Raw genomic sequence first — 72,089 nt, forward strand, 5'->3', positions numbered from 1 at the left:
GCCTTAAGGTCTATTATAGAGCAGCCCAGATACGGTCAGGATCCTTTATTGTTGGTGCAAATCTGACTACCAAGCTAGATGGAAATAAATTGAAGAGAACATGTCCAGGGACGTTCCAATTCAGGGGAGGTTGGGAGATAAAAGATTAATTAAAAATTTAGTGGAAATAGGTAATATTTGGATCAATTTATCTCTGAAGATATGGTTAAATGTGGTCAATAAAAATAGTCTGAGGAAGGAGATCAAGATGCTCGGCTGGTGCTCTCATGATATTGATTTTACTCCAAACAAGTTGGATATATGTTTTAAGGGATGGGCCCATCAGGGCCTCTCGTCATATTGTACTTTTTTTGAATCAGGGTACACTGAATGACTTTCAAACACTTAAGAGACTACATGGGTTAGAAAATAGCAATTTTTATAAATGTTGTGTGTTGGGGGGTTTGGCTGGATGTTTTTGTGTTGTTTTCTTTTCTTTGCTCTCCAGGTGGTATGCAAACTGGTTTTTGTCTGTGGAGAAGGTGCTGGCAGAAGAGCCCTTCACCCTCATCAGCATTATTAGCTGCACCTGTGGAAGATGTTCACGTGCAGGCCTACTGACTCGCGGCACCTGTGGATGATGCTCACGTGTAAACTTAACTTGGCCCATACTCTGAATTCTTAGATGAATTTGGTACGTTCATCTCTAACTTGTCGACTAGTGCAGATAACATTCTGATTATTGGTGACTTTAACATTCATATAAATAAGCCTTCTGATCACCTCTACAAATAATTTATGGAAATTGTGGATGTATGAGGATTTCAGTAATGCATTCAGGACTCGACACACATTAGTGGAAATACCCTGGATTTGGTTCTCGCACGTGGTTTTGCTATCACGAATATTGACATCATGCCTCTTGCATTGGTGGTCTCTGATCACTCACTTATTAGGTTTACAGTTTTGCTGTCATGTTTAGTGGAACAATAACCTTATTTATCACTGTGGCGATGCATCAACTGCTCAACTACGACTAAATTCAAAGGTAGACTGCCTGATATCTTAGCGTCACGTTTGGAAAATTTCCAATCAGTAGACAGTCTTGTGGATAGTTTAACCTCAGCGCTCAAAACTACACTCGACATGATTGTGCCACCTTTACCAACCTCCCCGCCCAAACACAGTCACCTTGGTTCAATGATTACTTGCGTGACCTCAAGCATAAGGCTAGAGGTCTAGAATGGAAATGCCATAGTTCAAAATTAGAAATATTCCACCTTGCGTGGCGTGATGCTATCTTAGACTAGAAGCATGCACTACTGGCTACAAGGCGGACCTATTACTCTGATTTGATCAACAAAAACAAGCATAACTCAAAGTTCTTGTTTAACACAGTTGCAACACTTATTCATGGACAGCCACCAATAAGTCACTCTCCTTTTACAGCACAAGATTTATTGGATTACTTTGAGAAGAAAATAGAAGACATTAGGTAAAACATATGCCAGCATGCCTTAACCCAGCCACTACACCCTGCTTTTGAGGTGGGTGTCATTACTGACCTAGATTTACAGAATTTGAGAGTATCTCTCTAGGTATGTAGTGTTTTGGGATTACCTTTCACTGCTATGCTGGTGATACTCAATTATACAAGCCAATAACTGCTGGTAATCTCATCCACATACAATCCTGAGAAGATTGCCTTGCATCAGTGAGAAGCTGGATGTCCAGCAACTTCTTATTTTTAAACTCTGATAAGACTGAAATGACGGTTCTTGGTCCAGTGAGACATCGGCATCAATTTGACCAGTTAACGCTCAGCCTAGGCTTGTGTGTCATACATCACACTGACAAAGTGAGGAACCTTGGCATAATTTTTGATCCTGTGTTGTCCTTTGACCTCCACATTAGAAATTTTATGAGTGCTTTCTTCCACCTGTGAAATATAGCAAATATTCATCCCATCCTGCCTATGGCTGATGCCCTGATTCATGCATTTGTTTCTTTTAGATTGGACTACTGCAATGTTCTATTTTCTGTTTTACCACAGTCCAGAATTAGGGCTCTCCAACTGGTTTGAAATGCTGCTGCCAAACTTTTAACACGAAGTAGAAAGTGTGACCACATTACACCCATGGCATCTCTTCACTGGCTTCCTGTCCCTGTGAGATCAGATTTTAAGGTTCTGCTACTAGCCTATAAAATTGTTCATGGACTGGCACCTCTCTACTGAGCTGACATAAGTAAACCCTATGAACCAGCCCGGGCTTTGAGTTCTCAGGGTGCAGGACTACTTTGTGTCCCTAGGGTGAATAAAAGGTCTGCGGGTCCCATCATTACATCGTTGTGAAGCCTTGAACTCTTCTTCACTTCAGAGGATATTTTCTTTAAAACATCCTTTGTCATGCTGCGAGTTATGTTGCCAGCTGTTATTTCGTCAACGGGTGTATTTATCAGCATGGTGTAATGGAAATTGCTGACACCTTTGGTTATAGCTTTTGCTATTTTTCCTCTTCACAGGTACTTTGCTGGTTGAAATCTCCTCAGATTTTTTTTCTGTGTGTAACCGCACCAACATGAATCACATGAAAACTTATTTTTGTATCTGTTGATTTTGGCTTGTTTCTCTTCGAGAAAAAGAAGGCAGCTCCCATTCTTGCTTCATGTACGACTTCAGTTGTTCAACAGTCCGGGGTCTCTGTTGTCGTATTTTGTGCTTCATAATGCGCCACACATTTTCAATGGGTGACAGGTCTGGACTGCAGGCAGGCCAGTCTAGTACCCGCACTCTTTTACTACGAAGCCATGCTGTTGTAGCACGTGCAGAATGTGGCTTGGCATTGTCTTGCTGAAATAAGTAGGGACGTCCCTGAAAAAGACGTTGCTTGGATGGCAGCATGTGTTGCTCCAAAACCTGGATATACCTTTCAGCATTGATGTTGCCATCACAGATGTGTACAACCCCTGGCACAAATTATGGAATCACCGGCCTCGGAGGATGTTCATTCAGTTGTTTAATTTTGTAGAAAAAAAGCAGATCACAGATATGACACAAAACTAAAGTCATTTCAAATGGCAACTGTCTGGCTTTAAGAAACACTATAAGAAATCAGGAAAAAAAAAATTGTGGTAATCAGTAACGGTTACTTTTTTAGACCAAGCAGAGGGAAAAAAAATATGGAATCACTCAACTCTGAGGAAAAAATTATGGAATCATGAAAAACAAAAGAACGCTCCAACACATCACTAGTATTTTGTTGCACCACCTCTGGCTTTTATAACAGCTTGCAGTCTCTGAGGCATGGACTTAATGAGTGACAAACAGTACTCTTCATCAATCTGGCTCCAACTTTCTCTGATTGATGTTGCCAGATCAGCTTTGCAGGTTGGAGCCTTGTCATGGACCATTTTCTTCAACTTCCACCAAAGATTTTCAATTGGATTAAGATCCGGACTATTTTCAGGCCATGACATTGACCCTATGTGTCTTTTTGCAAGGAATGTTTTCACAGATTTCGCTCTATGGCAAGATGCATTATCATCTTGAAAAATGATTTCATCATCCCCAAACATCCTTTCAATTGATGGGATAAGAAAAGTGTCCAAAATATCAACGTAAACATGTGCATTTATTGATGATGTAATGACAGCCATCTCCCCAGTGCCTTTACCTGACATGCAGCCCCATATCATCAATGACTGTGGAAATGTACATGTTCTCTTCAGGCAGTCATCTTTATAAATCTCATTGGAACGGCACCAAACAAACGTTCCAGCATCATCACCTTGCCCAATGCAGATTCGAGATTCATCACTGAATATGACTTTCATCCAGTCATCCACAGTCCACGATTGCTTTTCCTTAGCCCATTGTAACCTTGTTTTTTTCTGTTTAGGTGTTAATGATGGCTTTCGTTTAGCTTTTCTATATGTAAATCCCATTTCCTTTAGGCGGTTTCTTACAGTTCGGTCACAGACGTTGACTCCAGTTTCCTCCCCCATTCGTTCCTCATTTGTTTTGTTGTGCATTTTCGATTTTTGAGACATACTGCTTTAAGTTTTCTGTCTTGAGGCTTTGATGTCTTCCTTGGTCTACCAGTATGTTTGCCTTTAACAACCTTCCCATGTTGTTTGTATTTGGTCCAGAGTTTAGACACAGCTGACTGTGAACAACCAACATCTTTTGCAACATTGCGTGATGATTTACCCTCTTTTAAGAGTTTGATAATCCTCTCCTTTGTTTCAATTGACATATCTCGTGTTGGAGCCATGATTCATGTCAGTCCACTTGGTGCAACAGCTCTCCAAGGTGTGATCACTCCTTTTTAGATGCAGACTAACGAGCAGATCTGATTTGATGCAGGTGTTAGTTTTAGGGATGAAAATTTACAGGGTGATTCCATAATCTTTTCCTCAGAGTTGAGTGAGTCCATATTTTTTTTCCCTCTGCTTGGTCTAAAAAAGTAATCGTTACTGACTGCCACAATTTTTTTTCCTGATTTCTTATAGTGTTTCTTAAAGCCAGAAAGTTGCCATTTGAAATGACTTTAGTTTTGTGTCATGTCTGTGATCTGCTTTTTTTCTACAAAATTAAACAACTGAATGAACATTCTCTGAGGACGGTGATTCCATAATTATTGCCAGGGGTTGTAAGTTGCCCATGCCATGGGCACTAACACACCCCATACCATCAGAGATGCTGGCTTTTGAACTTTGCGCTGGTAACAATCTGGATGGTCTTTTTCCTCTTTTGTCCAGAGGACACGGCGTCCATGATTTCCAAAAACAATTTGAAATGTGGACTCATCAGACCACAGCACACCTTTCCACCTTGCGTCATTTCAAATGAGCTTGGGTCGAGGGAAGGCGGCGGCGTTTCTGGATGTTGTTGATGTTTGGCTTTCACTTTGCATGGTAGAATTTTAACTTGCACTTGTAGATGTAGCAACGAACTGTGTTAACTGACAATGATTTTCTGAAGTGTTCCTGAGCCCACGCGGTAAGATCCTTTACACAATGATGTCGGTTCCTAATGCAGTGACGCCTGAGGGATCGAACGTCATGGTTCAGTGCTGGTTTTGGGCCTTGTTGCTTACGTGTCAAACGTTCTCCAGATTCTCTGAATCTTCTGATTATATTATGGACTGTTGATGAATATTTTTAATTAATTTTTAATGTAAATATTAGCCGTTTAACTCAATAGCTTACAGGTCATGTGACCAATTGACTCAAAATCAGTGTGGGACAATAGTGCTCCACTGGCTGCATGAGATATGCCTCATTTTTGCATTTCAGATCTGTTCATATTTTTAATTAATTTTAAATGTAAATATTAGCATTTTAGCTCAATAGCTTCCATGTCATGTGATCAACTGACTAAAAATCAGTGTGGAATCATAGTACTCCACTGGCTGCATGAGCTACATCTCTTGTTTTGTTTTGAAAGCTATTCATATTTTTTATAAGTAAATATTATAGCATTTTAGCTCAACAGCTTCTCAGTAGCTTTAAACACAGTATCTCAGATCTGGCTGTATCCGCTGTGGCGATCCCGAACAAAACGGGAGCAGCTGAAAGGACATCTATGGTTTGAATGCCCCACCTTTTTATTTTGAAATCAGTTGGTAGTCGCCGTTGCCCTGTTTTATCTGTGTGTTTACTGTAAAGTCTGCAATATGGATGCACTTGAAATGTTGGTGTCGATTGCTCAGAGTTGCACTGTAGCCGGAGCGAAGAACCGGAGTGAATGTCTATTGAATATCTGTCGAATATCCAACGTAAAACTAATTTCACTGCGGCCCCCCAATACATGAACCGGTTTAAAGACAGAGCGCATCTCCGCACTTTCAAAATTCCACAAAAACCACCAAAAAATAAATAAAAGTACTTAATTTAGTCATATTTGGAGTCAGTTTGGTTTCAGGGGTCTGCAACGTTTGCTGTCAAAAGCGTCATTTTTGTCCCGTCTTACACAAATAACATTTTTCTAAAGCCTCAAAACACACACACATATATATACACATTTTACATACATAGTTTTCTGCAAACTGCGTGTGTATGTATATGTATGCTTTTTTTTGTTTTGTTTTTTAAAACCCCAAATCAGAAAAGTTTGGATAATACATATGGAAAATATGGTGGTGGGAGATCTACAATGATCTTGACATTTTCTGACTTCTATTTCTGTAACTGTAGACTGTATGAAATCAACATATTTCATGTTTTGTGAGGTCAGCATTATTTTGTTAATATATATATCCATTCCTGGAAAGTTAAAAAAAGAAAGAAAAAAGGTTTGGGCAGGGCAGTTTATTCTAAATTCTTTTTGAGCACTTCTGATCTTGTTCTTGGTTTTGCTGCCAACTGTCTCACAAAATCAACAACTTGACCTCATGATGACTCAGTTGTCGCTCAATTTTTCAGACCTTGTTTCCTTCAATTCAGTATCTGTGCAGGAAAATCCCCAAAATCTTTTGAAAAATTATTTTGTACACCACCATCAGTCCCTCACCTGCTTACTTCTCTCAGCTGTAATGTCTTCTCACTGCACTTTATCCTGGTTGACATCCAGCCTTGATAAGCTCCGCCCTCCTACGTCCAACATCCAGCTGACTGAAGCTGCCAGAAACCTGGATCAGAGCAGCTGAACGGCAGCGTTGTAAATCTGGACACCGTTGTCCTCAGTTCATGTCCATCTCTTCTGTCATGGTGATCTTCCAGCATTTCTGCTGCCAAATTGTCTTCATGACAGAATCAGAAACACAGCTGATTCAGGAAAAATGTTGTTCACCTTTAAGACACTCCTCATTCCACCTCCATCGACTTCTGTCACCTGATGGTTTGACCTCTGACCTTACAGGTATAGCAGCAGACATCTTGAACCGATTCTAGTTAATAACCAGAGCTCACCCGGGTTTATTCTCCCAACTATTTCCCTGCACTATGCAGGGGTGGAAAATGATGACATACCCCAAATAAAATTCTTTACACCATTGTGTAAATAGACTTTTGAATGAAACCTTAAGTACCAGCTGAAATGTTGACAGCAGTGTGTCAACTTTATCAGGGGACAGAAATTTACTGGAAATAATTTTTTCTGGAAATTGAGGTTCTCCTTCAAAAATTTAATGATTTATTTTATTTTATTGTATTTTAATTCATTTTGCCCAAATTCAAATTTCAAAATTCTGCAATGAACAGAGCTTTGATGAATCAAACAAACCATCACAATTAAAATTGATCAGAAACAGGAGGAAAAGCATTTTGGGTGAATTTTATTGTTTTACAAACAAACAGTACTTGCTTACAACAAAATTAAATATTTTGTGATGAAGAATTGTGAACAGTGTTTAAAAGAACCAAACCTGAATCAATAGCCACCAAAAATGAAAGAAGCAAACATTTTGGGTGAATTTCACCCCATAGAAGTTTTTCCTAAAATTTCAAATTTCCACAAGGACAAATTGTGAACAGTGTTAAGATGTGGGGTGCAACATATGTTTAAATTTCAGTTTTTATACCCCCCCCCCACACACACACACAACACACACATAATAGCTTCATATTTTCCCCAAAATTTAAAATTTCAATAAACAGAGAATCATAAAGGTATCCCCGCATGCAGCAGGGTTCCTGACAGATGCCATCTCACACCTCAACTACTGCAACATTTGCTGACAGGTTAAACACATCATACCTTCACACCACCTTTTAGTCCAAATGTTTTTCCACACTGACAGCTGCCTTGTAGTTTTTGGGGACTGTTCCTTCAACTTTTTGCTGTTTTTTTTGTTGCTTATTCCAAATAATGTCAGTTTTATTGCACCTCCTGCACTTCTATTGTGTCCTTTGCCATGTTCCTGTAGACTAGCCTTGGGTTTTCTGCAAACTGTTTATCTGTTTTGCATGTATGTTCTGTCTTTGTTCCTAATTTGTGCAGTCAAGACTTTCACTAAGACTTGATGTTCAGCCAGGCTCCCATCCAGTTCTTTATCTCCAACACTAATTTCTTTTAATGCAACCAACATTTTTAAGGAAGTTCTTTTTATGGTTTAGACCTCCCATAAATGTTGTCATTTGGGAGATCTCTGCTCTTATACGGCTGATTTTTTTTGCTGTAATGTCTTTTTCCATCGTGGCATTTCCTCTAAGTCTTGTTACTCTTTTCTCCAAATATTCTGGGGCTAATTTACTACATAATTCACACAGTTAAACTCAGTCAGTGTGGTTCCTTCTGGGACCAGTCTAACCAATCCCAGGTTAACTTTCTATAGAATACTTTTGAACAATTTCCAATTTCAATTTGATCAGTTTGGGCACTCCTGCATGTCCATTCTTCTTGTTTCTTCAATGTTGCTGGCTAATTTTTCTTCTGGTTCCCATTACTCTGAGTACATCTGTATTGCTTTGTGGTTGGATTGGTGAATGACTCCTGATTTGTTGGGGTGGTGAATAACTCCTACTTCTTCTTTTGTGTGAGAGGCTGACTGCTTCTGGAGTTCTTTGCCAAATGTGTTTGCTGAGGAGGATTCATTTTGGTGATGCAATGGTCTGTGTGAAAGGATCATATGTTGTCCTTGACCATCTCTCTTCCACTGACTCCTTTTGTATTCAGCCTAATGCCCTTCCTCTAGCAACTGGTGATCATTCATTGGTTTTTTCTTGGGGGTTTTCCTTTATACTTTCTATGTGTTGTGCTATTAAATATTTTAGGATTTGAGAAGCAGTTGGTTGTACTTTTGCAGTTGTGTCTTCAGTCTTCTCTGCTGGTAGATCCACTTCTTTTATCCTTTCCTAAAATACTGCTTTCCCTGCCCCCCCACCTCACTTCTCATGTCATGAGTAAGCAAAGCAGTGTAAGATCTTTTTCTTCTCCTCAATGGACCAATTTACAATGATGTAGTCTAACTACTTTTGCTTGGACCTTTCAGCCTGCTGTTGCTGGGGCCCAAGATCAGTATTTTTGTGAGCTGGTGGGTTATCCAGCTGAGTGCTGGCACAGGAGAGATCTCCCACTGCAGTACTGGTAGAAGTTGTATGAATTCTCACGTGTCTGTTCAAGTCGCTCTTTCGTCCAAATCTCTGACCACATTCAGAACAGCCAAACTGTTTTTGTCCTGTATGAGTTATCATGTGTCCATTCAGGTGGCTCTTTTGTCGAAATCTTTGTCCACATTCAGAACAGCCAAATTGTTTTTGTCCTATATGAATTATCATGTGTGTGTTCAGGTTGCTCTTTAGACCAAATCTTCGACCACATTCAGAACAGCCAAATTGTTTTTGTCCTGTATGACTTATCATGTGTCTATTCAGAATGCTCTTTTGACCAAATCTTTGTCCACATTCAGAACAGCCAAATTGTTTTTGTCCTGTATGAATTGTCATGTGTGTGTTCAGAATGCTCTTTTGACCAAATCTTCGGCCACACTCAGAACAACCAAATTGTTTTTGTCCTGTATGAATTATTATGTGTCTGTCAAGACTGCTCTTTTGAACAAATCTTCGACCACACTCAGAACAGCCAAACTGTTTTTGTCCTGTATGAATTCTCATATGTGTGTTGAGGTTGCACTTTAGTCCAAATCTTCGACCACATTCAGAACAGCCAAACTGTTTTTGTCCTGTATGAATTATCATATGTTTGTTCAGGTTGCTCTTTAGTCCAAATCGTCGACCACATTCAGGACAGCCAAATTGCTTTTGTCCTGTATGACTTACCATATGTTTGTTCAGGTGGCTCTTATAATCAAATCTTCGACCACATTCAAAACAGGCAAACGGTTTTTGTCCTGTATGAATTCTCATGTGTTTGTTCAGGGTGTCCTGTTTCTGTCTTTTACTCTGATCAGAACAGCTAAATGGTTTTACACTTACTTGCCTCTCCTTCTGTTGCTCTGAGGTGTTCATATGACCAGATGCATTTATATATTTAGAGTAATTAAACTGATTCTCAGTAATGTTGCAAATGCTTGAACTAACCATATTGAAATTTTTCTGAAAGTTAAAATGTGACCAAAGTTCTCTGCTCTGTTTCCAGTCACAATCATCATCAGTCTCAGTTCCAGAACTGTCTGAACTCCTGCCACTGGTATCTGGTTGTAAATGACTGTTTGGACCTGAGTTGCTGGCTGGTTGTGGTCCTCCATCGTCCTCTCCATCAGTTTCTGCTGTCAGTGTTCTGTGCACAGATGAGCTGCTGGCTACAGGCTTAGCCTCTGTGCTCTCATCACTTCGGCTTTGATGAAGCTGTGATGACTCTGGTTTTTCATCATTTTCACTCTTCACAGGGACAGCAGTGAAACCAATCTTGGTGAGATCTGCCTCCTCCAGCTGCTGAAGCTGCTCTCCTTTCTGACTTATCTGCAGCTTCTCTTCTTTAATGTCTTCCTGGTCAACACTCAGATTCCATTCCTGGTGGTCAAGAAGGGTTTCTTCTTTAATCACCAGCAACGGCTGCATATCTGTAAAGAAATAAATTAAATGCTTGAACAACACTCATTAAAATAAAGTATCAGAGTGGTGAGTTTGACCTGATGACAGTAAGTTATTGGATGGAACTGATAAAGTGGAAATGTACATTATTCACACATATTTTAACTGGACTCCAACATAATGTAAAACTCATCTACAGTGACATTACAACTCATTAAAAATATATAAACCAACTATTTTTAATTAATATTTTGTAATGTCGCTGATTTAGCACTTTGAAATTTCTTTGAAATGTAAGGTGCAATACAAATAAAATGTATTATTATTATCATCTCAAACACAATGCTAATAGACTTCATTTCAACAGCACTTTTCACCATCTCATAAACATGCTTAAAGAGCTTATAGTGATGCCTCACATGCACCTCTTCACACTCAAAGCGTGAGCAATTTGATGTTTAACGACATTTGTGATTTTCAAATGTGACGGGGAAACAGGGATCCTCTCCTGTCAAGTCTGTGGCTTTAAACTCATGACCCTGGTTTCCAAAATTATGGAGACTGTTTAAGGGTGTTTTCACACATGGAAGTCAGGAACAAAGTTTATACAGGAACAAGAAATATTAAGCTCCACAAAGATTAAGGATTTATCAAAGCTTTTTTTCCAAAGAGTAAGATTCTGCTTTGGATGACTTCTTTATGAGTTGAGTGACACATGAAATCAACACAAAAATATATTTTACAGTGATAAAGGAAAAATGTGTAATTTTTTTGTGTGTTTGCTGTCGCAGACGACAGAAGAAAAGTCTGTTCGCAAAATGCGCGCGTGCGCACACACACACACACACACACACGGGGTCTATGGGTTCTCATCAAACCCACGTGGAGTTGGTGATTTTGATTGGTTAGCTCCTGAGTTTTCCACCAATGGTAACACCCCTTTCTCCTGCTGAAGATGAGGGAGTCGCATTTCTTTTAAGGGGAACAGAGTCATTTTTGCTGCTGGTGTCTGCTAAATGCATAGCAAATATGAGAATATTGTCCCCCCCCCCCAAAAAAAACTTGCGTAAATTATTAATCATAATTCATGTTATACTTGACCCATTAACAAAATTTTAAAAAAGTGTGCAGGATGCATTCCACACGTTCGACACGCATTCATACAGACACACACGGATTGTGTGCTACCTCTGCTTAATTAGGTCATGTGACTGATGCAGAGGTGCGTCAGCGATGCCATGGTGAGCAGCTATATGCACACATCAAGTGTTTGGAAAGAAGCTGCATCTTTTCCAAAAACACTTGTCACAGATGGAGTCCAGCACCGCATGTTTTCTATCTTTGCATGAGGTCATCAAGTCAAGTTTTCCACAGGACAGTATCAGTGCACAAACCAAGAGGTTTGCACCAGCCGCTGTATCTCTTACATCCAAGTTTATCCAATACTTTCAGAATTTTGCAGCTGCAGAAAAGAACATGTTGCTCTTCTCTTCTTTCGACTCTGATGTTGCTCCACTTCAGCTGCAGCTCATTGAGCTGCTGCGTGACAGTGCAACAGCCAACACCAGCGAGTTTCTCTGTTCAACTTTTACTGGCAGCTTGATAAAAGCCAATTCCCAGAAATGAGAAAAGTTGCAAAGAAAATGCTAGATATTCCACACATGATGAGTGACTGAAAAGTTTTGATCCTGACATAGAAAAAGTAGGGTGTGGTTCTCCATCTTTTGCATTTGGAGAAACCAACATTTCTCTTGAGAATGTGTGAAATTTTGACTGACTGGGTGCACTGCAGACAATATTTCAGTGAAGTGAGTAGGGGTGTGTCAGAAAATGGACAAAGCTGGTGGATGTGCTGTGATTCATGTCTCAGAAGAAGATCCGCGAGGACGTCATCATGACATTAGTGGAGGATGTTCTGTCTTATGCTACAGTTAAACACTGGTCAGCTGAATTCAAGAGAAGAAGAACAAGTGTCGAAGATAGAGCACAATCAGGAAAATACATAACTGTCACCTCGACCAATATGATCCAGAAGATCTATTATATGGTCCTCACTGACAGAAGAGTAAGAGAGTGTCACACAGTCAGTTGTTCTTGCTGTTGCCTCCTGGTTGCAGCGACACAGTCAGTACTGCAGACATTCCCCCTGAAGAAAAAAAAAAAAAAAATTCTGTGCCGCAAAGCGGTTTCCTTTTTTCTGTAACATTACTGTTTGGGGAATTGGTGACCCCTGCAGCTGTAGGCGCCCCCGTTTGCTGAGAAGGTGCACAGAAGCAGTGAGAAGGGGGAAATAGGAGGGGTGCGAGAGGGACAGTTCCCCTCTGAGTTTGAATGGACCGGGGGGGGGGGGGGGGGGGGGGGGGGACTCGTGAGAAAAAGTTAGTTACATAATTCATAAATTGTGTGAAATATAAACAACTTTCTTCCAAATAATTCACATCTTATTCGTAATATTATAAATACAGGCCGATAATTCCTGCACGTTTTTCTGAATTGTGTGAAATGGCTAATGAAAATGTCAGGATTTGGACTTCTTGGGGTATGTGTTCCAGGCCTGGGCGATATATCGATTTTATTGATTAATTTGAGTTTTTTGTTGCAGACAGTTATTGAGTTTTTTTTTCTCCTCTTGCAACAGTGCACCTTTTTGCCCCAGGACCTTCCGCAGCTCCCCCCTCCCCATCCTGTTTCCTTGAGCAAGTTTTTGCTGCGACAGATGGAGAACAAGTGACTGCACACTGCAAAGTTTGTCTAAAGACCAGTGCAACAAAACGCAGTCACACAACAAACTTATTCCAGCATCGAATGGCCCAGTCACACGGCACTTAACGAAGGGCAACAAAGCCCAAACGAAACAAGAAATCTGGACTTTCTTTGACTTTCACTGGCATTGTTTAACCTTTGCTCAGCTTCATTCCTGCAGCGGTCGTTTTGTCAGGATATTTAAACTGTCAAACAATTTGAACGAAGGGCATCGAAAACCTCAATTCATCCGTATTTTGTTTTGCTGTTGTTCTTGATGGTTTTTTTTTTTTATCATTTGCTTAGTTTTTGTAATGTTAGCATTTTGTCTGACTTCGTTCGACGAGCTGAATGTTTTCACACAGTACAAAAGCCATTTCTGAATGCTGCTGCTGCGTTCATGTACCGTCAGAAATTACAGGGCAAACTCAGTCTGTTTGCTTGGATTTTTTTTATCTGGGTCGGGGGGTCAGCTTCACTGGGCTCAGGCACCTTATATAGGTCACAATCAATGTTTTGTGTGGATACAATTAATTATTTTGCCACAAGCAACTGCTGAATTTGAAACAACAAAAAACTGTGTAATTTCCAACAGTACTTGAATGCAGCGGCAGCTCCTGCGTGCCCTTATTTTTTATTAAATATAACAATATGAGTGTAGGAATGACAATCCAGCCCTTCTGTACATGTTGCAACTGGTAGATGATTCAAATGATAAGAGCTGTTCTGGAAGACAGAATTGACGTTGTGGATCAGCTGCAGCTGGTGGAAATAACCACACGTGAGTCAATGCGCGGCGTTCACACAGACTGATCAATTTACTGCTCTGATATATTCAATTATCTTTACACTTAATTTATTCCCCCTTTTGACAGTTTTCTGTTATAAATCAATATACAACCCCTGGCAAAAATTATGGAATCACCGGCCTCGGAGGATGTTCACTCAGTTGTTTAATTTTGTAGAAAAAAAAGCAGATCACAGACATGACACAAAACTAAAGTCATTTCAAATGGCAACTTTCTGGCTTTAAGAAACACTATAAGAAATCAGGAAAAAAAATTGTGGCAGTCAGTAAGGGTTACTTTTTTAGACCAAGCAGAGGGAAAAAATTTGGAATCACTCAATTCTGAGGAAAAAATTATGGAATCATGAAAAAAAAAAAAAAAAAAAAACGCTCCAACACATCACTAGTATTTTGTTGCACCACCTCTGGCTTTTATAACAGCTTGCAGTCTCTGAGGCATGGACGTAATGAGTGACAAACAGTACTCTTCATCAATCTGGCTCCAACTTTCTCTGACTGCTGTTGCCAGATCAGCTTTGCAGGTTGGAGCCTTGTCATGGACCATTTTCTTCAACTTCCACCAAAGATTTTCAATTGGATTAAGATCCGGACTATTTGCAGGACATGACATTGACCCTATGTGTCTATTTGCAAGGAATGTTTTCACAGTTTTTGCTCTATGGCAAGATGCATTATCATCTTCATCATCATCATCATCATCTATTTTATTTGAGCAGAGGATAAGAAATGCAGAAAACAGAAAACATAAAAAACAGAAAAACAATTTAACAATAAATTAAATTTACTATTAACTCATTATATCCGCTCAAAAAGGAGTGGGAGAAGAAAACGTATTTAATCTCATCCCTTTATTCAAATTTAACAAAAGTACATAGCTGCTTCTCGTCAATTAGATAGAAAATTAAGAAAATAATACGTTTAAATACTTGTAATTTCCCACAATAGATACCAACAGCGGCAAGAAAACAATACCAATATGATAAACAAGCAACAAAGCACATACCAACAATGGTAAGAGATCAATGATACCAGTTACGCCAAAGAAAACAAACATATGATGCACATACCAACAATGGTAAGAAAACAACAATACCAGTTACGGTAAGGAAACAAACATATAAAAGACATACCAACAATGATAAGAGAGCAACAATACCAATTATGATAAAGAACCAAACATATGAAGGAAAGAAACATATAATGCACAAACCAACAATTGTGATACAGAGCCATGAGCCATGAATGTAAAATGGCTTTTATTGTTGAGTCTCAATCATTCTATACCGATCCCAGACGCTCTGTTTATAATGTGACTTGAATTCATGAATATTTTGGCATTGCTTGAGTTTGACGTCCAAACCATTCCATAACTTTGCTCCACATACAGACACACAAAAATTTTTTGGGGTGGTCCTAACTTTTAATAATGTGAATTTAGCAAAACCTCTAAGATTATGAGCACACTCTTTGACTGAGAAGAACTTTTGAATGTTACTTGGCAGTGACTTATTAAATACCTTGAATAGAATCTGTAATGTAGAATATTTTACAAGATTATGAAATTTAAGTAATTTTGATTGCATAAAAAGATTATTGCTATGTTCTAAAAATCCAGCTTTATGTATGATCCTTATTGCTCGTTTTTTTAATATAGTGGTTATATAAAGGTAAAATAGTGGCTGTATTGAACATTGATAATTGTTACCCCACACTTCAACACAATATGTTAAGTATGGGAGAACTAAGGAGCAATATAATGTACGGAGTGCATTATGATCAAGAAATTGCTTTACCTTATTCATAATCAAATCAATTTTATTTATATAGCGCCAAATCACAACAAACAGTTGCCCCAAGGAGCTTTACATTGTAAGGCAAAGCCATACAATAATTACAGAAAAACCCCAACAGTCAAACGACCCCCTATGAGCAAGCACTTGGCGACAGTGGGAAGGAAAAACTCCCTTTTAACAGGAAGAAACCTCCAGCAGAACCAGGCTCAGGGAGGGGCAGTCTTCTGCTGGGACTGGTTGGGGCTGAGGGAGAGAACCAGGAAAAAGACATGCTGTGGAGGGGAGCAGAGATCAATCACTAATGATTAAATGCAGAGTGGTGCATACAGAGCAAAAAGAGAAAGAAACACTCAGTGAATCATGGGAACCCCCCAGCAGTCTAAGTCTATAGCAGCATAACTAAGGGATGGTTCAAGGTCACCTGTTTGTTGTGATTTGGCGCTATATAAAAAAATTGATTGATTGATTGATCCAGCCCTAACTATAAGCTTTAGCAAAAAGGAAAGTTTTAAGCCTAATCTTAAAAGTAGAGAGGGTGTCTGTCTCCCTGATCCGAATTGGGAGCTGGTTCCAGAGGAGAGGAGCCTGAAAGCTGAAGCTGCCCCTCCCTGAGCCTGGTTCTGCTGGAGGTTTATTCCTGTTAAAAGGGAGTTTTTCCTTCCCACTGTCGCCAAGTGCTTGCTCACAGGGGGTCGTTTTGTATTGGCCTTGCCTTACAATATAAAGTGCCTTGGAGCAACTGTTTGTTGTGATTTGGCGCTATATAAATAAAATTGATTGATTGATGGTTATGAGTTATTTTTTCTCTAATAGTTAAAATTTTATTAGCAAAGAAAGTCATGAAGTCATTACTAGTAAAAGTTAAAGGAATACTCGGCTCAATAGAGCCCTGACTCTTTGTCAGCCTGGCTACAGTGCTGAAAAGAAACCTGGAGTTGTTCTTATTTTCTTCAATTAGTGATGAGTAGTAAGATGTCCTAGCTTTACGGAGGGCTTTTTTATAGAGCAACAGACTCTTTTTCCAGGCTAAGTGAAGAGCTTCTAAATTAGTGAGACGCCATTTCCTCTCCAACTTACGGGTTATCTGTTTTAAGCTGTGAGTTTGTGAGTTATACCACAGAGTCAGGCACTTCTGATTTAAGGCTCTCTTTTTCAGAGGAGCTACAGCATCCAAAGTTGTCCTCAATGAGGATATAAAACTATTGACGACATAATCTATCTCACTCAGAGTTTAGGTAGCTACTCTGCCCTGTGTTGGTATATGGCATTGGAGAACATAAAGAAGGAATCATATCCTTAAACCTAGTTACAGCGCTTTCTGAAAGACTTCTACTGTAATGAAACTTATTCCCCACTGCTGGGTAGTCCATCAGAGTAAATGTAAATGTTATTAAGAAATGATCAGACAGAAGGGGGTTTTCAGGGAATACTGTTAAGTCTTCAATTTCCATACCATAAGTCAGAACAAGATCTAAGGTATGATTAAAGTGGTGGGTGGACTCATTTACATTTTGAGCAAAGCCAATCGAGTCTAACAATAGATTAAATGCAGTGTTGAGGCTGTCATTCTCAGCATCTGTGTGGATGTTAAAATCGCCCACTATAATTATCTTATCTGAGCTAAGCACTAAGTCAGACAAAAGGTCCGAAAATTCACAGAGAAACTCACAGTAACGACCAGGTGGACGATAGATAACAACAAATAAAACTGGTTTTTGGGACTTCCAATTTGGATGGACAAGACTAAGAGACAAGCTTTCAAATGAATTAAAGCTCTGTCTGGGTTTTTGATTAATTAATAAGTTGGAGTGGAAGATTGCTGCTAATCCTCCGCCTCGGCCCGTGCTACGAGCGTTCTGGCAGTTAGTGTGACTCGGGGGTGTTGACTCATTTAAACTAACATATTCATCCTGCTGTAACCAGGTTTCTGTAAGGCAGAATAAATCAATATGTTGATCAATTATTATATCATTTACTAACAGGGACTTACAAGAGCGAGATCTAATGTTTAATAGACCACATTTAACTGTTTTAGTCTGTGGTGCAGTTGAAGGTGCTATATTATTTTTTCTTTTTGAATTTTTATGCTTAAATAGATTTTTGCTGGTTATTGGTGGTCTGGGAGCAGGCACCGTCTCTACAGGGATGGGGTAATGAGGGGATGGCAGGGGGAGAGAAGCTGCAGAGAGGTGTGTAAGACTACAACTCTGCTTCCTGGTCCCAACCCTGGATAGTCATGGTTTGGAGGATTTAAGAAAATTGGCCAGATTTCTAGAAATGAGAGCTGCTCCATCCAAAGTGGGATGGATGCCATCTCTCCTAACAAGACCAGGTTTTCCCCAGAAGCTTTGCCAATTATCTATGAAGCCCACCTCATTTTTTGGACACCACTCAGACAGCCAGCAATTCAGGGAGAACATGCGGCTAAACATGTCACTCCCGGTCTGATTGGGGAGGGGCCCAGAGAAAACTACAGAGTCTGACATTGTTTTTGCAAAGTTACACACCGATTCAATGTTAATTTTAGTGACCACCGATTGATTTACATACAATACATTAATACATTTTTTTTTATAAAGGCTGTTTTTCTTTTCTTGAAAAATGATTTCATCATCCCCAAACATCCTTTCAATTGATTGGATAAGAAAAGTGTCCAAAATATCAACATAAACTTGTGCATTTATTGATGATAGTAGAGAAGCTTGAATCTTCGACTGGACTGGGTTGCTTGACGTGAGGACGTTTCGCTTCAAATCACAGAAGCTTCCTCAGCTAAAATTCTTGCTCTGGTAGTCTGACTTCTGTCTTGACTCTTGTAGAGAAAAATAAACCAGAAGCCAACAAAAGATGGAGTTTTTAACCTAACCAGACCCCTCCTACCGAGAGGCCGACTGCTATAGGCTAGTGACTAAACAATAGATCTAATTAGCACCTATTGTGCACTCTCCTAATGATGGGATGGAAGCCTCCCCTGATGGCTCCCTTGACGACTCTCCTGATGACGTGAATGACTCATTACCATGAACAAAAGACTGAAACTGCTTAGACCTGAGTACCCCATTGTAAACAGGGGACAAAGCGTGTATGAGACCCGCCCCCCGGTTAAGGCTGGGTTTCAACTGTTTTCAACTGAATGCTTCCTTGACACCTCGCTCAAACCATTTCTTCTCTCTGGCTAAGATTTTAACTTCCTTGTCCTCAAACGTGTGGTTAGTGTCTTTCAGGTGGAGATGAACTGCAGACTGAGGTCCACTGGCGCCCTCTCTGCGGTGCTGGTATAGCCTCTTGTTTAAAGGTTGCTTAGTCTCACCTATGTAGTGTTCATTACAGTTTTCCTGACATCTGATATAATACACTACATTGCTCTGTTTGTAACTAGGGATCCTGTCCTTAGGGTGAACTAATTTCTGTCTCAAGGTGTTAACCGGTTTAAAGTAAACTGGGATTTTGTGCTGTCTGAAGATCCTCTGTAGTTTTTCCCCCTACTCCTGCTAAATAAGGGAGAGACACTCTTCTTCTTCTCTCCGTCTCCTGTCTATCTGGTCTCTTTGTTTTCTGGGACTTCTGCACTTTGTCCAGGGACCGTCGTGGGTACCGACATACTGTGAGGGCTTTCCGTAAAAGTTGTTGTTCTTTAGCCCTTCCCTCTGCAGTTGTGGGCACCTGTAGGGCTCTGTGTTGAAGAGTCCTGATCACTCCGAGCTTGTGTTCAAGGGGGTGGTTTGAGCCAAAGAGCACATACTGGTCAGTGTGAGAGGCTTTTCTGTAAACCTCTGTCTGGAGCTGCCTGTTCTCTCCAATCGTAACATCACAGTCCAAGAAGGCTAAATGGTTGTTTCTGGCATCCTCACGTGTGAACTTGATATTGGAATCCATCGAATTGATGTGTTCTGTCAAGTCCTCGACCTCCTGTTGCTTGATTTTAACCCATGTGTCATCGACATATCTGAACCAGTGACTGGGAGAGATGCCCATGAACGATGTCAAGGCTGTCTTCTCCACTCGCTCCATGTACAGATTGGCCACAATGGGGGATACCGGGGATGCCATCGCACAACCATGGATCTGCCTGTAGTAATTTCCCCTAAACAGGAAATACGTGGTGCTAAGACAGATCTCCAAGAGTTGTCAGATGTGGTCTGGTGTGAGTTTGGTCCTTTCAGGTAGAGACATATCCTCCAGCAGTCTCTGCCTCACAGCTGAGATGGCCTCAGCGGTGGGGATGCAGGTGAACAACGAAGTCACATCAAATGACACCATAGTTTCATCTGCCTCCAGCTGCAGGTCCTTGATCTTGTTCACAAAATCTTGTGTGTTCTCCACATGGTGGTCTGAGTTACCCACTAGAGGAGCCAAAATCCACTTGAGGTGCTTGGCCAAATTGTATGTGATGGAATCTGTGCTACATACAATAGACCTGAGTGGCACGTCCTGTTTGTGGATTTTGGGCAGTCCATAGATGCATGGAGTGGTGTCCCCCGGGTACAGTCTGTAGCATGTCTGCCTGTCGATGAGTCCCGCCTTCTCCAGGTTTTGGAGGTAGCTAATGATTTTCTTCTTATAGCCACTCGTGGGGTCTTTCTTCAGACATTCGTATGTACTGGAGTCACTGAGCAAGTTGATCTTGGCCTCATAGTCTGATGTGTTCAGGACCACTGTGCATCTGCCTTTATCCGCTGGCAGGATAAGGATGCTTTGGTCCTTCTGCAGTGCTGCCAAAGCTTTCTGTTCTTCTCCTGTGATGTTGGACGGAGGAGGCTTAGCACTGTTAAGCACTGCTGTGACTCTTAGAAGGAGGTCCCCAGCTTCTGACTCTGACAAACTGTTATGTTTAATGGCTGACTCTACTGCAGTGATGTAATCTACTGTTGGTATATGTTTAGGGTTCACTGAGAAATTTAGTCCTTTAGTGAGCACATCCTTTTCTGTCTGTGTAAAAACCCTGTCGGACAGATTCTTTACCCAATTTTCCCTGTTGTCACTAATTTGTCTGGGTGTATCTTTAAAACTACTCCCCCTGAAAGTACGCCTTTTCTGCACGAAAAGGTTGTGAAACGTCCTGATTTGCCGCTCCTTACTTTTTAAATGCTCAGCCATTTGAATTTTAACTATGAACTTTGTGATCTTATTATGGGCCTCTTCCCCCACCTTTTGTAAAGACTATCAAGATTATTTTGGAGGTCTAATATTTTAAAATGAAGCCTTCTAATTCTAAGACCCAAAATCCTCCTAAGGTAACTGCGCTGGATCTTTTCTGCTGTGTGACCTGCTTCTAGTGCCTTTTGCTTCATGCATTTGGGAATAACATTGTTTTGTTTGCATCTTAGGTTAAATCTTAAGTTGTAGTCTTACACACCTCTCTGCAGATTCTCTCCCCCTGCCATCCCCTCATTACCCCATCCCCGTAGAGACGGTGCCTGCTCCCAGACCACCAATAACCAGCAAAAATCTATTTAAGCATAAAAATTCAAAAAGAAAAAATAATATAGCACCTTCAACTGCACCACAGACTAAAACAGTTAAATGTGGTCTATTAAACATTAGGTCTCTCTGTTGGTAAATGATATAATAATTGATCAACATATTGATTTATTCTGCCTTACAGAAACCTGGTTACAGCAGGATGAATATGTTAGTTTAAATGAGTCAACACCCCCGAGTCACACTAACTGTCAGAACGCTCGTAGCACGGGCCGAGGCGGAGGATTAGCAGCAATCTTCCATTCCATCTTATTAATTAATCCAAAACCCAGACAGAGCTTTAATTCATTTGAAAGCTTGACTCTTAGTCTTGTCCATCCAAATTGGAAGTCCCAAAAACCAGTTTTATTTGTTATTATCTATCGTCCACCTGGTCGTTACTGTGAGTTTCTCTGTGAATTTTCAGACGTTTTGTCGGACTTAGTGCTTAGCTCAGATAAGATAATTATAGTGGGCGATTTTAACATCCACACAGATGCTGAGAATGACAGCCTCAACACTGCATTTAATCTATTATTAGACTCAATTGGCTTCGCTCAAAATGTAAATGAGTCCACCCACCACTTTAATCATATCTTAGATCTTGTTCTGACTTATGGTATGGAAATTGAAGACTTAACAGTATTCCCTGAAAACTCCCTTCTGTCTGATCATTTCTTAATAACATTTACATTTACTCTGATGGACTACCCAGCAGTGGGGAATAAGTTTCATTACACTAGAAGTCTTTCAGAAAGCGCTGTAACTAGGTTTAAGGATATGATTCCTTCTTTATGTTCTCCAATGCCATATACCAACACAGTGCAGAGTAGCTACCTAAACTCTGTGAGTGAGATAGAGTATCTCGTCAATAGTTTTACATCCTCATTGAAGACAACTTTGGATGCTGTAGCTCCTCTGAAAAAGAGAGCCTTAAATCAGAAGTGCCTGACTCCGTGGTATAACTCACAAACTCGCAGCTTAAAGCAGATAACCCGTAAGCTGGAGAGGAAATGGCGTCTCACTAATTTAGAAGATCTTCACTTAGCCTGGAAAAAGAGTCTGTTGCTCTATAAAAAAGCCCTCCGTAAAGCTAGGACATCTTACTACTCATCACTAATTGAAGAAAATAAGAACAACCCCAGGTTTCTTTTCAGCACTGTAGCCAGGCTGACAAAGAGTCAGAGATCTATTGAGCCGAGTATTCCTTTAACTAGTAATGACTTCATGACTTCCTTTGCAAATAAAATTTTAACTATTAGAGAAAAAATTACTCATAACCATCCCAAAGACATATCGTTATCTTTGGCTGCTTTCAGTGATGCTGGTATTTGGTTAGACTCTTTCTCTCTGAGTGTTCTGAGTTATTTTCATTAGTTACTTCCTCCAAACCATCAACATGTCTATTAGACCCCATTCCTACCAGGCTGCTCAAGGAAGCCCTACCATTAATTAATGCTTCGATCTTAAATATGATCAATCTATCTTTATTAGTTGGCTATGTACCACAGGCTTTTAAGGTGGCAGTAATTAAACCATTACTTAAAGCCATCACTTGACCCAGCTATCTTAGCTAATTATAGGCCAATCTCCAACCTTCCTTTTCTCTCAAAAATTCTTGGAAGGGTAGTTGTAAAACAGCTAACTGATTATCTGCAGAGGAATGGTCTATTTGAAGAGTTTCAGTCAGGTTTTAGAATTCATCATAGTACAGAAACAGCATTAGTGAAGGTTACAAATGATCTTATGGCCTCAGACAGTGGACTCATCTCTGTGCTTGTTCTGTTAGACCTCAGTGCTGTTTTTGATACTGTTGACCATAAAATTTTATTACAGAGATTAGAGCATGCCATAGGTATTAAAGGCACTGCGCTGCGGTGGTTTGAATCATATTTGTTTAATAGATTACAATTTGTTCATGTAAATGGGGAATCTTCTTCACAAACTAAGGTTAATTATGGAGTTCCACAAGGTTCTGTGCTAGGACCAATTTTATTCACTTTATACATGTTTCCCTTAGGCAGTATTATTAGACAGCATTGCTTAAATTTTCATTGTTACGCAGATGATACCCAGCCTTATCTATCCATGAAGCCAGAGGACACACACCAATTAGCTAAACTGCAGGATTGTCTTACAGACATAAAGACATGGATGACCTCTAATTTCCTGCTTTTAAACTCAGATAAAACTGAAGTTATTGTACTTGGCCCCACAAATCTTAGAAACATGGTGTCTAACCAGATCCTTACTCTGGATGGCATTACCCTGACCTCTAGTAATACTGTGAGCATATCTCACCCATATTGGCCTCTCTTCATTGGCTTCCTGTTAATTCTAGAATAGAATTTAAAATTCTTCTTCTTACTTATAAGGTTTTGAATAATCAGGTCCCATCTTATCTTATGGACCTCATAGTACCATATCAACCCAATACAGCACTTCGCTCTCAGACTGCAGGCTTACTTGTAGTTCCTAGGGTTTGTAAGAGTAGAATGGGAGGCAGAGCCTTCAGCTTTCAGGATCCTCTCCTCTGGAACCAGCTCCCAATTCGGATTAGGGAGACAGACACCCTCTCTACTTTTAAGATTAGGCTTAAAACTTTCCTTTTTGCTAAAGCTTATAGTTAGGGCTGGATCAGGTGACCCTGAACCATCCCTTAGTTATGCTGCTATAGACTTAGACTGCTGGGGGGTTCCCATGATTCACTGAATGTTTCTTTCTCTTTTTGCTCTGTAGTGATTAATCTCTGCTCCCCTCCACAGCATGTCTTTTTCCTGGTTCTCTCCCTCAGCCCCAACCAGTCCCAGCAGAGGACTGCCCCTCCCTGAGCCTGGTTCTGCTGGAGGTTACTTCCTGTTAAAAGGGAGTTTTTCCTTCCCACTGTCGCCAAGTGCTTGCTCACAGGGGGTCGTTTTGTCCGTAATTATTGTATGGCCTTGCCTTACAATATAAAGCGCCTTGGGGCAACTGTTTGTTGTGATTTGGCGCTATATAAATAAAATTGATTTGATTTAAGTGGTTTCTAAAGTTAGCTATCCTAGCAGTCCTTTCCAGCTTACGTACCAGTGCCAGGGCATCATGCCCACAGTTGGTCGCAATGTTTCTGTGTAGGCTCTCAGTTGTCCAGGTGGTTTCCATAGTAGAGAAGCTTGAACATTTATTGATGATGTAATGACAGCCATCTCCCCAGTGCCTTTACCTGACATGCAGCCCCATATCATCAATCACTGTGGAAATTTACATGTTCTCTTCAGGCAGTCATCTTTATAAATCTCATTGGAACGGCATCAAACAAAAGTTCCAGCATCATCACCTTGCCCAATGCAGAGTCGAGATTCATCACTGAATATGACTTTCATCCAGTCATCCACAGTCCACGATTGCTTTTCCTTAGCCCATTGTAACCTTGTTTTTTTCTGTTTAGGTGTTAATGATGGCTTTCGTTTAGCTTTTCTGTATGTAAATCCCATTTCCTTTAGGCGGTTTCTTACAGTTCGGTCACAGACGTCGACTCCAGTTTCCTCCCATTCGTTCCTCATTTGTTTTGTTGTGCATTTTCGATTTTTGAGACATATTGCTTTAAGTTTTCTGTCTTGACGCTTTGATGTCTTCCTTGGTCTACCAATATGTTTGCCTTTAACAACCTTCCCATGTTGTTTATATTTGGTCCAGAGTTTAGACACAGCTGACTGTGAACAACCAACATCTTTTGCAACACTGCGTGATGATTTACCCTCTTTTAAGAGTTTGATAATCCTCTCCTTTGTTTCAGTTGACATCTCTCATGTTGGAGCCATGATTCATGTCAGTCCACTTGGTGCAACAGCTCTCCAAGGTGTGATCACTCCTTTTTAGATGCAGACTAACGAGCAGATCTGATTTGATGCAGGTGTTAGTTTTGGGGATGAAAATTTACAGGGTGATTCCATAATTTATTCCTCAGAATTGAGTGATTCCATATTTTTTTCCCTCTGCTTGGTCTAAAAAAGTAACCGTTACTGACTGCCACAATTTTTTTTCTTGATTTCTTATAGTGTTTCTTAAAGCCAGAAAGTTGCCATTTGAAATGACTTTAGTTTTGTGTCATGTCTGTGATCTGCTTTTTTTCTACAAAATTAAACAACTGAATGAACATCCTCCGAGGCCGGTGATTCCATAATTATTGCCAGGAGTTGTAGATCTGGTAAAGATAGATGTACATACAGTACAGTACATTGAACAGTAACATTCACAAGTAGAAAAACAGCTGAAGAACACAGAAAAATCCTACAGCAATAAAATGCAGCAGCCAATCACATCAACTGCTCACACCGAGCAACAACAAAGACACCTGAAGTCATGTAGCCTAGTGGTGGGTGAAGTAACCTCAAAATTAGCCATTAGACTCTATAACTTCTCCCTCTGACACTCATTAACATAACAGCTGTCCCCTCCCTGTCTCACCCACAGAGTCCCATATAAGTAATAGAGTCCGCAGTTGCACTGAGACGTGTGCCGGCAAGGAGTGGTTGCCATTTTGGATGCTCAATGAGTGTCATCAAGAAACAGGTGCAAAATGCTGGAAAGCTGTGCATGTTGACTTTTCCTTACGTAATTAACCAGTTTTGGTTATTCTTGTTACTTTTTCCATGACTTTTGGGTGACAAACTGGTGTAAGGTGTCATGTCTGTGTACGAAGTCTGAGGATTTGAAACCACCTTGAATGGAATTTTATTCAGTACTATACAAATATGGATTTAATTAATGCGGACCATGTGGAATTAATGCAGTCTGTGTGCCAGTCTCTGGATTGTGTGATATTGTTCCTTCATGTCTGCAGAATCTGGAAGCTGAAACATTTTGAATCTGTTTAAATTTTCAATACTAAAATAAAATTAATTTTGAAGCTGATGACGCATTTGCTTTCAGAACTATTGGCTGATGAAACCGTTCGCTCATCGAATCAGAAATCCCTCCAGCGTGTCCTGGGTCTTCCCCGGGGCCTACTCCAGATGGGACCTACACGGAACACCTCTCCAGTGAGGCATCCGGAAAAGATGCCCGAGCCATCTCAGCTGGCTCCTTTCGACATGGAGGAGCAGCAGCTCGACTCTGAGCTCCTCCCGAGCGACCGAGCTCCTTACCCTATCTCTAAGGGAGGGCCCAGCCACCCTGTGGAGGAAACTCATCTCGGCCGCTTGTACTCATGATCTTGTTCTTTCGGTCATGAGCCAAATCTCATGACCATAGGTGAGGGTCGGAACATAGATCGATCGGTAAATAAAGAGCTTTGCCCCCCTACTCAGCTCTCTTCACCACAATGGTCCGATACAGCGACCGCAGTGTCTTGTTGTGCAGCGCGGAAGAGCAGTAGCTGAATGTCTCCGCTGAACTCAGCTGCCGATTTATTGCTGGCTTGATGTCCAGGTCTGAATGGTATTTTAACACATATTTGGCTAGCTGTTTTTGTGTGTGTTCACTTGCTTATCCACACTGAAAATGCACACGAAACATTTTAAGTAGACCTGCATTGAAATAAATGCAGTCAGATCTTTGGACCAAGAAATGACTGATATTTACACATAAGATCCTGCTGAATGTAGTAAAGTAAATCTGCAAGCCCAGATCTGTCATTCAGTGGCGGAATCTTTGTTTAAAAATGACAAATTTACAGCTAAAATTTGGTCCTCCGCAAAACTGTCATCACATCCGGGACGTTACCGAGACACAAGAGAGAAGACCCTACCCCAGCATGCACTGCGAGTGCCAACTGTAATTTGTGGATTTACGTCAGTTTGCATCTCTTACGGAAGGATCAACTTTTTTTAAAACTTCATATTGTCTTGCAGTACGTTTGGCGAGTATACATTTCTTTTATTTTGCTTGAAAATTACTTTTGGGGACTTTTTCATACGCCCATTTGATTGAGTGGTGTCGCATTGAAAATGTACTGTCTTTAGCCTCCGGTGTTACCACTGCGGGGTACAGATGCGGGACCTGCAAAGAATCCAAGTCATTAAAAAGATACAAACCTCTCTCAGTGGCCACGGAGCTCTGCGGCTGCGATTACCGAGACCGTGCGGCGCTGCGGATTTTTCCGCAAGAAGTCTATCCTTACGGGCTGCCGGAGCGCTCTTCATCAAAACAGCGAGCGTAGTCTCTGGACTTGTTGCCAACTTGGCCGCACCTCCATGCAGTAGACCAGGAGGTGGTGCCGGAGTTGGTCGCAGCTCTGCACAGCAGACACGGGGGCGGTGCGAGTGGGCCGCTGTGGCGTTTACTGAGCCCGCAGACTCGGTAAGCACATTGGAGGCAGTGAGAGCGAGGCATAATGGTCAGGGAAGAACGTCACACGCTGTCAATGTCGCCGCTGATCTGAGCATGCAGAGCTGTATCTCGCATTCATTGCAGCTTACTTTTGGATGCTGAAACCAGGATGTGTATAACAGTAACATTACTAACATAAAATCAATTTCAATGTGGGATCGGACTGAAGGTGCTAGCGCTCTGTCTTCTCCCTCACATCACAGCAATGTCCCTGTTGTGTGGGCCGCCGAAAAGGAGGTACTGCTGGCCCACCACCAGATGGCGCCCTGCCATGCTGGCACCTTTTGCCCTGCAGAGGGCGCACGGACCGGTTGGATCCTCCAGGTGCACCGTTTTGGCTGTCAGCTGCCAGTCATTATTCATCACCACATCCATAAGAACCTGGGAGAGACACCATAACTCTGCCGAGTTATCAGCTTACCACGTAGGTAAACCAACTCAGCCGTTTTGTGCCGTACGCACATTCATTGTTACTGAAATCTTTGCAGTTGTGACTTATACTTGCAGCTTGTAGCCGAGTTTGTGGAAGTTGGAGGAGTTGGCGTCTCCACTCCTCACTTCTGACTTGCTAAGTATAATAATTGACACTGCACGTCCTCCAGTTTTAAGTCTGCACTATGGGAGTATTTGGATTTATTCCTACAAGAGGATTTCTGTGAGTTGCTGACTGTTTGCTGGGTGTTCACACACCCACCCTTAACCTGTTTTTGTTCCTGCCAGCAGTACTGGGTCTGACAGCCACGAGCGGTGGCCACCTGGGGGAATCAGGACTTGGCGGCTCTGGTGTGTTGCAGGTCTCCATTGGCGGTGGAACTTCGTGGGTCCCGGCTCTCCTCTGGATAGGCGTCTCCTACCCTCGGGTCTACCCAAGCGTCACCTTTTGATTACTGATTGACTGAAGCATATTTGGTTTTGTTTGCACATTTGCATAATAAATTGTAATTTATTTGACTTCCTATTGGCCGTTCATTTACGCCCCATGGCGTGGGTCCGTGTACTTCACTTTCCCAACAGGATAACTCGGCCACGTCATGGACTCTGAGGGGCGTTCACCACCAATTGAACCGCCAATGGAGATGCAAGGTGCGCAGGCTCCACCAGGAGGTGCGTTGGGTGAGCTGCATCACATTCTCACAACCTCACTGCTCGGTTGGATCTATTAACCGAGCAGGACATTCACCTCAGCTGTAGGATGGAGGCTCTCACCGCTCAGGTGGAGACGCGCGCGTCAGGCGCGGCTGCAGCCACTCCTCCTGTGGACCTGTCGCTAAACACCCAGTGGTCGTTGAAAGGTCTCTCCCCCTGTCACCCGAAGCTTACATTAGCCCCCCGGAACCGTACAGGGGTTGTGTCGAAACGTGCGCGGACTTCTTGATGCAGTGCGTGCTCGTTTTTTCGCAACACCCCATGATGTACGCGTCAGACCACAGCCGGGTGGCTTATGTAATTAATTTGCTTCAGGGCAAGGCACGCGCCTGGGCTACGGCGCTCTGGGAGCAGGACTCATGGCTCCTTTCGACATATACTGGGTTTATCAGGGAATTTCGACAGGTGTTCGATCATCCCAATAGAGGCGAGTCCGCTTTAAATATGCTGCTGTCAATGAGACAGGGACGCCGGAGTGCAGCTGATTACGCAATTGACTTCCGTGTTGCGGCAGCGAGGGCTGGTTGGAACTCAGTAGCACTCCGCGCCGCCTTTGTAAACGGGCTGTCTCCGGCCCTAAAGGAGCATCTGGTGGCTAAGGATCAGCCACGGGATTTAGATAGGCTTATTGATCTGGTTATTCGCTTAGACAATCGGTTAGAGGAATTTAAGCGGGAGCGAGACGAAGGGCGTGGCCGGGTGCGCGCTGTCCCTCTCCCATCCAGATCCGAGTTAGTGCCGTCCCTTCCCCGCTCCAAAGCCAGGGCTCTCCATGTTACACCAGCTCCCCCTGCTGACGTTGCTATGGAAACGAGCAGGGCAAAAATGACAAAAAAGGAAAAACAAAGGAGACTGGCACATGGAGAGTGTGTTTACTGTGGCTCGAATGAGCATGTGCAGAATAAGGGGCCCCAGGCGGTTAAAGAACAAGCCTCAACCTTAGAGACTGGGCTAAGAGTGAGTCATACTAACCATATGGGTGTCCCACGCAAATGCGCACAACTCCCAGTCACAATCCTCTGTGGGGATTTAACCCTTACCGCTCCAGTACTGATTGACATGGGGTCGGAAGGGAACCTACTGGACAGTAGGTGGGCTAAGGAGGTAGGGCTCCCTCTGGTGGCCATTCCTTCACCATTGAAGGTGTGGGCACTAGATGGCACCCTACTACCAGAAATCACACACCAGACACAGCCTTTAACTTTGGTGGTCTCTGGAAATCACAGGGAGGAGATTGTGTTCTTTGTAACACCTTCTACCTCCAGGATTATTTTGGAATTTCCATGGATGGTAAAGCACAATCCCTGGATGATTGGCCATCTGGGGTTGTGGCTCAATGGAGCGAAACCTGCCACCGGGAGTATTTAACACCGGCTCTGGTGTGTTGCTGGTGGGTCCCGGCTCTCCTCTGGATAGGCGTCTCCTACCCTCGGGCCTGCCCACACGTCACCTTTTTGATTACTGATTGACTGAAGCATATTTGGTTTTGTTTGCACATTTGCATAATAAATTGTTATTTATTTGACTTCCTATTGGCCGTTCATTTACACCCCCTGGCATGGGTCTGTGTACTTCACTTTCCCAACAGTCCCGGATGTACAGTTTTCACGGAGGGCCAAATTTTAGCTGCAAATTTGTCATTTTTTAAACAAAGATTTCTCCGCTGAATTACAAATTTGGGCTTGCATATTTACTTTACTGCATTCATAAGGGTCTTATAAATACATATCAGCTATTTCTTTCTTAGATCTGACCTCATTTATTTCAATGCAGGTCTACTTTAACATCCGGGCACTTCATCAATATTTTGCCCGGTTAGGATAGGTCATGTCGCACTCCATGAAGGGACATTCGCGTTCAGTAAACACCATTGAGAGTGCAGACTCTAGTACTTACATAGGGGTCTGTGTCTCATCAGTCCTATTTACGCTCCTCAAATGTCCAGTAATAACATGCCTGCAGTTACATGTCCAAGGACTCTTCCACTCTCAGAATGTGCATTAAATCATTTGTATGTGTGATATTATCAACACTATCAGGAGCCATAATTCACCCTCAGTGTTAAAGAGGTTATTAAAGTCGTCTTATCTGGAAAGATCTTCAATTTTATTTTATTCAAATATGGCTATTGTTATTACAGGGCAGAGTGGGATTACTGCAGTCAGAGTTCAGCAGTTTGGAGTCATGATGTTGATTCATGAGCTTCAGATTTTATGAATTGTGTGCATAATTCCATTTTTGTGTGTATAAAATTAGGAAAGCCTGTAATCAATCATATCAATTGATCAGTTTCATCAGTCCATCACCAAGCAGAATTGTCAATTTAACAACATAAAGCACAGTTTGTCTTATTTATTTTTGCTGATATCTGGTGTTGTCTAAAATAAGAACTCCAACACAAACTAACAGCTATCATTTGGATGTGCTGGAGTTGGTCTGAAATAAAGTTTAGTGGACAAACCTGCTCTGGATCAGCGAACTTTACGCTCGAAAACAGCATCCAGCACCTTGACTAGTTTCTTCTCTTCTTTAAATTCACTCGTTTCTTGCTGTTCTGTGATGTGTTTGTTTCTACCAACTCTCGGCATTAGCAGCAGTTAGCCGCTGTGTCAACAACCTTCTCAGCTGTTCCACCTTTTCGTGCTAACTTCGCCTTTTCTTCTTTTTCCGGTTTACCGTCGACCTTTGCGCTTCTGGAGCTCTTCAAAAACCATATTCGAGGATCACAGAGTGAAGTTTGTTGAAGTGTTTCCAGCATGTCCAGCTAACTAGCTTTAGCACCAGACGACATCAGTTCTTCTTCGTTGAACGGTGACGAACTTATCCTTGCATTACCGCCACCTACTGGACTGGGGTAGGGACAGAGACTCGCAGAGACGAGAAACTGAAAGGAAAAAAGCGATATTCTTCTCCATCATTCCTGTAATTCAAAGATATTGAACTGTTGGGTTCTTGGATGTGCTCTTCACACTGCTGTTATTGTCAGAGTGCAGCAAATAATCAATAAATGACTGTGACTTTGCTCCTGTGAGCAGTTTTCCTGCCAGTCAAACTGAAGGCTGTGTGTGAGTTTGTATATGTTGAGACACAGTATTCCAATGCTTTTATGATGCAACGTGAACAGGTTATGGGGAGGGGCGGATCCAGAGTATTTTCAGGTGAGGAACAAAGATGGGTAACAACATTAAAACTTAGTTGGGGGGTTGCATTACTTTTCTTAGATTGTACAGTTGCACAGTGTATTTTTGCTTTGCTTTTGTTGGCTGCATTAACTCTTATCTTGTAAAGAAGGTGATCTGACCTTTTCATTTTCCACTGTCAACATTAAACTTCAGACATACGTGTCCCATTGTCATCTGGCTCTTACGTGTAATTAGTCAGCTCACCAACAGGAGCCTTCATTGTCAATGATCACATCACATACTGCAATATTTGTAATTTATTTTAATTATTACATTACATTACATTCTCCCAGGGGTGGTGGCCAAGTGGTTAATGCGCTTGGGTTCAGTTCAGAAGGTTCCAGGTTCAAATCCCACCCCTGCCACATTTCTCCATGTAATGTGGAGTTGCGTCAGGAAGGGCATCCGGCGTAAAACCTGTGCCAATTCAACATGCAGATCCACCTTGGATTTGCTGTGGCGTCCCCAAGTGCAAACAAGGGAGCAGCCAAAGGGACTTACTATTACATTACATTTTCCCAGTGTTCTGGGTGGCTGTACACAGCAGGACATGAACAATTATTGTGATATACTTTCTGTTTTCTTCTACCTTTTTTTTTTGGTATTGTTTAGACATTGCCTGGAGTACAGATGTATTGTTCTCGATACCTCTCTTATACTCTGTCTGTGCCACCATGGCATTAAGATGGTGCTCCGCCTTGGCGTGCATCTGGAATCCTCCATCTTTGTACGTGGCCTTTTTCCAGTTTGAAAATTCCTGAAGTTTTCACATTCACATGTTATTACATGGTGGGTTAATAACAGGTTTAGTTCATTAACATTTGACCTCGGGGACCTTTAGGCTGAACTGGGAGGTTCCTGCTGCAGCTGCTGCTGTTGTCGTTTGATGTTTCATGGTCATCATCAGGGTCAGTCTCCTCCCTCTGTGAATCCAAAAGTATTGACTAACACAGTCAACACTTCATTAATATTTTAAATTCAACTTACATTATACTTTTTACAATACAGCATAAAGTGCAGATGTTTAATATTAAGACACTGTTAATAACTGCACAGTGCACAATGTCGGCTTAATTTAGTAACTAAAAGTAGGTAATTAAGTTACTTCATTCAATGAGAAACTGTAAAATCCTGTAGAACAACACATGACACTACATTTTTAAACAGTTTTCCTCATATGTGTATTTTCACCTGGAGGTCCATGAGTACTGGAAGATTTGTTCAGCATGTAATCCCTGACTGCTGTGTTCAGGCTGACTCTGAATTTCCCTGCTGATTTCAGCGCCTGCATGCTGACCTGCACCACACTCAGTTTGTTTCATCTGAATGAAGAAATCTTGAATATCTCCTTTTCATTGTCACTCTACAATTAAAACTACAGCAAACCTTTTTGCTATCAACCCTGGGGTCAGGGACACCGCTGTCAATACGAAAAGGAAACAAACATGGCGCCAAGTGAAAACTTGGTTGTATCTGGCTTTTGTTTAGTCCTGCTACACCCAAATCCTGGCCCTATGGAGTTTCTGTGATTGACTGTTTGCAGCCGGTGAGATCCAACCAGAAAGGTGTCTGCTGTGACACTTGCAATCTGTGGTCCACTGCAAATGTATTGACATGGATTCATCAACTTACACCAGGCTCTGGAACTCTGACCAACCTTGGAACTGCAGTAAGTGCACATTAACAATGAATCCAACTATCGCTTCACTTTTTGACATCCAAGTTGAAGGCCTGCACCCTGAACCAAACTTCAACTCTTTCAAACAGAGAGCCCTGCATTTCCTCCATGTGAGTGCATGGAGCCTGTTGCCCAAAGTGGACGAGCTTCGTCTGATCACTGAGGGATCCAGAGCTGCTGTTAAAGGTGTGAGTGAAACGTGGCTGGATGATTCTGTGACGGACACCAAGAAACTAAACTTTTTGTATCACCAAACCAGACCTTTCAACCATGGAAAAAAAAAAAAAAACTACTGATTCCTGCTTTGATTCAATGTCACTATGACTACACTGCAAAAACTGTTCTTCTCAAAATAAGCCAAACAATACAAAATCTAGCCAAATTGTCTTGTATTAAAAAAAAAAAAAAAAAAAAAAAAAAAATCTGCCAATGGGGTAACAAAAATTTGCTTGGTTAGAATTCTCAAAACTGGCAGCACGGTGGATTAGTGGTTAGCACTGTTGCCTCACAGCGAGAAGGTCATGGGTTCAATTCCCATGGCCTTTCTGTGTGGAGTTTGCATGTTCTCCCCATGTTTGCGTGGGTTTCCTCCGGGTGCTCCTTTTTCCTCCCACATCCAAAGACATGCGGGTTAGGTGGATTGGAATCTTTAAAAGGTTGTCTGTCTTAACATCCGAGAGCTCAAGGCAGGTGGTGCTGGTGGAACTAACTGCCCCCTGTGAAGACCACATTGAGGAGGCACACGAGAGGAAGAAGGCAAAGTACATGGAACTGGTGGAGGCCTGCAGGCGGAATGGGTGGAGGGCCCGATGTGAGCCAATCAAGGTCGGCTGCAGGGGATTCCCAGGACAGAGCCTGCACCGGACACGCAGGCTTCTTGGGATTAGAGGGTTACAGGAGAGGAAAGCCATCAAGAACATCAGCAAGGCAGCTGAGAGGGCCTCAAGATGGCTGTGGATTAAGAGGGGCGACACATGGGGTAGTGCGCTGCTTGGACACAAGTCGGGGTCTGATCAACCCTGGCTGGGTCGCCTAGGTGAGGGTGTCTGATGATCTAAGACCCGAAACACCCTGTGACCCTGGGTTCATTATTGAGGATGTGTCCAAGCTGCACCTTTATAGGTGTTTCTATTAACGTAGGTGTGTGTGTGGGTGTGTCTGTGTTTGTTTGTCTATTTGTGGCCCTGCAACAGACTGGCATCCTGTCTTAGGTGTACCCCGCCTCGCACTCTATGACTGCTGGGAGAGGCTCCAGCCCCCCGTGACCCTTAATTGGACTAAGCAGTAGAAGATGAATGAATGAATTCTCAAAACTAGCAAAATGTCTAGGCACTAAATAATCAAAATGTGCAATAAAACTAGACAGAATTCTTATTTTAAGATTAGCCTCTGTCTTAAAATAAGGAAAACAATCTTGTTCCTTTGCTTGGATGACTTGAAATCCATTGCCTTTCCTTGTTACTGGTTAAATACAGCTTGATATGAGCTGGAAAAACTTATTAAGAAAAAGTGAGATACAGTTTCCCAAAATAAGACATTTTTTTCTTATTGAGGCAGCAGGACCTTCGTGGCCGGGACGACGGTGGGGATCAAACTCACGCGGCTCGCACAAAAGACCGTTCCTCTACCAGGTCAGCCAAAGGGGAACTCCCTGTTAGCAAAGCTAGCGGGAACGTCTTTTCAATTGGGACCCGGGACTTTCATCCCGCTACACATCTCCCCACCATTTTTTACTTTGTCCCGAAGTCACAGGTGCATGTTAGCATACTCTGTGACCCACATCCTGTTCGTGACGCCAGATTGAAGCAGCAGGACCTTCGTGGCCGGGTCGACGGTGGGCATCGAACCCACGAGGCTCGCACAAAAGACCGTTCCTCTACCAGGTCAGCCAAAGGGGAACTCCCCGTTAGCCAAGCTAGCGGGAACGTCTTTTCAATTGGGACCCGGGACTTTCATCCCGCTGCATTATCTAAAAATGCTTGACAAGTTCATTTTTCTATTTAGACAAAAATTAAGTAAAATTTTCTTTAAACAAGTCTTTTTTTTAACTTTCTCAGATAACAGTTTTTGCAGTGTATGCCAGCACTTCTCTGTATTCTGGTCTTCAGAATCATCTGCCAACCTTCCAGAACAAAATAGTTCAATATATCCTCAATGTCCCTCCCAGGAACCACATAGGGCATGTTAAGTTCAAACATGTCAAAATTCTCCCAGTAAGTCTGAGAGTTAAACAGTTAGTGCATACAATTATTCAACTTATGGCTCCAAACTAGTGCATAAAATTATTCAACTTATGGCTCCAAACTATCTATCACCCTCCTTTTGTCTAAATTCTCATCTTCACTCAGGGCCCTACTCTCTCTTTATTTATCCTGTAAAATCTTTTGGACAAACCTCCTTCAAACATAGTGGTGCCACGGCCTAGAACGGCGTCACTACTTAGTTTTATTCAGTCAGTTAAGGGAAGAGGAACTCATCCCTTTTGTTATTAATTTGATTTTTAGTTCAAATGTCTAGTCTATCATCTAGTCCATTGTTTTTCTAGTCCTAATATTGGTGCTAAATTTGTTGTTGTGTTTACATAGCTATACAGTTATTATTATTTCCATTCATTATTAAGATCTTATTGTCTTCTTTACAATTTGTACTTGTTTGATATCCCAGTGCAAACAATCTATCTATATGTATATCTATCTACCTATCTATCTATATATATTATTTATATATATATATATATATATATATATATATATATATATATATATATATACACGAGGTCTGTTAGAAAAGTATCCGACCTTTTTATTTTTTTCAAAAACCATATGGATTTGAATCACGTGTGATTGCATCAGCCAAGCTTAAACCTTCGTGCGCATGCGTGAGTTTTTTCACACCTGTCGGTTGCGTCATGACATTCCACGTCCCAACAGCCAGGGGCTGTGAGCATGGACCGGGCCGCCGGGCGACCCGCCCTCAACTGCCACCCAATCCTCTCTGCACCCAACCCCCATGGCCCCCTCTGCAGGTGGTGAACCCACAGGAGGGCAGGCCCACGTTGCTCCTTCAGGCTGAGCCCGGCCGGGCCCCATGGGCTAAGGCCCGACCACCAGGTGCTCGCGCGCGAGCCCCAACCCCAGGCCTGGCTCCAGGGTGGGACCCCGGCTCCGCCATACCGGGCGACGGCGACGTCCTCCACGTCGAAAGGAGTCAGTTGAGGTGGCTCGGGCATCTTTTCCGGATGCCCCCTGGACGCCTTGCTGGAGAGGTGTTCCGGGCATGTCCCATTGGGAGGAGGCCCCAGGGAAGACCCAGGACGTGCTGGAAGGATTACATCTCTCGGCTGGCTTGGGAACACCTTGGGGTTCCCCCGGAGGAGCTGGGGGAGGTGTGTGTGGATCGGCAGGTCTGGGCGGCTTTGCTTGAGCTGCTGCCCCCGCGACCCGACTCTGGATAAAGCGGAAGAAAATGGATGGATGGATGGATGGACGGTTGCATCATTCACCTGTGAGCAGGCTTTATGTGAGCAGTGGTCCACCCCTTTCGTCGGATTTTTATTGCGAATAAATGTCTGAACGATTTGGAGCTTTGCTGCATCAATTTTTTCCAGAAACTGTGAGAGACCTCCAGGTGGACACCATTTGGAAAATTCAGATGGCTTTCAGGGACGATTTTATGGGGATTACACAGATTAAGGAGTGCTCCAGCCGGTTTAAAGACCGCCCACAGCTGCTGATAGCGCGCTGCGCTCCGGGCGCCGATTGACAGGCTGACACCCCGCTGAATCAACCAGATCATTTCCAACGTGAAGGCTCCGAGAAATTATGGATGACCCTGGACATGCAAGAACATGTCCTGTGAGGCTTCATCACGGCGTTGCTTTGCGCCATGCGGCACCGCCGCGACGCGCGGAATTCCTCCGCACGTCTGTCTCAATGTGCTGAAAAAGTGCTGATGTCCACGTCTTCCGCAATTCCTGTGCTAGTCAGACGACGTCCCGGATAAAACACAGCGTCCAGTTTGGAAATGAACGGCACATTCCACTGTTACAGGAGTTTTTGTCATGGAAAGAGGAGCGGAGGAATTCCGCGCGTCGCGGCGGTGTCGCATGGCGCAAAGAAACGCCGTGATGAAGCCTCACAGGACATGTTCTGGCATGTCCAGCTCATCCACAATTTCTTGGATAGTCACATGACTGAAAAACCACTGACAGCCGTCTGAAAGCCATCTCAAAGCCGTCCTGTGAGACCAACACGGAGGTGGTTTTGTGCCACGCCATGAGCGGTTCCGTGGTGCATCCCTCCGCTTTTCTTTCCATGAAAAAAACTCCTGTAACAGTGGAATGTGCTGATAAAGTCTTGATGTCCACATCTCCTGCCATTTTTGTGTAAGTCAGATGACGTCCCGGATCAACAAAGCCTTCATGTTGGAAATGATCTGGTTGTTTCAGCATATCGATCAGCGCTCGGAGCGCTCTCAGCAGCTGTGGCCGGTCTTTAAACCGGCTGGAGCACTCCTTAATCTGTGTAATCCCCATAAAATCGTCCCTGAAAGCCATCTGAATTTTCCGAATGGTGTCCACCTGGAGGTCTCTCACAGTTTCTGGAAAAAATTGATGCAGCAAAGCTCCAAATCGTTCAGACATTTATTCGCAATAAAAATATGATGACAAGGGTGGACCACTGCTCACACAAGGCCTGCTCACAGGCGAATGACGCAACCGACAGGCGTGAAAAAACTCATGCATGCACACGAAGGTTCAAGCTTGGCTGATGCAATCACACGATTCAAATCCATATAGTTTTTGAAAAAAATAAAAAGGTCGGATACTTTTCTAACAGACCTCGTATATATATATATATATATATACACACACACGTGTGTCATTATTAAGGTCATATTGTCTTATTTACCAGTTGTACATGTTCAATCAAGCCCCTCTATTTTGTCACGTGATAGTTTCACAAAGACCACAATGGAAATAATCGTTTATTCGTTATTCTTATCCGTGTATCATTGATATATTCACCTCTGTATGTTTATATTGATTTTACAAAATAAACATCAATCAATCAATCAGTCAGTCCACAAACACAACGAAAAGCAACAAATTACTTGTGCTGCAACAGTGAAAAGCATGTCCGCACTTTTCAATTTGACAATTCTCAGGAATATTTATAGAGATTATAGAAATATAGCGTTCTTCCGGTAAGAATGTTACCTTTTTTCCGCGCCAACACGAGGAAAGTCCGTGATCGGTGAAGCAACAGCATTTCATGAGTGAACCCACAGAATCACTTCCTAAATTTGTGTCAAAATAAAAGGTTTATGCGAGTTTCATACACAGTTCAGTCTTACATTAGGTTTCAGTTTTGTTCCCGTTTGATCATACAAAGGTGGATCACAATCAGCACAATGACTGACATAACCAATATCCAATGACAATTGAGAGAGTACACGGGATGGCCAATCAGATTTCCAGGAGAGCGCTGCCCATGCCACCATGCCACCCACCCCTGTATCTATGCATTCATTGACACATCCGGTACAGTAGGTGGCGGTATGGCCCTACGATGATGGTTGCCGCTAAACAAAAGATAGAAGAAGAAGAAGAAGAAGAAGAAGACAGAACGGCGATCTTTGACCGAGTACAAGGTTGGAATCGTTTTTTTCTATCTTCGTAACCTGTTCATTACTTTTGTTAGTCTTTAAATGCAACAGCTGCGGAGTTTAGCGTATTAATTTACTGCTGTGTGAATCCTAGCTGTAGTTAGCTTCATGTTAGCGCTTAGCCTGTGCTAACTTTCTCGCCTCACGTGTTCTTTTTTTCGTGCACAACACTTTAAAATAACTTGTGCAATGTTGTCAGACAGGGTGGTCCTCTGAGAGAGACCCGTGTCCGTACGTTAGAGCAGCTTTTGAGTTCAGTGGAGTTGAATATCAGGGACGTTTGTTCGTTCATTCATTCATTCATTCATTCATTTTCTATCGCGTAGTCCGTAGTAGGGTCGCGGGGGCGCTGGAGCCCGTCAGCAGGCCTGTTAGCATTAGTTTAGCAACTCAAGCGAATCACTAAAAAAGTAGACTAGTCTTGTTCATTTTAGAGCAAGCTGGGGGGATGATGTCCCCTGAATTACCTAAAAAAAAAAAAAAAGTCTTCAATATCTCAAAAACTAAAGCAGCAGAAACGAAGCACTAACCACTGCCTTTTTGCTTAAATTTTTTTTTTTTTTTTATCTGGGTGAGGGGTCAGCTTCACTGAGTTGAGGCACCTTATAATAGGCCAAACTTAATATTTTGTGTGGATAGTATGAATTATTTTACAAAAAATAAAATGAAAACCACGCTTCTGCCACGAGCCCCTGCTGAGTTTGAGACAACAAAAAGCCCTGTAATTTCCTTGAATTTACATGAACGCAGTGGCAGTGAGTGACCTCCTGCCTGCGCTTATTATATTTTATTAATCGTCTGGAGTCCCAGGGCATTTTTTAGACAGTTCACTCTCCTGGCATAAATGTTTTATTATTGCTGTTAATAGCTCTCCCTGCATCCCACAATCAAGTTTTGTCTCTTTTTCAGGACAACCTGTGCTTTCATAATATATATGCTTTTGTTGTGTTTGATAAGTGTAATAAAGGATTACAATCAAAAATAAGAAAGGAAAAAATAAAGAGAAAAATAATTTTCCACACAGCAAACTATAATAAACAACTGTTTTGACACTGGTAATTTGAGGTCTTGTGTGAAAGACAGAGAGAGGATTTTAACCCGAGTGAACATGTTAAAAAAACAAAACCAAAACGTGGAGCTGCCTTTACTTCTCTCTGAACTTTCTGTCCCGGTTCACACCATGTGCGTGTCGTATACTGAATTTATGAGATCATGAGATGAAATAAACGGTCAAATCTTTTAAAAACATTTAAAAAATGAATATATATGAATGAATGTGGAGAAGCTGTGGTGATGTTCAGACGCACAGATCACAAAAAGCAGGTGAGAACTCTGAACTTTAACAGCTGTTATTTTACAAAGGTATTTATTTGTTCAGTCTTGAGCTTAATGTAGTGTTTAAGCACAAAACGTGACTGATGAGGAGAAACAATTTCAGAAATGCAACAGAAACAACCACAAATCAGAAAAAGTTGTATGTAAAATGAAGATAAAAATAAAATGTTGCACTAGTCCCAGTTTCTCCACTCACAGAAACCAACCATTCTTCCAGAGTTGTGTAGCCTTGTACTACGATAGAATATAAAGAAGGTAAAAAATAGACAATATATTCGTCAATCGCAGTTATTTGTCTGACAGTTAATCACCTCCAGAAATTCCTAATCGTGACAGCCCTAATGAAGGCTTTCAACTGTAAAATAAAACATATAAATACATTTATGAATTTCTAGAGCTATGCAGGCAGAAGGGGCTCTTTTTATTGAAAGATGTTGACAGTTTTTTTTTTTTTTTTTTTTTTTTTCCCCCTCACTGTGAGATGCTGTGCTCTCTCATGGGCCTTTCCCACCACACTCTTTGGAAGCGGCAGAGGCATCACAAATCGGTCTAAAAAGCATTATTTTCAATGAGACGCATTTCTTTTTAGACACGGCAGAAGCGTTGTGTCAAAAACTGAGCTAAAGTGATGCTTCTGCTGGGAGCACGCATTGCCGCTTGTTGACAGGCTGCCGCGGTCAGCCAAGCTCAACCCAACTCCATTGCTTAAACTGGGTGTTTTTATATATCCAAAAATGAGAAATTTCAGACTGAGTGGGTCTGTTCCATCACCCCGGCTGCCTGCCTCGGTTAGCCCAAGGATGAGGCCTGAACCCCGGCTGCTTTGTGCGTTTTGGCTCGCTGTCGCTGTTCGTTCGAGATCCCACCAAGTTGTCAGTCCTCCCTTGGCTCGATGCCACACCGAAAAGTAGCTGTAGAAAAAAATAAAAAAGCTTCTCCCAGCAGGGTGATGGGAGAATCGTTCTGCTGCTTTTTTGTGGCTCCACAGACGCTGGCGATCACTCAGCTTTCTCTGGAAGTGAAAATCTCTGCCCCCTTGCCGCATCCAACCTGACGTCTCATGGCGTTGGGAGGTGTTGCCTGATGCCTATAAAGTGTGCGGTGTGAAAGGCCCTTCACTCTCTGAGCTGCAGCACTGTTCTGCTCAGCTCTCTGCCGGCGGGGGAGGGTCGAGCAGGCAGTTCAGCACAGATTTTAGATTTTAGAAAACTACCTGAGAGCAGGGCACGGTATCTCGGCACTGTCATAACACTAATGGCATAACGCCATTGTTCCATTGTCTGGGGAGAATGCTGGGTGGGTATCGAAAACCAGTTCCTGTTCAGGGTTCTTGCTAGTATGAAAAAATTACACTGCAGTTTGGCCATTATGCTGTTTCCAAGGGTGTGTAGTGGGATTGTGGACCCACAGCAGGTCCACAATCAACCTACAGAAATGATCATTTTTTTCATCGACCTCAGTGAAAGTCATTTAAGATGTCAATTGTGACATCTTTCTACTGATTAAAGTCACTTCCGGACAGTCGCCTGTTAATGCGGTTAAGAAAAGAGAATCGTCTGCCGTATCGCACCGTTCCCCCCCCCCGTTCCTCATAATGCGCCTTTTCTGTGGGACAGGGTATGAAGGTTCTCTGGTGTGGATCGTTGCACAGTTATGGGAAAAGTTCTCGTACAGCCGCTAAAGTTCTCCTTGCAACGAGCCATGCGCCGAGCGACAGGGGAAAAGTTCTTCTGCAGCCGCTAACGTTCTCCTGCAGTGTGCCGCGCACCGAACGCTGGGGGAACTGTTCTCGTTCTACTGCTAAAGTACTCCTTGCACCAAGCCGCGCACTGAGCGCTGCAGGATAGGGGAGATTGGGGCCAGCTTCCCCCAGAAGATTTTTACCAGAGGCCAACATATGGCCATCAGGAATTGTGAAGACCTGTCATCCATATGTCTGTCTGACTGTGTACAGCATAAGTCCAGTTCTGTTATGGCCACAGTCTTCAAATTCACAGGGAACATTCTTGGACACAGACCTTGGAAGAGTTCGAAATGGCTAACCATGACCTAGTTTAAGAGGTAGTTTAAGACGCTAAAATGTCACATTCTGTACCAAATTTTATGGCATGATCTCACGTTAGCGCGCGAGCGTGGTGACGTTGCTTCCTGCTATAGCTAGGTGCTAACTTCGCTTTGTTTTTTGGCTAGAAATAACACTTTTCTCCTATGAGCGTGTTCACAATGCTGGGCATCAAAACCAAATACCTTCATTTCAAGTTTCAGAAACAGACAAAACTAATTTTTCAAAGAAGTTATTGGCCTTATTGTTTTGCCACTGCTCCTTGGAATCTGTCAAGACAAATTCAGGTGGCTGGTGTGTTTAGTAGTCCCACAGTGAGCATTAATTTACCCCAAATACAATGGCTTTTCCAAAAAAAGTAACATATTTGATAGAATGTAAATTCAGCTGGACAGAAATAAGATGTACACCTATTAATCATTAAGAAACATCATATTTACAGCATCCTTATTGTTTCTAGTTTCCATTGCTATATGACATGTGGTACTTTCCGGGCAATTACAGTTGGTCCGTCCTGTTTTTCTTCAATGAAACATAATGCAAAAATACCAAAATTTACCGTACACAAAGGTCACCTTGCATTTAGTGGATAAAAAATACATGTTAAAACTTCTGGAAGTATCCAAAACACCTATTGGTTGATTGAAAGATTTGACAAAAATAATAACTTTTCATTAGATTTTTGGAATTTGATACTCTGGTCCTTTTATTTTGGGCATATTTTTCCGTTCCACAGTGTCCATTCATAATGTTGTGGGACATTTTTCAATTGGTACTGTACATTATTTGTATGAAATAGGTATCATTTGTATGTATAATTTTTGCATAGTTACAGTGTTTAAAACAGATATATTGTGCATTTTTAACAAACTACATTTACTTTTGCATGATGACAGATCTCTTAAGGCTCATTGATTTTGTTCTTTTTATGATATTGGGGATAATTTTTCTTCATTCATTGCCAATTTACATAGATGATCGTGACATTTTTATTGAAATCAGAATTTGTGAAGATTTATTATTCACACATATTTAACTTTTGGATATTGAAGGTTTCAAAGATGGATATCATCATTTTGGTCCCACAGTGTCCATTCATCACATGTACAGTCGGGAGCTCAGTCTAATATTATTAGTCATTATATAACAGCTGAGTGGATCCTTGTCATTTGATTGGTGCTTTGTATGTCACATGACATGAATTAATTCATCCCATTTGTGTTGAATTGCATTTAGAGTGCGGCTTGGTTCTATTTAGAGTGCAGATTTGGTTCCATACGTTTGGTACCATTGCACTCTGCACGCGCATGTGATCGGGCAATAACGTGTGTGTGTGCACGAGTACATGCGTGTCCACACATGCTTGTGCACGCATACACAAAACAAATCCACTGTGCTGCCTGGAGGCTGTTAGCAGGAAGAGAAGAAAAGGTGGACTCATTTCTGATTTTTCCTCGCTGCACTGAGGACGTACAGTCTTTCTTTGATAGTACACGCATGCACAAGTGCTGACCAGGTTGCACGTGTGCACGCGCGCAGGGAGAGCGAATCTCACGACACATAATTTGATTGAGTAAGATACACACACATTAAACAAATCCACTGTGCTGTCTGTTTGCAGGAAGAGAGAAAGAAAGCCGGACTTATTTTTGAAGCCCCCCCCCCCCCCCCCCAGTCGACCGAGCCGGTTGCGGGTGTGCGCGCGGGGGGCACACACACACACAAAATCCTCTCCGCTGTAAGCCGTCTGGATGCATGAAGAGCTGTTCAGATGAAACGCTGATGTGATTTTTAGCTGGACTGAGGAACTACACGGCCTTTTTTTTTTTTTATGGAAGTCTGAAGTCAGAGCACAGCATCACTGGACTACACGTTACAGTGGAACACCAAAATGCAAGTCCCTTTTCTGTTGTAATAATGTTTTCAACCATTCAACGAGGTGAAGTTGAATGGTTTGTTCCAGCTTTCACAGAATTAAATATTCGTTCCATTGAACTCATAAACATTCATTATTTGTATATTATAAGCAACCTGTCTTTTAAAGATGAAACTGGTCAAGTACTGATTACATGTTCAGGTGACTTTATTTGTACCTGTGGGTAGATTTGACTTGCAGCAAACAGAAAAGGGTGTCCATGTTAGTCAAACACAACAGTGAAAACACTAACGAATAACAATGCAAAACAAAGTGTAACACAGACACCACCGGGCACTCACAAGCTTGCTAAACCACTAAAAAAGAAAGAAGCATTAGGAGAAACCACTAAAAGATGGTCAGCATAAAATTGATGTGCAAAGGGCAAATAAATAAATATATAATGTGTGCAAAACCTACTAAGATTTGTTCAAATGCGCAATTGCAGCTGGGACAAAACTACTCCTGTAGCGTTTTGTCCTACACCATGGGACTTTAAACCTACAGCTAGGGCTGTCACGATTAGGAATTTCTGGAGACGGTTAATTGTCAGACAAATAATTGCGATTGACGAATATATTGTCTTTTTTTTCCCTTCTTTATATTCTACTATTGTTGTATAATTACACAACTGGAAGTAGAGAAGCTTGACTCTTCGACTGGACTGGACACAGTCCAGTCGAAGATTCAAGCTTCTCTACTATGGAAACCACCTGGACAACTGAGAGCCTACACAGAAACAACTCTGGAAGAATGTTTGGCTTTTGTGAGTGGAGAAACTGGGAATAGTGCAACATTTTATTTTTATCTTCATTTTACATACAGTCCCAACGTTTTCTGATTCGTGGTTGTTTCTGTTGCATTTCTGAAATAGTTTCTCCTCATCAATCACATTTTGTGCTTGAACACTACATTAACATCAAGATTGAACAAATAAATACCTTTGGAAAATAACAGCTGTTAAAGTTCAGAGTTCTCACCTGCTTTTTGTGATCTGTGCGTCAACATCACCATAGCTTCTCCACATCAGGGTGTATGCATATTTTTTTCTCAGTTCATTCATATATCCTCATTTTTTAAATATGTTTTTAAAGATATTTGACCATTTATTTCATATCATGATCTCATAAATTCAGTATACGACGCGCACAAGGTGTGAACAGGGCGGTAACGGCAGAATCACACCGGGAGAGAAAGTGCAGAGAGACATAAAGGCAGCTCCACGGTTTGGTTTGGTTTTTAACATGTTCACTCAGGTTAAAATCCTCTCTCTGCGCTCGCTGTCTCACGTGCACTGATGGTTCTCAGACTGTAACGTGTTGTGCCTCCATTCAGGAATCTCCCCCTCCCTCGCAGTCTGCAGCCTGTTGACTCTGCGCGCACAGACACACACCGACAGCTCCTTTTGGTAAACTCTGCATTTTAGAGAGCTTTGAAGAAGACGGCCAATGTTTTAATCGGCCGTCTTATCCAAACGGCAGGGCGGATCGCTCTTCAGCCTCCATGTTATTGTCCTGCTTTAAGACGACGGCGAAACAGAGTGAGCGAGGCTGCAGCACAATGACGTCAGGTTCTGAGTCGTTTTATGCTTTGTGGTTAAAATAATTCATGGTAATCGCGAATATGAAAAATAATCGCGATTGGCGAATATTGTAATAATTGTGACTGCTCTACCTATGGCCAGAAGGTAGGAGCTGAAATTCATTAGCCAGAGGGTGCAAGTCATCAGCTGTGATGCAGCTGGCTATCCACTGTAATTGTTTGGTGTACAGGGACTCTAAACTCAGCTGCAACTCACCAATCAGCCGACTGGACCATTTAATAATCTGACCCAGTCTGTTCCTGTCAGACTGCCAAACCATGCCACCAAAGAAAAAGATAAAACAGATTCAATAAAAGCACGATAAAATAACGTTACCATGGTTTGGCTGATGTGGAAGTACGACAGTTTCTTGAGGCTGAACAAGCGCTGGTGTCCCTTCCTGCACACCGCCTCACAGTTTGCCTCAAACTTCAGTGAATTATCAATGATAGTCCCAAGGTGTTTATAAGTTTTCACAATTTCAACTGGTTGACCATTGATTGTGTTGTCAGGTGTTCTGGCATGCTTCCTAAAATCAATGACCATATCTTTGGTTTTTAATGTATTAAGCTGAAGATATGAGTCCTCACAACATTTAACAAAATGGTCAACTGGGAAGAGGGAGTGATTTTAAAAGCATCTTTAATTGACCCATAACATAAATCCAAAGTCTTACCATGCCTGGTTGGGCAGGTAACATATTGATCGAAGTTTGTTAGGGTTTCTTTTTTCCAAAGAGACCTGATTTAAAATCTCCCAAGATAAAATTAGGAGCATCAGGTGAGATGGACTGTAATTTTTGTACAACATTAAAAACAGTACTAGAGACACAGGCAGCATTTGCCTTTGGGTGAATGTATAGTACTGTTATAAAAAGTTGTGGGAATTCACGGGGCAGATAAAAAGGAAGCAGTGACACAGATAAAAGTTCAACATCTAGTGTGCAGATTTTCTCTCTGACAGTCACAGAGGCGCAGTATTGTTTGTTGAAGTACAAACATACCCCGCCTCCTTGTGTTTTTCCCGTCACTTCAGTCCGACGATCGATGAAGTGGAGCTCCAAAACCATCGATGAGCAGATCAGCGTCTTGGTCTTCTTCAGTGAGCCACGTCTCCATAAAGGCCATGACACAAGTGTTCCTAAAATCCTTTTGGAAGCGGACGTTTCCTTGTAGTTCATCCACTTTATTTCTCAGGGACTGTACGTTTCCCATAATCACGGCGGGCAGGGGGACCCTGGTGAGCAGCTCATCAGGATGCTTTGTTTATGCTTCATTGAATTTAGGGCCCCTCATATTAATTACTTGCAATATATCACTTTAGAATGAAGCAGCAATGCAAGTGCAGAGGTACCAAGTGCAGTTCAATGAGTGTACGCTCAGTGCAATCAGTGTTATGGGGTGCAAGTTGTAAACAGCATATTTCTTTTGATTCGTGGCTTCAGAATCCTCATTTGGACTACTAGCCCTACTCTGCAACCCCTGGCAATAATTATGGAATCAGCGGCCTTGGATGATGTTCATTCAGTTGTTTAACTTTGTAGAAAAAAAGCAGGTCACAGACATGACACAAAACTAAAGTCATTTCAAATGGCAACTTTCTGGCTTTAAGAAACACTATAAGAAATCAGGAAAACAAATTGTGGCAGTCAGTAACGGTTACTTTTTTAGACCAAGCAGAGGGGAAAAATATGGAATCACTCAATTCTGAGGAATAAATTATGGAATCACCCTGTAAATTTTCATCCCCAAAACTAACACCTGCATCAAATCAGATCTGCTCGTTAGTCTGCATCGAAAAAGGAGTGATCACACCTTGGAGAGCTGTTGCACCAAATGGACTGACATGAATCATGGCTCCAACATGAGAGATGTCAATTGAAACAAAGGAGAGGATTATCAAACTCTTAAAAGAGGGTAAATCATCACGCAGTGTTGCAAAAGATGTTGGTTCAGTCAGCTGTGTCTAAACTCTGGACCAAATACAAACATGGGAAGGTTGTTAAAGGCAAACATACTGGTAGACCAAGGAAAACATCAAAGCATCAAGACAGAAAACTTAAAGCAGTATGTCTCAAAAATCGAAAATGCACAACAAAACAAATGAGGAACGAATGGGAGGAAACTGGAGTCAACGTCTGTGACCGAACTGTAAGAAACTGCCTAAAGGAAATGGGATTTACATACAGAAAAGCTAAACGAAAGCCATCATTAACACCTAAACAGAAAAAAACAAGGTTACAATGGGCTAAGGAAAAGCAATCGTGGACTGTGGATGACTGGATGAAAGTCATATTCAGTGATGAATCTCGAATCTGCATTGGGTAAGGTGATGATGCTGGAACTTTTGTTTGGTGCCGTTCCAATGAGATTTATAAAGATGACTACCTGAAGAGAACATGTAAATTTCCACAGTCATTGATGATATGGAGCTGCATGTCAGGTAAAGGCATTGGGGAGATGGCTGTCATTACATCATCAATAAATGCACATGTTTACGTTGATATTTTGGACACTTTTCTTATCCCATCAATTGAAAGGATGTTTGGGAATGATATCATTTTTCAAGATGATAATGCATATTGCCATAGAGCAAAAACTGTGAAAACATTCCTTGCAAAAAGACACATAGGGTCAATGTCATGGCCTGCAAATAGTCCGGATCTTAATCCAATTGAAAATCTTTGGAAGTTGAAGAAAATGGTCCATGACAAGGCTCCAACCTGCAAAGCTGATCTGGCAACAGCAATCAGAGAAAGTTGGAGCCAGATTGATGAAGAGTACTGTTTGTCACTCATTAAGTCCATGCCTCAGAGACTGCAAGCTGTTATAAAAGCCAGAGGTGGTGCAACAAAATACTAGTGATGTGTTGGAGCGTTCTTTTGTTTTTCATGATTCCATAATTTTTTCCTCAGAATTGAGTGATTCCATAATTTTTTCCCTCTGCTTGGTCTAAAAAGTAACCGTTACTGACTGCCACAATTTTTTTTCCTGATTTCTTATAGTGTTTCTTAAAGCCAGAAAGTTGCCATTTGAAATGACTTTAGTTTTGTGTCATGTCTGTGAGCTGTTTTTTTTTCTTTCTACAAAATTAAAGAACTGAATGAACATCCTCCGATGCTGGTGATTCCATAATTTTTGCCAGGGGTTGTATAAAGCTTTCTGAAGGTGAGTCACCGTGAGTTTCCTGATTTTCCATCAATTCACATTCATAAATGTGCGTTTGTAAAATACACCATTTTTTCATATGTAAAACAAAAAAATCCATTTGCAAATGCCAAGTCAGTTGTGATTAGACAACCGTCTGATATAAATGGGATCAAAATGCATAGAACACTGCCATTTACTGGCACCCAGACCCTATCATTTGCGCGCCCGAGAGTTGTTGCAGTTTAAACAGCAGAGACAATCCACATGATGACAATTGTAAATGAACATTATACAACCAAAATGTACACTTTTATTTCTTTTCATTGGCTGCAGCAAGAGGCTGCAACAACTCTCTGGCGCGCAAAGGATTATGGGATATCTCAATATTTGGGGCGAATACTGCCATGAACACTACTGACCAGTAGATAGCAGTAGAGACCCTGAAATCTTGCAAAAACAAATATTCCAAATAAATAATCTGTGTCTGTTGCGTTTAACACTAGAAGTCCAGCCATTTGGCAGTTCTACCTATAAAACCCACAGGGCAGCCGATTGGCTGTATGGCTTTTAGCTAATCTGCTAAATGACCTGTGAGCACTCATTTTGTTATGTAAACGAGGCGATCATTTGTGCACCACAGGAGGGGACATGCTGACAAGGGTGTGATTGACCCATCTGATAGCCTCCATTTCACCCCTCCATCTGCGTACGACACAGAGAGCCAAAAGCTATAAGGCCAGGAGGTCCATCTTGAGTTGCCTTCAGAGCTTCTTGTCTCATTACTCTGGACATGCTTTGTCTCATTCGAGACTGGACTGTTCAACATGCACAGCAAACAGAGCATAAGGATTGGTTTGTGGCCCTCCCTGAACTAATGGCATTTATTGCTGTTGTCATCTTGTGGGGCCTGACCAAGGTTCCATCACTGTGTGACTGCTGGTCAGCAAACCTGGGAAACCCACAGATCATCGGAACTATGTCCCGAAAACACTTCCAAGACATCATGCGTCACCTACTCTTTGATGACGGGGACACTCGCAGTGAGTGAGCAAAGACTAAGTTTGCTGCAATTTCAGGTGTGTGGGGATCGTTTGTCATGACACATCACCATTGACGAACAGCTTTTCCCATCAAAGACTCGCTGCTGTTTCCTTCAGTACATTGCAACAAAACATGACAAGTTTGGGATCAAGTTTTGGGTGGCTTGTGACTTGAAATTTAAGTACATCTGCAGTGTCCTCCCATATCTTGGCAAGGGCCCCAGTCATCCCAGTGGGGAGAGACTGTCTGAGAATGTAGTTATGAGGCTGATGGAACGATTCCTGGACAAGGGCAGAAATGTTACCACGGATAATTTCTTCACATCGCTGTCACTTGCGCGACGACGACTTAGCCGGAAAACCACCATCCTCAGCACAGTCAACAAGATTCGCAGAGAAATTCCACAATCAACTCGACAGAGGGACCGCAATGAATTCACCACTCCAGTGTTTTCAACCACTGGTGCCATACTGACGGTGTATGCGCCCAAACGGAAGAAGGCCGTCTACATTCTCAGCAGAATGCACAGCATGATTCAGACTGAGAATACCACCAAAAGGAAGCCAAACACCGTCACCCTTTACAACACTACAAAGTGCAGCGTGGATGTGATGGACCAGATGGTGCGGGAGTACACTGTCCGCACAGGAACACAGTGCTGGCCAGTCGCCGTGTTCTATAGCATGATTCATATGGTAGCAGTGAATGCACATGTTGTATCAAACATGCACTGGGAGGCAGGAGAGACGGGTGGACTTCCTGGTGGAGCTTGCAAGAGAGTTGGCTAACTCACATGTAGGTGCAAAGAAGGCACGAAAGGAACAGTTGCTTCGGCAACAACCTTCCACACCTAGCCCTGGGAAAAGAGCCATGTGTCAAGTTAGAAATCAATGTAAGAACAATCATGCCACTGTGCGATGAGTTGATTGCTACATATACACGTGGCAAATGCAGAAGGGAGATGCCATGGCAGTGCCGGGATTGTGAGTGATTGCTGAAATGTACTCACTCACTCACTGCCACTCTCGAACACTGTATCCTGATGATGCATATTTTTTTATTATTTGTAAATGTGTAAATCTGTTTTTAATTTTGTACTATTTTGCACCATTTTTATCAATAAACCTCAGCAACAAAGGAAAGAAACCGATGTGTGTGTTGGTGTTTTGTCTTTGGAATGAACCAGTTTCTTTGCCAGGTTTAGAAGAGTGAAGCCACCCCCTCCCCCATAAGCTTGTCCAGTGTCCAGTCCCTCCTGTAGTCCTCCAGTGATCATCGCCTCGTTTACATAACAAAATGAGTGTTCACGGGTGATTTAGCAGATTAGCTAAAAGCCATACAGCCGATCGGCTGCCCTGTGGGTTTTATAGGTAGAGAAGCCTGTGAGACTTCTAGTGTTATCTGCGTGGAATTTAATAAATGCAAACTGAATTTCAGACATCTTTATATATTACTCTGGAACAAAGAGGACAAACAGTGTAGGACATAAGCAGGATGTTAAAGAGCAAACGGGAAGAGATTGCAACTCAGTGATTCCAATTGAAAATAATGGAGAAGCAGCCTGAGCTGCTTCTGGCATTTTTACATAAAACAAGCAATAACAGCGTTTATAAACCCAGATAATATATTCACAAGAGTTTTAGGCACAATATACAAAGGGTTTAATGTCCGTGTGGAGCCTGATCAGAGCGTTTCAAATGCATTTCTCCTGTCATGAAACTTTACCCATAATGCACTGGCAAGACAGCATGTCCACACTAAAACCTTCAAAATTAGTGCAATACTTTAAAACTAAAACATATATCTGATATTTTCACTTTATAAAACTTCAGACGTGACCATTTAAATAACTTGTCTGAAATTAGTTTGGTTAAAATTTTAACCATAAGTTAAAATTGTATGCCTATGGATGACTTGGGTGATATTGCCGGCAAGTCAGTATGGTGTCAAGAGAAATGATCTCTTTCTTTCTCTTCTGTGACCAGTTCTCCTCTGACTGCAGAGGATAGATCTGTACATCTGCTACAAAACATTTAACACATAGGCACTAAAATCTTTGATATTAGACTTCACAAATGTTTTTAACTGTTAAAGCCTTATTCACTTCGACTGCAAAAATATTTTAGTGGTCTAAAAATTATTGGACCAAAATTTAGCGGAAGATAACTGGTCTGCTGGTGGTTTTCAAGTTATCTGAGAAGCTAATCCGATAATGAAAACATTAGCTTCGATAATTAGCGGATTAGCAGAACTCTGCACACCACTGGTGACAGCCAATCAGAGTAGAGCTGCACTGTGACGTCAATCTAGTTGCCAGCTGCAAACTTAATTTTTGGAACCTAATAATTAAACAACTGCAAATTATACAGAACACAATGCTCATATGGCTGAGGGTATTTTAGCATTGCGTTATTTTTAAATTTATAACACTCTAAAACACTATTGCCTGTAATTTGAGTGCCAATTTTTATGAAGTAAAGCCATAATTTTTTTTTTTTTTTTATATCTGTTACAGCCTTAAGCCCCCTTTCAGTGGCGCAAACGTAGAGCTGCATTTTGCAACGCTGTTGTGTTTAAGTATGCCTGAAATGCACACATATCTGCGATTTTCCATGTTTGTTGCGTTCGTAGATTTGCTTGCAGCAAATGCATATGTGTACTGTCGCGTGTTGCCCTTGCTGCTATTAAAACCAGTTCAACTCTTTTTGTTTTTCTTTTTTTTTTCTTTTCAGTTTGCTCCTGCCGTCTGTGCAGAACACATCGCTCCACTTGGAAAACAGTGGACTGTATCATGAGGGTTTTAAGTCCTCTGCTAAAAGCTGCAATCCTCGAACATCTGGATGTCCTGGAAAGACTGATTAATTATGTGGCAGAATGTGAACACTTGAAAGAACAACAAGAACGCAGGAGGCAAGCTATTGCAAGAAGAAGACGTATGTGGGTGAGTCCTTGGCTTCAGCACAGGCTCCTGCATGGCCAATATGAAAAGTTGATGAAAGAGCTGCATGCTGAGGATGTTACATCATTTACCAATTTCATGCACATGGAGCCACCAGCTTTCCATGAACTTTTGACAAGAATTGCACCGAGGATTACCAAACAAGATACTAACTACAGGAAAGCTCTGGAACCTGGTTTGAAGCTGGCTATCACTTTGAGGTTCCTGGCCACTGGAAACAGCTACAAGTCTCTTCAATATGGATTTCGAGTTGCTCACAACACCATAAGTATGTTTATTCCACAAGTGTGCCAGGCCATAATTGAGGAGTTATCTGATGAAGTGCTTATGTGCCCAGATACTCCAGAGGGATGGAAACAAGTGGCCCAACAATTCTATAACTGCTGGAACTTTCCTCACTGTGTGGGTGCCATAGATGCCAAACATGTTGCCATCAAGAAGCCTTTAAAGGCTGGCAGCTTATTCTACAATGACAAAGGATTTTTCTCCATTGTACTACTTGCAATTGTGGATGCTCACTACAAATTCATGTATGTGGACATTGGACGGACTGGCTCTGGCTCTGATGCTGGTGTGTTTAATGAGAGCCCTTTCAAGTCAGCAATTGAGGCTGGTCACCTGAACCTGCCTGAAGCAGACCCTCTGCCTCATGATGACCAGCCACTGGGATACTTCCTTGTGGGAGATGACGCCTTTGCACTAAAGACTTGGCTCATGAAGCCTCTTCCACTTCAAAACATGACTCGCCAACAACAAGTGTACAACTACAGACTGTCAAGAGCCAGAAGAGTTGTGGAGAATGCATTTGGCCTTCTGGCAGCTCGGTTCCGCTGTCTTCTCGTCGCTTTGCCTCTAACTCCAGACAAGGTCATCAAAATCACACATGCATGCTGTGTCCTACATAACTTCCTGCAACTCAGAAACCCTACAACTGATGTTGCTACACTGGACCAAGAGGATCCACAGCACAACCATGAAATAATCCCAGGCTCGTGGAGACAGGATGCCCAGCTGCCAGACATGGAACATCTTTATCGTGGCGACACAAGCAGAGCAGCCATGGAGCAAAGGAACTACCTCATCGAGTATGTCAACTCTCCTGTAGGCAGTGTGCCATGGCAAGATGAGTTACTGAATATTCATTAGACTACTGTGACTGTGACAGTACTGCAGTCTCCTCTACCATGGAAACAAAATTAACATTCTTTGGACTATGTGACACTACTGACTTTGAAGTGTGTAAATTTATTTAAAAATATACAAAGTCATTGTAAAACAGCTTGATTACTTTTGAATAAAATCACTAAAAAGTATTTGAATCATTTTTAAAGACATTTGAATGTGTTTTATAAAGAGACTGTGCTGTTTCTGAAATAACCAACTGAAAATTGACATTTGAACTCCTGCATAATAAAACACTGCTATTCAAACAGAATAACAACCTTTTGAAAACTGTACAAGTCCTGCTAAATACATGACTATGAAATCCAAGTGTCATAGACAAGTTACAACACATAACTTTGTTTTGATCATTAAGTACTGATAATATATATTGCAGGACTTCGACCATTACTTTGTACTTGAAGTCCTGTAACAGACAGTGAAATTCAGAATAAATGACAGCTTTTATGAAAAATGGAAGAATTACACTCCTAAATAAAACAGTGACATAAGTCTCAAAGATAACACACAATGTTATTGGGATTTGGAATAAATGAAGGCTAGCAATGTATGGTTAACTTCCTGCCAAAAAAAAAAAGGCAAAGGCTATTTGTCCAACAGTTGGGCAGATAAGTCATACATTGAACATTACATGCCCAACTGTTGGGCAGATAAATATAATGACTTATTCGCCCAACCGTGATCGTGTATCTGACACGTTTTGTGCATCTAAACTGTTTTTTACACCACGTTTTTAAGGCTCTATTGCGGCATGGAAAAACAGCGTATGTTTGACACATTTAACGGCGCCGTCTTTAATTACTGTGGGGAAAAAACACTGCAATGGATGAAAGCAGACAAACTTCATAAGCATTTTGAACAGCAGCTTGTTAATGATGACAAAAAAGTTTTTATGAACAAAATGCTGCTTGTTGCCTGTAAGATGGTGTTAGTTTGATACAGTTCCCTGGGTGTGATGAGCCAAACAGAACTGCTTTAGATCACAGCCCCTCCGTGAGCTGCTAACCCTCCTGCAGCCAGTGAGAAAATATGCCTTTTTTCCTCCGCGTTGAAACTGGAAGTGAACTTAGAAGCGCGCTCATTGGTCGGTTGTGGTTGGGCATATATGCTTGCGTATTTACTTTATTGAACCAACGGTTGGGCGTACAGCCACTCAGATTAAAAAAAAAAAAAAAAGTGGAATGCAAGTCCCAAAGATGATACAACATAACTTTATTGTGACCAAGTACAACCACAATTCCAATGAAGTTGGGACATTGTGTAAAATGTAAATAAAAACAATGCAATGACTTGAAAATCCTCAACATATATTCAGTTAAATACACCACAAAGACAAGATATTTAACGTTCAAACTGATAGACTTGTTTATGTGCAAATATTTGCTCATTTTGAAATGGATGCCTGTAACACATTTCAAAAAAGTGGGGATGTGGCAACAAAAGACTGGGAAAATTGGTGAATGCTCAAAGAACATGTAATTGGAAACAGGTGAGTGTCATGACTGGGTATAAAAGGAGCATCCCCAAAAGGCTCAGCCATTCACAAGCAAAGATGGGGTGAGGATCACCATTTTGTGAACAACTGCGTGAAAAAAATAGTCCAACAGTTTAAGAACAATGTTTCTCAATGTTCAATTGCAAGGAATTTAGGGATTCCATCATCTACAGTCCATAATCAGAAGATTCAGAGAATCTGAAGAACTTTCTTTACGTAAGCGGCAAGGCCGAAAACCAACATTGAATGCCCGTGACCTTCAATTCCTCAGGCGGCACTGCATTTAAAAACAGACATCACCGTGTAAAGGATCTTACCGCGTGGGCTCAGGAACACTTCAGAAAACCATTGTCAGTTATCACAGTTTGTCGCTACATCACTTTGACTTTGAAAAAAAGTTAAAATTACCATGCAAAGTGAAAAACCATACATCAACAACATCCAGAAACACCGCAGCCTTCTCTGGGTGTGAGCTTATTTGAAATGGACAGACGCAAAGTGGAAAAGTGTGCTGTTGTCTGATGAGTCCATGTTTCAAATTGTTTTTGGAGATCTAGGACGTTGTGTCCTGGACAAAAGAGGAAAAAGACCATTGAGATTGTTACCAGTGCAAAGTTCAAAAGCCAGCATCTGTAATAGTATAGGAGTGTGTTAATGTCCATGTCATGGGCAACTTACACATCTGTGATGGCACCATCAATGCTGAATGGTACATCCAGGTTTTGGAGCAACACATGCTGCCATCCAAGCAACATCTTTTTCAGGGACGTCCCTGTTTATTTCAGCAAGACAATGCCAAGCCACATTCTGCACGTGTTACAACAGCGTGGCTTTGTTGTAAGAGTGCGGGTACTAGACTGGCCTGCCTGAAGTCCAGATCTGTCACTCATTGAAAATGTGTGGCGCATTATGAAGCGCAAAATATGACAAGGAAGAACCCGGACTGTTGAACAACTGAAGTCATACATCAAGCAAGAATGGGAAAGAATTCCACCTACAAAGCTTCAACAATTAGTGTCCTCAGTTCCCAAATGCTTATTGAGTGTTGTTAGAAGGAAAGGTGATGTAACACAGTGGTAAACATACCACTGTTCCAGCTTTTTTTGAAATGTGTTGCAGGCATCCATTTCAAAATGAGCCAATATTTGCACAAAAGCAATAAAGTTTATCAGTTTGAACATTAAATATCTTGTCTTTGTAGTGTATTCAATTGAATGATTTGGTTTTTGCAAATCCTCTTCTACCTATAGAAGAGGATTTGCAAATCATTGCATTCTGTTTATATTTATATTTTACCCCATGTCCCAACTTCATTGGAATTGGGGTTGTATTAGGTCCACCAAAATAAAACATTTTATTCAAAGGAAAACAATAACTTCACACTATGAAGTGGGCGATATATCGATTTTATTGATTAATTCAAGTTTTTTGTTGCAGACAGTTTAAAAAAAAAAAAAAAATTGAGGTTTTTTTTTCTCCTCTTGCAACAGTGCACCTTTTTGCCCCCAGGACCTTCCGCAGCTCCCCCCTCCCCATCCCGTTTCTTTCACACAACAACAACATGGCTACCGCTAACAGAGAGCAAGTTTTTGCTGCGACAGATGGAGAACATACGTTTTTGATAAAATAAAAGAAAAACTTGTTTTGAGTTATATCTGTCATTTGTAGTAAATGTTTACTTTAAAAAAGTAGGGGAAAAAAATCTGAACAAAATCGAAAGTCAAATTTTGTTCTGAAGAAAAAAAAAATGGAGATTTTATTTTTAGGCCAAATCGCCCAGCTCTCATGTGTTCTGTTTTATTCTTAATACCTCCGCCAAGGAGGTTATGTTTTCGGTCGCGTTTGTTTGTTTGTCTGTCTGTCAGCAGGATAACTCAAAAAGTTTTGCACGGATTTTGATGACATTTTGTGGAGTGGTTGGAAATGACAAGAGGAACAAGTGATTAAATTTAAGTGGTGATCCGGATCACGATGCTAATGCATTAGCATGTCTATGGCATTTTCAATGTTAAAAGTTAGCATTAAGCAGTTGCAGCTGTCATCACTTTCGGCTGCATTTGTTTTCAAATTGTAATATTTCTTAAATTTATTTTTGTTGATATATTAACCCCTTAAGGCCTGAATTTATATAGCGGTATATAAAAAAATGTTTTGTGTGTGTTTTTGCCTTTAAGTAGATGCTAAATAATGTTAAGATTATTAATTTCACTTTTGCACAAAAAATAAATAGTAATTTTGATAATGACTTTATAATGTTATAATAATAATGGTATGTTGCAAATTTGCGACAACAGGCATACTGGTCAATTTGGTATGTTGCATATTTGAGTCAAATATTGTAGCATATATGTGACAATAGGTGTTAAGGGGTTAATAATCTAATGATTATTATATACAATTTTAGAGAAAGAGACAAAAAGAAATAGATCACTGTGCCAAGGAGGGACTCTCTGTAGGGTCAGTGACCCTATGGCCTTTTTTAGAGAAGTGTTTTGTAAATGTTAAAAAATTAATATATTTGCAGTTTAGTTGACTAATACATTGAATTTTGTCTCATTTGTTTTTGTCTATAAGCACATGCAATATCAATATCAGTGCTCAGATGACAGTAGCTTCTGGGAAAAGTGCAAGTTGCAATAAACTGTGATGCCAAGTGCTAAGGATACATGCTATCCAGTCACAGCAGATGAAACTTTTTTTTACTACTGAGCAAACATCATTGTTACACTTTTTTAGGTTCAATGATGCCCCAGCGTGTAGATGTTATGGCGTCAGTGACCTCATGGCCTTGGCGGAGGTTTGCACTCTCTGAGTGCTTCTAGTTTTGTTTGTATTTGTTATCTGTCTGTTCTCTTGCTTTGTCTTTCTGCTTGGGTTTTCTCTGTCCTGGTGCTTGGTGGCGGGTGTTCCTCTCTGTCTGGCCACACCCTGGTTCTGGAAGTTTCACCTCACACTTAGTCTTGATTTGCAGCTCATCACCTGATGTGCCTTCCTTCCATCTCAGCTCTTGTATTTTTTTTTTTTTGCCTTGCTCTCGTTACCTCGTCGTGTTTTTGACTACCTGCCTGTGTACCTCAATCATGCCTAAGCCTGGTTTTTGTTACTGTTGCTCTTCTTGGACTGCCTTTCTGTGTACTAACTCCAGCAAACATTTTAACTCTACTGAGCTGTGAAGCTGCATCTTGTCTTACATTAGGTTTCAGCTTTGTTCCCGTTTGATCATACAAAGGTGGATCACAATCAGCACAATGACTAACATAACCAATATCCAATGACAATTGAGAGAGTACACGGGATGGCCAGTCAGATTTCCAGGAGAGCGCGCCCCATGCCACCATGGAAGAGCTGCCCCTGTTATCTATACATCCATTGACACATCCGGTACAGTAGGTGGCGGTATGGACTTAAGATGATAGTTGTCACCAGCCAAACAAAGGAGGGAAGAAGAAGACCAGACAGAACGGCGATCTTTGAATGACTACAAGGTTGGAATCGGTTTTTCGGTTATCTTCGTAACCTGTTCATTACTTTTGTTAGTCGTTAAATGCAACAGCTGCGGAGTTTAGCGCATTAATTTTCTGCTGTGTGAATCCTGGCTGTAGTTAGCTTCACGTTAGCGCTTAGCCTATGCTAGCTTTCGCTCCTCGCTTTTTTTTTTTAGTGCACAACACTTTAAAATCACTTGTGCGATGTTGTCAGACAGGGTGGTCCTCAGAGAGCCGTGTCCGTACGTTAGAGCAGCTTCTGAGTTCAGTGGAGTTGAATATCAGGGACACTCCAGTCGAATTTAGTGTCTGGTCGGCTAGCGGGCCTGTTAGCATTAGTTTAGCAACACGAGCGAAAAGTAGACTAGTCTGGTTCATTTTGGAGCAAGAATGACCTAAAAAAATAGTCTTTAATATCTCAAAAACCAAAGTAGCAGAAACGAAGCACCAGCCACTCATCCTGTTTGCTTGGATTTTTTTTTTTGGCCGTGGCTATTTGCACGGCGGCCGTGTCCATAACTCATTTGGCTATTTGCGCGGCAAGACTCTGGTGGCAAAACTTGGAACTACTTGTATAAACAAATGTACAGCATTCAAGATGTCAACTCAGCCACATGGGGTGTGCAGCCAGTACATTCTGAGTGCTGGTCCCAAGCCCAGATAAATGAGGGTTGCGTCAGGAAGGGCATCCGGCGTAAAACAAGCCAACCCAACTATGCAGACTCAGAATAGAATTCCCATACCGGATCGGTCGCGGCCCAGGTTAACAACGTCCGCCACTGGTGCTATTGCCCAACAGGGTGCCAGTGGAAATTGGGCTACTGCTGGGCGAAGATGAGGAGGAAAACGTTGCCACGAACAGCAGGAGAAGAAGAAAACTAGAAGGGTGGAAATGAGAGTGGGGACTTTGAATGTTGGTAGTATGACTGGTAAAGGGAGAGAGCTGGCTGATATGATGGAGAGCAGAAAGGTAGACATATTGTGTGTGCAAGAGACCAAGTGGAAGGGAAGTAAGAGCAGGAGCATCGGCGGTGGGTACAAGTTGTTGTACCATGGTGAGGACAGGATGGGAAATGGTGTTGGGGTCATTTTAAAGGAAGAGTATGTTAAGTGTGTTGGAGGTTAAGCAAGTGTCTGACAGGGTGATGAGTGTGAAGTTGGAAATTGAAGGGGTGATGATGAATATCATCAGTGCATATGCCCCACAGGTAGGTTGTGAGATGAAGGAGAAAGATGATTTCTGGAGTGTGTTGAGGTGGTTGAGAGTGTGCCCAAGCATGAAAGAGTGGTGATAGGAGCAGACTTCAGTGAGCATGTTGGTGAAGGGAACAGAGGTGATGACGAAGTAATGGGTAGATATGGTATCAAGGATAGGAATGGGGAAGGACAGATGGTAGTTGATTTTGCAAAAAGGATGGAAATGGCTGTGGTGAATACTTACTTTAAGAAAAGGGAGGAGCACAGGGTAACATACAACCCCTGGCAATAATTATGGAATCACCGGCCTCGGAGGATGTTCATTCAGTTGTTTAATTTTGTAGAAAAAAAGCACATCACAGACATGACACAAAACTAAAGTCATTTCAAATGGCAACTTTCTGGCTTTAAGAAACACTATAAGAAATAAGGAAAAGTAAGTGTGGCAGTTTTTTAGACCAAGCAGAGAGAAAAAAATATGGACTCTAATTTCTGAGGAATAAATTATGGAATCACCCTGTAAATTTTCATCCCCAAAACTAACACCTGCATCAAATCAGATGTGCTCGTTAGTCTGCATCTAAAAAGGAGTGATCACACCATGGAGAGCTGTTGCACCAAGTGGACTGACATGAATCATGGCTCCAACATGAGATGTCAATTGAAACAAAGGAGAGGATTATCAAACTCTTTAAAGAGGGTAAATCATCATGCAGTGTTGCAAAAGATGTTGGTTGTTCACAGTCAGCTGTGTCTAAACTCTGGACCAAATACAAACAACCTGGGAAGGTTGTTAAAGGTAAACATACTGGTAGACCAAGGAAGACATCAAAGCGTCAAGACAGAAAACTTAAAGAAGTATGTCTCAAAAATCGAAAATGCACAACAAAACATGAACGAATGGGAGGAAACTGGAGTCAACGTCTGTGACTGAACTGTAAGAAACCGCCTAAAGAAAATGGGATTTACATACAGAAAAGCTAAACGAAAGCCATCATTAACACCTAAACAGAAAAAAACAAGGTTACAATGGGCTAAGGAAAAGAAATCGTGGACTGTGGATGACTGGATGAAAGTCATATTCAGTGATGAATCTTGAATCTGCATTGGGCAAGGTGATGATGCTGGAACTTTTGTTTGGTGCCGTTCACAATGAGATTTATAAAGATGACTGCCTGAAGAGAACATGTAAATTTCCACAGTCATTGATGATATGGGGCTGCATGTCAGGTAAAGGCACTGGGGAGATGGCTGTCATTACATCATCAATAAATGCACAAGTTTACATTGATATTTTGGACACTTTTCTTATCCCATCAATTGAAAGGATGTTTGGGGATGATGAAATCATTTTTCAAGATGATAATGCATCTTGCCATAGAGCAAAAACTGTGAAAACATTCCTTGCAAAAAGACACATAGGGTCAATGTCATGGCCTGCAAATAGTCTGGATCTTAATCCAATTGAAAATCTTTGGTGGAAGATGAAGAAAATGGTCCATGACGAGGCTCCAACCTGCAAAGCTGATCTGGCAGCAGCAATCAGAGAAAGTTGGAGCCAGATTGATGAAGAGTACTGTTTGTCACGCATTAAGTCCATGCCTCAGAGACTGCAAGCTGTTATAAAAGCCAGAGGTGGTGCAACAAAATACTAGTGATGTGTTGGAGCGTTCTTTTGTTTTCATGATTCCATAATGTTTTCCTCAGAATTGAGTGATTCCAAATTTTTTCCCTCTGCTTGGTCTAAAAAAGTAACCGTTACTGACTGCCACAATTTTTTTTCCCTCATTTCTTATAGTGTTTCTTAAAGCCAGAAAGTTGCCATTTGAAATTACTTTAGTTTTGTGTCATGTCTATGATCTGCTTTTTTTCTACAAAATTAAACAACTGAATGAACATCCTCCGAGGCCGGTGATTCCATAATTTTTGCCAGGGGTTGTATAAGAGTGGAGGAAGGTGCACACAGGTGGACTACATTCTTTATAGGAGATGCAAGCTAAAAGAAATCACCGGGTGTAAGGTGGTAGCAGGAGAGAGTGTCACTAGACAGCATAGGATGGTTGTTTGTAGGATGACTTTAGAGGTAAAGAAGAAGAAGTGAGAGCTCAACAAAGGATCAGATGGTGGAAGCTGAAGGAGGAAGACTGTTGTGTGAAATTTAGCGAGCAGGTGAGAGAAGCACTGGTTGGAGGGGAAGCAATTTTGGACAACTGGAAAAGTCCTGCAGATGTGGTGAGGGAGACAGCTAGGGCAGTACTGGGTATGACATCTGGACAGTGGAAGGAAGACAAGGAGACTTGGTGGTGGAATGAAGAGGTCCAGGAAAGCATAAGGAGAAAGAGGTTGGCGAAAAACTTTTGGGATAGTCGGAGAGATGAAAAACGTAGACAGGAGTACAAGGAGATGCAGCATAAGGCGAAAAGAAGTGGAAAAAGCAAAGGAAAAGGCATATTGCGAGCTCTACAAGAAGTTGAATAGTAAGGAAGGAGAAAAGGACTTGTACCGATTGGCCAGACAAAGGGACAGAGCTGGAAAGGATTTGCAGCAGGTTAGGGTGGTAAAAGATGCACATGGTAATGTGCTGACAAGTGACGAGTGTGTGCTGAGAAGGTGGAGGGAATATTTTGAAGAGCTGATGAATAAAGAAAATGAGCGAGAGAAAAGGCTGGATGATGTGAGAGTAAATCAGGAAGTACAAGAGATTAGCAAGGAAGAAGTGAGGGCTGCTATGAAGAGGATGAAGAGTGGAAAGGCAGTTGGTCCAGATGACATTCCAGTGGAGGCATGGAAATGTCTAGGAGAGATGGCAGTAGAGTTTCTAACCAGATTGTTTAATAAAATCTTGGAAAGTGAGAGGATGCCTGAGGAGTGGAGATGAAGTGTGCTGGTTCCTATTTTCAAGAACAAGGGTGATGTGCAGAGCTGCATTAACTACAGAGGCATAAAGCTAATCAGCCACAGCATGAAGTTATGGGAAAGAGTAGTAGAAGCTAGGCTTAGAAAACAGGTGAAGATCTGTGAGCAGCAATATGGTTTCATGCCGAGAAAGAGCACTACAGATGCAATGTTTGCTCTGAGAATACTGTTGGAAAAGTACAGAGAAGGACAGAAAGAGTTACATTGTGTGTTTGTGGACTTAGAAAAAGCTTATGATAGGGTGCCAAGAGAAGAGTTGTGGTATTGTATGAGGAAGTCTGGAGTGGCAGAGAAGTATGTTAGGGTAGTGCAGGACATGTACAAGAATAGTGTGACAGCGGTGAGATGCACAGTCGGAATGACAGACTCATTCAAGGTGGAGGTGGGATTACACCAAGGATCAGCTCTGAGTCCTTTCTTGTTTGCCGTGGTGATGGACAGGTTGACGGATGAGATCAGACAGGAGTCCCCATGGACTATGATGTTTGCAGATGACATTGTGATCTGTAGTGAGAGTAGAGAGCAAGTTGAGTCTAGTCTGGAGAAGTGGAGATATGCTTTGGAGAGAAGGGGAATGAAAGTCAATAGAAGCAAGACTGAGTACATGTGTGTGAATGAGAGGGAGCCCAGTGGAATAGTGCAGTTACAAGGAGTAGAAGTGAAAGTAGATGAGTTTAAATATTTGGGGTCAACTGTTCAAAGTAATGGAGAGTGTGGTAGAGAGGTGAAGAAGAGAGTGCAGGCAGGGTGGAGAAAGGTGGCAGGAGTGATTTGTAACCAAAGAATATCAGCAAGAGTGAAGGGGAAAGTTTACAAAACAGTAGTGAGACCAGCTATGTTGTATGGTTTAGAGACAGTGGCACTAACAAAAAGACAGGAGGCAGAGGTGGCAGAGCTGAAGATGTTGTGATTCTCTTTGGGAGTTACAAGAATGGACAAGATTAGGAATGAATATATCAGAGTGACAGCTCAGGTGGGACGGTTTGGAGACAAAGTCAGAGAGGCGAGATTGAGATGGTTTGGACATGTGCAAAGGAGGGGCCCAGGGTAAATAGGGAGAAGGATGCTGAGGATGGATCCACCCGGCAGGAGGAGAAGAGGGAGACCAAAGAGGAGGTTCATGGATGTGCTGAGAGAGGACATGCAGAGGACAGGGTGAGATGGAAACGATCTGCAGTGGCGACCCCTAACGGGAACAGCCGAAAGACGAAGAAGAACTGCATTCAAGATGTCATAACTCCTTTAACATTTTTCGATTTTGATGATTTTTTTTTTTTTTTTTTTTTTTTATTCGGCTGTGTCCACATTTCACTATTCGCACGGCAAGACTCTGGTGGCAAAACTTTGAAAGACTTGTATAAATAAACATACTGCATTCAAGATGTCTTAACTCCTTTAATATTTTTTGATTTTGATGATTTTTTGTTTTTTCAATCGTGTCCATAACTCTCATTTCAGTATTCGCACGGCAAGACTCTGGTGGCAAAAGGCCGACCCTATTCGAACAGCGGCTGTGTCCATAACTCTCATTTAATGGCCCAGTCACACGGCACATGCCGATTCCTGAACGAAGGGGAAAAGTAAAAAAAAAAGTCACAATTCGTTGAGAAATGGAGGACGAAAGAGCTTTATCACCGAACAGCCTGCGAAGCAAGAGTGCAAAAGTGATGAAAGAGGAACTTGACAAAACCGAAGCTCACGATCTTGACACTTTAACGAAACGCGCCTGGAGCCACAGCTGGAGCAGTGTGTCTGCATCTCTGCGTTCCAGGACTCGGCGATGGGACGGAGCTCATAGCGCCTGAGTCCTGGAGAAACTGCAAACAGAACTTGTGGAGATCTGTGCACACGTTGGTGGACCCACCTGCTCTGGTTCCTTGTCCAGAACAAAAGAGGGATCATCTCCTTTGTCATCAGAATCCTCACTGTCTGTCGACATGCTCCATCTTGCTCCAATTAAAAAAAAAAAAAGTGTGCTGTGGTCACTGCTGTATCACTGTATTATGTTCTAAGCCATATTTATTGATTTATAAGAGAAAACTGTCAAAAGGGGGAATAAATATAAGTGTAAAGATGATTGAATATATCAGAGCAGTAAATTAATTAGTGTGTGTGAACACATGCATTGACTCAGATGTGCGGTTATTTCCACCAGCTGATCACTGATCCACAGCGTGATTTCTGTCTTCCAGAACAGCTCTTTATATAATCATTTTGATTCATCTACCCATTGCCACATGTACACGAGGGCTGGATTGTCATTCCTACACTCATATTGTTATATTTAATACAAAATAATAAGCGCACGCAGCAACTTCTGCTGCTGGTAATGCTGCATTCATGTACCGTTGGAAATTATACAACTTTTTTGTTTTAAATTCAACAGTTGCTTGTGGCAAAATAATTAATTATGTCCACACAAAAGATGAATTCTGACCTATGTAAGGTGCCTGAGCCCATTGAAGCTGTCCCCCCACACAGATAAAAAAAATCCAAGCAAACAGGCTGAGTTTGCCCTGTAATTTCCGATGGTACATGAAGCAGCAGCAGCCTCAGTGCTCACAAACGGGCTTCTGCACTGTGTGAAAACATTCACCTGCTCCAATGAAGTCAAATTAAACAATAACGCTACAAAAAGGAAACAAACGATTAAAAACGTCAAGAACAGCAAAATGAAACAGACGAATTGAGGTTTTCGTTTCCCTTCGTTCAAATTTTTCAACAGTTTAAAAATCCTGATGAAGCACCAGCTGCAGGAACGAAGCTGCGCGAAGATTAAACGATGTCAACGAAAGTCCAGATTTCTTCTTTCGTCAGGGCTTTGTTGCCCTTCATTAAGTGCCGTGTGACTGGGCCATAATGCAGTATGTTTGTTTATACAAGTAGTTCCAAGTTTTACCACCAGAGTCTTGCCATGCAAATAGCCAAATGAGAGTTGGGGACACGGCGGCCATTCGAATAGCCACTTGCTTTTTTTTTTTTTTTAAACTGGGTGAGGGGTCAGCTTCACTGAGTTGAGGCACCTTTATAATTAGCCAAAATTAATCTTGTGGATAGTGTGAATTAAAATAAAATGAAAACCACGCTGCTGCCATGAGCCCCTGCTGAGTTTGAGATAACAAAAAGCCCTGTAATTTCCTTGAATTTACATGAAAGCAGCAGCAGTGATTGCCTCCTGCCTGCGCTTATTATATTTTATTAACCCTCTGGGGTCCGAGGGCATTTTTTGGACAGTTCACTCGCTTGGCATAAATGTTTTATTATTGCTGTTAATAGCTCTCCCTGCATCCCACAATCAAGTTTTGTCTCTTTTTTTTTCAGGACAACCTGTGCTTTCATAATATAATATAATATAAGCTTTTGTTGTGTTTTATAAGTGTAATAAAAGAACGAGATTAGCAGCAGTTATCGGCATGTATAACTGAGTATCATCTGCATAGCAGTGAAAGGTAATCCCAAAACGCCGCAATATGTGCCCAAGGGGTGCTCTATAAAGGGAGAAAAGCAGGGGGCCTAAGATAGACCCCTGTGGAACCCCAAATTTCATGTCACTAAGGTTAGAGGTAGTGTTGCTGTACACAACACAGTGAGAACGACTGGTCAAGTATGACGACAGCCATGCAAGGGCACTCCGGGTAATCCCAAAATGATTTTCCAGCCTGTCAAGTAGAATATGATGATCCACTGTATCAAATTTATAACTCTCTAAAACACTATTGCCTGTATTTTGAGTGCCAATTTCTATGAAGTTTTTTCTATATCTGTTACAGCCTTAAGCCCCCTTTCACAGCGGCGCAAATGTAGAGCTGCATACTGCAACGCTGTGTTGTTTAAGTATGCCTGAAATGCACGCATATCTGTGATTTTCCATGTTTGTTGTGTTCGTAGATTTGCTTGAGCTGTGTATGTTTACTTTTAATGTATGTGCACCGTCGCGTGTTGCCCTTGCTGCTATTAAAACCAGTTCAACTCTTTGTTTTTCTTTTTTTTTCTTTTCAGTTTGCTCCTGCCGTCTGTGCAGAACACATCGCTCCACTTGGAAAACAGTGGACTGTATCATGAGGGTTTTAAGTCCTCTCCTAAAAGCTGTAATCCTCGAGCATCTGGATGTCCTGGAAAGACTGATTAATTATGTGGCAGAACGTGAACGCTTGAAAGAACAAGAAGAACGCAGGAGGCAAGCTATCGCAAGAAGACGACGTATGTGGGTGAGTCCTTGGCTTCAGCACAGGCGCCTGCATGGCCAATATGAAAAGTTGATGAAAGAGCTGCATGCTGAGGATGTTACAGCATTTACCAATTTCATGCACATGGAGCCACCAGCTTTCCATGAACTTTTGACAAGAATTGCACCGAGGATTACCAAACAAGATACCAACTGCAGGAAAGCTCTGGAACCTGGTTTGAAGCTGGCTATCACTTTGAGGTTCCTGGCCACTGGAAACAGCTACAAGTCTCTTCAATATGGATTTCGAGTTGCTCACAACACCATAAGTATGTTTATTCCACAAGTGTGCCAGGCCATAATTGAGGAGTTATCTGATGAAGTGCTTATGTGCCCAGATACTCCAGAGGGATGGAAACAAGTGGCCCAACAATTCTATAACTGCTGGAACTTTCCTCACTGTGTGGGTGCCATAGATGCCAAACATGTTGCCATCAAGAAGCCTTTAAAGGCTGGCAGCTTATTCTACAATGACAAAGGATTTTTCTCCATTGTACTACTTGCAATTGTGGATGCTCACTACAAATTCATGTATGTGGACATTGGACGGACTGGCTCTGGCTCTGATGCTGGTGTGTTTAATGAGAGCCCTTTCAAGTCAGCAATTGAGGCTGGTCACCTGAACCTGCCTGAAGCAGACCCTCTGCCTCATGATGACCAGCCACTGGGATACTTCCTTGTGGGAGATGACGCCTTTGCACTAAAGACTTGGCTCATGAAGCCTCTTCCACTTCAAAACATGACTCGCCAACAACAAGTGTACAACTACAGACTGTCAAGAGCCAGAAGAGTTGTGGAGAATGCATTTGGCCTTCTGGCAGCTCGGTTCCGCTGTCTTCTCGTCGCTTTGCCTCTAACTCCAGACAAGGTCATCAAAATCACACATGCATGCTGTGTCCTACATAACTTCCTGCAACTCAGAAACCCTACAACTGATGTTGCTACACTGGACCAAGAGGATCCACAGCACAACCATGAAATAATCCCAGGCTCGTGGAGACAGGATGCCCAGCTGCCAGACATGGAACATCTTTATCGTGGCGACACAAGCAGAGCAGCCATGGAGCAAAGGAACTACCTCATCGAGTATGTCAACTCTCCTGTAGGCAGTGTGCCATGGCAAGATGAGTTACTGAATATTCATTAGACTACTGTGACTGTGACAGTACTGCAGTCTCCTCTACCATGGAAACAAAATTAACATTCTTTGGACTATGTGACACTACTGACTTTGAAGTGTGTAAATTTATTTAAAAATATACAAAGTCATTGTAAAACACAGTTTGATTACTTTTGAATAAAATCACTAAAAAGTATTTGAATAATTTTTTAAAGACATTTGAATGTGTTTTATAAAGAGACTGTGCTGTTTCTGAAATAACCAACTGAAAATTGACATTTGAACTCCTGCATAATAAAACACTGCTATTCAAACAGAATAACAACCTTTTGAAAACTACAAGTCCTGCTAAATACAGTAGGGTAAAAAAGTGTTTAGTCAGTCCCCGATTGTCCCCGAGCGAGGTCTGTAATTTTCATCATAGGTACACTTCAACTATGAGACATAATGAGGGGAAAAAAATCCAAGAAATCACATTGTAGGATTTTTAAAGAATTTATTTGTAAATTATGATGGAAAATAAGTATTTGGTCAATAACAAAAGTTCAACTTAATAGTTTGTAACATAATCTTTGTTGGCGATGACAGAGGTCAAACGTTTCCTGTAGGTCTTCACCAGCTTTGCACACACTGTAGATAGATTGATAGCTTTTATTATCATTGTCATTACAACAACGAGATGTCCACACACACATTCCACATACAACAGCAATTAATCTACAATTATTACTTGTTTACCGTAATAATGGCACATCAGAATTAGGATAACACATACACATTTGACATTGTTTATGTGCACTAAACTTGAAACAGTCCGTTTCCCAATTGAGGCAATGTGAGTGTTTGTAGCCGCTGCAACTGTCAAGTCACGCCGTCAGGCCAGGTTGAGAGGATGAGGCCTGCCGCAGGGAGGGAGGGACAGGAAGAGTGATAAGAGGAGAGGCTGGAGCATGCTTCAGTCCATGTGTAAGTCTGTCAGTTTATTGTCCTTGTGGGTTGAGATAAGAATGGAGCCAAATAATGTCACCAGAGCCTGGATAAATTCCTCTGGAGGAAAAACTGGGCAATTGACCTTGATGCCTGTAGTGTTGCAGCCGAGCAGTGAAAAACACTTTTTACAGTTCCACTTACTCAGCCAAATCCCAATTATGAATTAAGAATATTCCTAATTTTGAATAAAGAATATTCACCGGTCTTCAAAACCTTCAGCTTCAACAGCAAGGCAAACATCAGCTCCAAGGTGTCATCCAATTTGCGTCTGAGTTCAAGAGTCATCGCAGTCTGAGAATGCACTGCCTTGCCGACCTCGTTAATCATGACGGACAAGCAAGGGCCGGTGGTTCTTGATGCCACCGTCTTGCCAATTTTCCGGTAGATCAGGGCAGCACATAAGCCAAAAAGTAGCAGACCTGCTACCATAAGACCAAAAATGAATAGGTCCTCGAAGTCCTCCACAGAGAAAGGCGCCAAGCATGCCACACGCCAGGAACTCCCGGAGTTGAGGACATAGCCCGCAGGATACGTTTCATCTGGGCAGGCAGGATCCCCCGGTCCTGACCTTTTTGTAGAAAAAATGGTGTCAATAGCGTTCAGAGACCAGCTGATCAATTCCATGGTTAATCCAATAGTAGTCCAATAGAGCCAGAATCCAATATAGTTTTGAGGAATTCACAAGTCTGGTGAAGTAGGGACTTGAAGGTTAAAAGCAGAGAGATAAGGGAGAGTGGAGGAGATGTGACCGCCCTCGTCGGAGTCCCAAGCTGAACTGGTATTTTGGCCCATTCCTCCATGCAGATCTCCTCTAGAGCAGTGATGTTTTGGGGCTGTTGCTGGGCAACATGGATTTTCAGAGAGGAGAGGGTCGACATCACGGAGTCCTGTTCATGACTTTCTTTGCTAACAAAATTTTAACTATTAGAGAAAAAATTACTCATAACCATCCCAAAGACGTATCGTTATCTTTGGCTGCTTTCAGTGATGCCGGTATTTGGTTAGACTCTTTCTCTCCGATTGTTCTGTCTGAGTTATCTTCATTAGTTACTTCATCCAAACCATCAACATGTTTATTAGACCCCATTCCTACCAGGCTGCTCAAGGAAGCCCTACCATTATTTAATGCTTCAATCGTAAATATGATCAATCTATCTTTGTTAGTTGGCTATGTACCACAGGCTTTTAAGGTGGCAATAATTAAACCATTACTTAAAAAGCCATCACTTGACCCAGCTATCTTAGCTAATTATAGGCCAATCTCCAACCTTCCTTTTCTCTCAAAAATTCTTGAAAGGGTAGTTGTAAAACAGCTAACTGATCATCTGCAGAGGAATGGTCTATTTGAAGAGTTTCAGTCAGGTTTTAGAATTCATCATAGTACAGAAACAGCATTAGTGAAGGTTACAAATGATCTTCTTATGGCCTCGGACAGTGGACTCATCTCTGTGCTTGTTCTGTTAGACCTCAGTGCTGCTTTTGATACTGTTGACCATAAAATTTTATTACAGAGATTAGAGCATGCCATAGGTATTAAAGGCACTGCGCTGCGGTGGTTTGAATCATATTTGTCTAATAGATTACAATTTGTTCATGTAAATGGGGAATCTTCTTCACAGACTAAAGTTAATTATGGAGTTCCACAAGGTTCTGTGCTAGGACCAATTTTATTCACTTTATACATGCTTCCCTTAGGCAGTATTATTAGATGGTATTGCTTAAATTTTCATTGTTACGCAGATGATACCCAGCTTTATCTATCCATGAAGTCAGAGGACACACAACAATTAGCTAAACTGCAGGATTGTCTTACAGACATAAAGACATGGATGACCTCTAATTTCCTGCTTTTGAACTCAGATAAAACTGAAGTTATTGTACTTGGCCCCACAAATCTTAGAAACATGGTGTCTAACCAGATCCTTACTCTGGATGGCATTACCCTGACCTCTAGTAATACTGTGAGAAATCTTGGAGTCATTTTTGATCAGGATATGTCATTCAAAGCGCATATTAAACAAATATGTAGGACTGCTTTTTTGCATTTACGCAATATCTCTAAAATCAGAAAGGTCTTGTCTCAGAGTGATGCTGAAAAACTAATTCATGCATTTATTTCCTCTAGGCTGGACTATTGTAATTCATTATTATCAGGTTGTCCTAAAAGTTCCCTAAAAAGCCTTCAGTAATTCAAAATGCTGCAGCTAGAGTACTGACGGGGACTAGAAGGAGAGAGCA

General features: G+C 41.8%; 1 protein-coding gene and 2 long non-coding RNA genes across 3 annotated transcripts; 2 read left to right on the forward strand and 1 right to left on the reverse strand.

Annotated features, from left to right (window-relative positions):
* The first annotated feature begins 7,285 nt into the window (after positions 1-7,285).
* LOC117517813 lies at positions 7,286-19,916 on the forward strand. Its single transcript, XR_004562845.1, has 3 exons — positions 7,286-8,883; positions 17,680-17,685; positions 19,906-19,916. It is a non-coding gene; the product is annotated as an uncharacterized LOC117517813 (long non-coding RNA).
* On the reverse strand, positions 10,253-31,461 carry LOC117517824. The gene is made up of 2 exons (XR_004562859.1): positions 31,133-31,461; positions 10,253-10,442 (listed from the first exon to the last, which is right to left on the reverse strand). It is a non-coding gene; the product is annotated as an uncharacterized LOC117517824 (long non-coding RNA).
* Positions 31,462-59,325: 27,864 nt separating this feature from the next.
* On the forward strand, positions 59,326-69,157 carry LOC117517832 (putative nuclease HARBI1). Its single transcript, XM_034178963.1, has 2 exons — positions 59,326-59,403; positions 67,516-69,157. The coding sequence occupies exon 2, from the start codon at positions 67,575-67,577 to the stop codon at positions 68,886-68,888; it is 1,314 nt and encodes a 437-aa protein (XP_034034854.1). The 5' UTR covers positions 59,326-59,403; positions 67,516-67,574; the 3' UTR covers positions 68,889-69,157.
* The last annotated feature ends 2,932 nt before the right edge of the window (positions 69,158-72,089 follow it).

This window comes from Thalassophryne amazonica, chromosome 9 (genome assembly GCF_902500255.1).
Source record: "Thalassophryne amazonica chromosome 9, fThaAma1.1, whole genome shotgun sequence".
Classification (NCBI taxonomy): domain Eukaryota; kingdom Metazoa; phylum Chordata; class Actinopteri; order Batrachoidiformes; family Batrachoididae; genus Thalassophryne; species Thalassophryne amazonica.

Excerpts from the sequence above, each read along its gene's own strand:
- LOC117517832 (XM_034178963.1), top strand. The coding sequence starts at position 67,575 with ATGAGGGTTTTAAGTCCTCTCCTAAAAGCTGTAATCCTCGAGCATCTG.